Below are 62,240 nucleotides of genomic sequence, written 5' to 3' on the forward strand. Positions count from 1 at the left end.
GCAAGGATTTTTTCACAGTATTTCCTATAATATTTTTTCTTCTAGAGAAAGTCTTATATGTTTTATTTCAGCTAATAAAAGCAATTCTTAATTTTTTTAAAGCATAAAAAAACATTTAATGGTTTTATTAGCATTTAATGGTTTTATTAGCAACATTATCAGCCCCTTAAGTAATATTTTTTATAGATTGTCTACAAAACAAGCCACAATGGCTTATGAAATGACTAATTACCCTAATGGCTCTGTTGGAATATCTAATCAATTCCATGCGTGTTCAATAAAAAAGGTCAGGAGAGATTTTTCTTCAAGGTTTAACATATTAGCAGTTTATTGGATACAAATGAATAATTCGATTCATATTGGTATCCTCAATGCAACGCAAGAGTTACATTCAGGAGGTGTGCAACAGTTTTCATTTCCTGACTTCAACGTATAGCCATGCGGTGAAATTCGTCCCTTGTCAATTATTCTCCATTCCTCCATTGGCCGCACCCATACATACGTCCTCTTTTTCTACGGATTCTCTGCACAACATTAAAAGCCTAAGCCTTTATCAACTGCACATATTCTGTGTTCAGTTTTAAAATATTTCTGCTGACAGGAAGTTTAGCTGCAGAGCTCAAGTTAATTTCAGACAATCAGGCCTATCAGCTCCACCTTCTGCCAAAAAAGCTTAGTATGCAAAACATATCACACTCGAGTTTTTTAATATAAATCACCTTAAGTGATACAAATACAATTGTTTAATGAAAAGAAAAAGCGACAAAAATATGCTTAAAAATTTTTTTTGCAATTCCTTTTTCCCAACAGCCCATTTCCACTGAGTGGTACGGTATGGTTTTATACGCTTTTATGGCTGTTTCCTTTGTACCAAAAAGATACCAAAAAGGGAAAGTCTACTTGGCACAGCTTTCCTAGTTAACCTAATGAACCTAATTAAGCCTTTAAATGTCACTTTAAGCTAAATATTAGTATCTTGAAAAATATTATTTACTGTCATCATGGCAATGATAAAATAAATTAGTTGTTAAAAATGAGTTATTAAAACATTTATGCTTAGAAATGTGTTGAAAAAATATTTCCGTTAAACAGAAATTGAGGAATAAAATATACAGGGGGCCTAATAATTCAGAAGGGCTAATAATTCTGACTTCAACTGGATGTCAGTGACTACCAGTTGCAAACATTCTTCAAATTATCTTCTTTTGTGTTCAACAACTTTTTATATACAAGCAATTTTAATTTTAAGGTGAAGGATCCCCTAATTTTTTTTACTTTTTGCATCTGAATGTGATTTATTTATACTAATTCACCAAGTGTAACATTTTCAGTAGCATCAAGTTGTTTGTTGTGCAGAGACAATGTGCTGTGGAGATTTTTCAAACGTTCATCTTTATGTCTTTTATGCAAATACAACAACAGCAAACAGGTATGAAACAACAAAAGTTGAAGGAATCATTACAGATTGTTTTAATTTCACCAGTACTTTTCCCCTCTACAGTTTCAGCTCTTTGGGCATGGCTTCACCTCTGAGTCCTGCCAGCAGGTTGTTGGCAGCGAGGGCTGACATGGCGTTTCGTGTGGTATAGGACGCACTGGCAATGTGAGGAAGAATCACTGCAAATACAAACATAACACACAGAATGTTTTAGCAGGAAACCAATCAAAGGTTTCAATCTAAGCCACGCGAGGCGTTCTTACCGCAGTTTTTGAGGGTGTAGAGCGGATGGTGTGTTGGCAGCGGTTCAGGAGTGGTGACGTCCAGCCCTGCGCCAGCAATCAGACCCGTCGACAGAGCTTCATACAGATCCTCCTGGTTAACCACGCCACCTCTTTACAACAACACCATTACAGGCAATAGGTCAAGACTCTGTTTCATTTTTATTCTTTGAGAATCTGTTTCTGTGAATCTTTGTAGATATTATTTGTACATAACTGCTGTGATTGTGTTTATTTGGCAAGGCAAGGTAAGTTTATTTATATAGCACATTTCATACACAATCTTAATTCTTTACATAAACAAGAATGAAAGAAACAAGTATAAGAAATAAACACAACAAAGAATAAAAATGATTAAAAACAGATTCAAATGTGTTAAAACAGGTTGTAAAGGAATGAAAGAGAAAATCTGTCGGACGTAGTACAGTGCTCATTCGGTAAAGGCACAGCTAAACAGATGTGTTTTAAGTTTTGACAAATGTTGGAGCTCATCTGATCATTTCTGGAAGCTGATTCCAGCAGCGGGGGTGTAGCTGAAGGCAGATTAACTCTGCTTTGATTGAACTCTGGGAATTTCTAATTTACTTGATCCTAATGATCTGAGTGATCTGTTAGGTTAGTATTCAGTTAGCATATCTGTAATGTACTGAGGTCCTATAGGCCATTTAGTGATTTATAGACAAGTAATAATACTTTTTTGTAATTTGAAGTGAACAGTCCTGTTGTTTATCAGAGGTTAAAGGGATAGTTTAACCAAAATTTGACATGTTTTCACTACTTATTTACCCTGAAGTGATTTCAAAACTTTAGAAGTTTTGTTGTAGACTGTTAAAAGGAAATTAGGGTATTCTGAAGAATGTTGTGAACCTGTAACTATTGACACCCAAGGTAGAGAAAAGAGATATTATGGAACTCAATGATTTCTGACATATATCTTTCTTTTCTGTTCAACACAGAAAGAAAGACAATCAGATTATTATAGAAAGATTATTATCATTATTATTGCTATTATTATTGTTGTTGACATTATTATTATTATTGTTATTATTATTATTATTATTATTATTATTATTGTTGTTGTTGTTGTTGTTGTTGTTATTATTATTATTTTCTATTTATGACTTATCCCTTTAATACTGGAGGGCAGGACATCATCTGTTAAGTTTACTGACATTTCACAACACTCTCCAATGTGTATTTCATAATATTGCTGGAACACCAAAATCAGTATGTTCATAATGCTTTAGCACGGAATATTGGGTCTTGTTTATCATCAGTTTCATTAATTTTCTGGATTAATTAGTGAAATTGCTACATTAAAACCTTGTGAAAAAGCTGCTAAAATAAGGAAAAAAAACAGAACTTCACTTAGTTAGCATTAACCAAAACTAGATTATTAAAAAAGTGTTCATTAATTAATATAACGCATTAATAGAATCTAATTAATGTATGGAAAATTTAACTTGAAAAGAATAAAGAGCAAAGGAAAAGGTAAAAACTGAAATAAAATAGATTTGCGTCCATGTCTATTTTTGAAGTGCTTTTTACCATTCAGTTTAGTAAATGTCTGTTGAACTTCATTTGAAACTGAAGCACACAAAGTAAATATGTATGTAGATACAGTTTTTAAAAAACTACAAATAGACGAGAGGTCTCATTTCCACTCATTTGTATTATATTTAAAATGATTAAATACTCAGAAACTCATAATTTAAAACAGGCCGTATTTTAATGTATAACTTTTTAAAAAGTCTTATTTTTTTAAGCACTTTATATATATATATATATATATATATATATATATATATATATATATATATATATATATATATATATATATATATATATATATATATATTATTTGAATGCTTGAAAATCAATTTCTATACTTTTAAGCAACACAAAAAAAGAATGTTGTATTACCTGCTCGTGTTGATGAAGATGGCATTTTTCTTCATCTTGGAGAAGAGATTCCAATTGCAGATGCCATGAGTCTCTGGAGTCAAAGCGCAACATATGGCCAGAAAGTCTGACTGCTTGGCCAGTTCATCTAAAGACACTGAACACACAAACATACACACACAGTTCATTCCTGTGCTACTTCGTGATGTAAACTCTCACTAGAGTTCTGAGGAGGTTGGATTGAACAGCATTGGAATCTCTCTAATGTCCCCAAGGGCCAATTTGGTTGACAGCAGTAAACAAAATTTCACACAGGATGAATAAAAATATAAAAGTGCCACAAATACCTGCCATATATGTTGAAGCAGCAGGAAATATATGTACATACACAAAATAAAAGATGACCTGGAGCTTGAAACAGAACTGCTATATTGGGACAAATAATAAGGTTCTTCCTACCGTATTCTGCATTTATCATGTTTGCAAGTTCAGTTCTTGGCTCCACATCTGTATAGATGAACTTCTTCACCTTAAATGGCTTCAGACGCTCAGCAATAGCAACACCTATTCAGCAGACACACACAAAACACCAAAAAAGAATAGTATCCCGTACTTTCATATGACAATTACATTAATACTTGCAAACATTTTTTTGAATTACAAGATTCTTAATAGTAAGTTTAAATAAGCAATTATTTTATTAATAAAACTTTCTACGTTTTTGGAAATAGGCTAATTCTAGAAGTCACCTCATGTAAGGGACCATTCATAAATTGCGAATATTGGGAGCAACACACTTGCGTATTCCAGGCGCATCTAGTTGAAAACATCATAACTTTTTAGAAAACCGCAAGCGCACCTGCGAGTGACGTGACAAGAACTGACATAGAATGTTCACATTTCGGCAGACTAATTACCTCAGGTGAACACAGAACACCAAAACACTGCAGTGCTTTTTAATTTCTCTCCATAAATAAAACTTGTATCGGAGCTGCAGCAATGTTTTGTCAGTTTGTTATCCTCTGAGTGAACAGTCGCCTAACAACAACAGACGACATAGGAGCATGAGTGCTTTCCACACACTTTTTAGACATGATAGCTGTGTCTTATTTCAGAGACTGCATCCTCTGAAGGATGCATTCGAAGTGCGCTGCGTCATCGCGACTAAGGCTGTCTCATTTCAAAAAAATTTCGAAGGCTCCTTTAAACGCAGTCTCCAAATCCGAATTCTTTCTTTCCCAGGTAATGAAGGACACAACCGGTGGATCCTTCGCAGCCTCGAAGGTCCCAAGGTTCATTGCGCACTGATAACGGCTGGATGCTTTTAAAAGAAAACTCTGGTTTAAATGTATGAATTAGTTTTATTTTAAGTGGATAAGTAAACACATGTTAAAAAAAAAATAAAGAGTATGACATGTCTTACAAAAGATTGATTTTATAGACAGTTTACATGTTTATGTGTACATGTACGGATCAAAGGACACATTCATTCATTCATTTTCTTGTCGGCTTAGTTCCTTTATTAATCCAGGGTCACCACAGCAGAATTAACCGCCAACTTATCCAGCAAGTTTATACGCAGCGGATGCCCTTCCAGCCACAAACTATCTCTGGGAAACATCCACACACACATTCACACACACACTCATACACTATGGACAATTTAGCCTACCCAATTCAACTGTACCGCATATCTTTGGACTGTGGGGGAAACCGGAGCACCCGGAGGAAACCCACGCGAAGGCAAGGAGAACATGGAAACTCCACACAGAAACGCCAACTGAGCCGAGGTTCGAACCAGCAACCCAGCGACCTTCTTGCTGTGAGGCGACAGCACTACCTACTGCGCCACTGCCTCGCCTCAAAGGAAACATATATCCAGCTTTTTTAAAATCTTGTTTTGCCTTCAGATCGCTTACAAAAAGTTTATTACTGCTTATTAACAGCAGCTGTTACGGTTGCTTAGTGATGAGATTTATCTTCTGTAGGTTAGATCGTCTCATTTTAAAATGCTCAGTTCGGCCTGTGTGGACTTCGAAGGACTCACCTTTGAAGTCTGCATCCTTCAGAGGATACAGCCTCTGAAATAAGACACAGCTGATATGTGAACAGCCCCTCAAACTGGTAAGTTTTACCATTTCTTTAAATCCATGAATTATGAATCCAATTTCCTGGTATCACTGCACTCTGGAGCACTTTTAGCTTAGCTTAGCATAATAAACCATTAAATCGGATTAGAAAAATTAGCACAGGGGTGTCCAAACTCTGTCCTGGAGGGCTGGTGTCTTGGAGAGTTTAGCTCCAACTCTAATCAAACACACCTGAACCAGCTAATCAAGCTCTTACTTGATATACTAGAAACCGTCCTGGCAGGTGTGTTGAAGCAAGATGGAGCTAAACTCTCTAGGACACCGGCCCTCCAGGATAGAATTTGGACATCTCCCTCAATAATAAAATAAATAGTTTTGATAATTTTCCTATTTAAAGTTTGACTCTTCTGCTATTTACTAGGAGTACAGTTCTAAGAATTATAGTTCAAGGAACTATTCTCTCAATCCGGCATAATAACCAAGGAACTTTGCTGCCATACCAACACTGCAGCAGGCACAATGATATTACACAGCAGTGACAGCAACTGAAAATAGTACCCAGGTAACTTTGTAACAGCGCTGCAGAACATCATTGCGTCTGCTGCAGTCAGAAATCGAGTTTGAGACCTGTGCTTTAAATGGTTAACCAACATCCTAAACTAATAATTGATTCAACTACACAAATATGGTGATCATGTTTCTTACCAATCCTCCCAAGTCCCAAGATTCCAACCGTACTGTTTGCTAGTTCATGACCGCACAACCACATAGTTCTCCAAGTTCCCCAGCCACCACTAAACACAACAATAAAACTCAGTGCATGATTAATAAGCAAATGTATGTGAATATTAATAGTTGGTTTAAATACGTTTTAGCTTCATGCGTAGCTTCAATAAGTCTTCTGGATGTGGCGAGTAACAGAGCAACAGTCAGTTCAGCCACAGCATCGGTCAGGACTTCAGGTGTATATCCTACACGGATTCCTCTACAAAATATACAAGCCCATATCAACAAACTTCATGAAATTAAAAGATTACTTCACCTTAAAGAGAAAATGCAGTCATAGTTACTCACCCTCATATCATTCTATTTTAGATGAAATCCAGAAGCTCTCTGACCCTCCATATACTGTCCAAAACTATAAATAGTGGTTCAACTATAATCATATGAAGCTCCAAGAAACACTTTTGTGCACTAAAAAAACAGTAAAACTATTTTTGTTGACCTGTTTTCCATGTCAGGTCAGAGTTTTAATGGTAATACATTGTACTGGCCATAGCAAACGTGCACTCTGACCTGACGAGGAAGGGAAGATATATACTACCTGACAAAAGTTTTGTCCCCTATCCAAGTTTTAGGAACAACAAATAATATTATGACTACTAGTTTTTAATTTTGAGTATTTAATTAGGACAGTAAGGTCTGACTTTGCTTAGACAAAAGTCTTGTCACTTAACAGAAATAATCCACAATTTACACTATAAAGTCATGCTGCAGTGGAAAAAGAATTAATATCATCTATGACTCCCTTGAGCTTGGAAGACTGCATTCATATACATCTCTGCAATGACTCAAATAACTTGATAAAGTCATCTGGAATGGCAAAAAAGCGTTCTTGCAGGACTCCTAAAGTTCATCAAGATTCTTTGGATTCATCTTCAATGCCTCCTCCTTCATCTTACCCCAGATATGCTCAATAATGTTCATGTCTTGTGAATGGGCTGGCCAATCCTGGAGTGCCTTGACCTTCATTGCTTTCAGGAACTTTGATGTGGAGGCTGAAGTATGAGAAGGAGTGCTATCCTGCTGAAGAATTTGATCTCTCCTGTGGTTTGTAATGTAATGGGCAGCACAAATGTCTTGATATCTCAGGCTGTTGATGTTGCCATCCTCTATGCAGATCTCTCACACACCCCAAACCATGATTTTTCCTTCACCAAACTTCCAACATGGACTTCTGCAGTATTTGTGATGATTGGGATGCAGCTCAACAGATCATTTACTGGAATAATCAACCTTCTGCCTCTTTTCCAAATGATCAACTAGAAGGGAAGGTATTATTTTTTGCTTTTACAGCTGGGATCGACGACAAGACTTTTTTCAGGTAGGGTAGGTGAACAATGTGTTTTTTTTTTGTTTTTTTTTTTGCCACACAAAAACATTGTTGGAGCTTTGTATGATTACAGCTGAACTACTTAAGTCAAATGCAATTTGACAATGTTTTGGTTCCATTTCTGGTCTTTGATCATCTCCAGACTGTTGTTGTATTTGGAGGATATTTAATCTAAAACAGGGGTCATCAAACTTGTTACTGGAGGTCCTGCTGATTTTAGCTCCAACCCTAAACAAACACACCTGAACCAGCTGATCAAGGTCTTACTATGTATACTTGAAACACCCAGACAGGTGTGTTGAGGCAAGATGGAGCTAAACACTGCAGGGTTCATCAGGGACCAGGATTAGTGACCCCTGATCTAAAATATCTTAATTTGTTGTTCCAATAATGAACGAAGGTCTCAGGATATTGGAACAACTTGAGTGTGAGTAAAGGGCAATCAACTGACCTTTTCTTAAGCTCTTCGAGAGAAAGGTGATCATAGCCCACTGACATGGTGCTGAGGACTTTCAGATTTGGACCTGGATTGTTAAGAAAATGCATTCAATACGTCAGTAAGTTTTCTCATTTTGGTGTCAGTCTTACAATCATGAAAGCTAACCTGCCACGTCCAGCAGCTGTGCATCAATCTTCTCTGTAAGTACACACAGAATCCCATCACAACCTTTGACCTTGTTCAGCAGCTCCACTCGGGGCACGGGGTCATCAGAGTCCCACAACTCAAACTGGACTCTGCCGTTGTGTGGGCAGAAATCGAGAGTTTATGAAGAATGAAAAATATTGTCAAGTGAGAAGAGATCTGTTTTAAGGGGGATGGTTCACCCAAAATTGTAACTTCTGTCATCGTTTACTCACCCTTCACTGGTCAACCTTGGTAACCATTGACTGACATATTTGTTTTTCTTACTATGGATGTCAATGGTTAACATTTTTCAGGTTTTGTCAATATATCTTCTTTACACTGTAAAAAATTATGATTAATTAGTCCTGACAGCAAATGTTTTTAGTTCATAGTAACTTACTTAAGTTAAACATGTTCTAATTTAATTTTAAACTGTTTTAAGTCAGTTTAACATAACAAATTCAATGGACTCAAATTCAAAAAATCAATAATAAGGTTAATTTGATTCAGCTTAAAAATATAAGGCAATTAGGATTTTTACAGTGCAGTGATCAACAGAATAAACTGATGAGAGTTTGGAACCACTTGAGGGTGAATAAAAGCTGAGGTAATTTTTGTTTTTGGGTGAAGTATCCTTTTAAACAGAGTGAAATGGCAGATTTGCAAATGACAGTTTACTTTAATGACCATAAAAATTCTAAAACTTTATCTTTTTAAGTCTTCCTGGGTTCAAAATGAGAATGCTCAGCTAGTGGGTTGAAGGTTTTTAATTAACTTTCTCTTCCTCTGTTATCTTTAGCTGAGCAGATTACCAGTTGCCACATGTTAAACAAGTCTTTAGTAAATATGTACCTTATTAAAAGCTCGAAGGGCTAAACTTGACTGTTGTCATGTTGCATACATGTAACTATAAAAATCAAATTTAATTTATTTTTCAATTTTAGTAAATAGCAGTAGCACTGAAACAAAAAGGTCAGACTGGGGATTGAAGGTACTGTGATATTTGAGCCAAGACTCCCAAAAAGTCTCTCATCAAATACATTAGGATTGCGTTAGTGATATTTCAGCAGGCCTTTGCTGAATAATGGGTCAAGTCTGTACTCAAAGTGACTAAAGCAAGCAGATTTATTTTAGTTAAAGCAGTTAGTCTGTATGACCAAATTCATTAGGGAAAATTTCAGTGATCAAGAGTAGCCCTACTGGCTACTGGAGTGAATTTCATATAGTACAGAATCACTTTTCGCCATTGTCTTAATGCTTTAATGTGAAATAAGCATTTCTTTTTTATTTAACGTATAAACGTCATATCCTTTTGATTTTCCCAGCAAAACGACCAGACCACATTGCAAAAAGTCAGTCTACAGGCTTTTTATAGAGACCTTATGGCCTAGAATCGAAGGGTCTGATTTTTTTAAAAACAAATTAAGCACACTGACATTGGCAATAAAAAATACATAGCCTGCATAATAAACAGTTAATTTAATTAAGAGGCTAATAAAATTCTTAAACACAGTCTTATCTTAAGTTGAATAAATGGTACAGAAGTAGCTATTGTCTGATGTACCAAACCAAATGAGCCTTACTGTAAAGTGTTGTCAATTTAATAATAAAACAACAATTAATAATTTCTTCACGTGGTCTGCTTAATCATGAGTAGCCAAATTGTATTGCTTATAAACATTGAAATCAGGAAAAATAATGCATTTCACACACACATATACACACAAACAAACACAACGCACAGATGTTTTTTTTAAGTTGCTGAGTGCTTCAACCTACTGTCCGGATTTTCGCAGAATGTCCAGTCCGTCTGGTGGAATCCTGCGGGTCACATACACTTTCGGTAACGCGGACATCGCACGGTGAAGTCCGGTCACGGTACAGGGGGCGATTCTCTGTAGTCTCCCGAGCGCTGTTCTGCTGCACCACATTACTAACAACAGGATCAGTCAGGGAGTCTGAGCTGAGGAGGACAGACGCGGCAGGTGCTGTGTGTGTGCGTCTTTGTGGTCAGTTTCGAGGGAGGAGACGAATGGGTGGTCTTTGTCCAGTTCACGAGCCAAGAGAGCAAATATGTAAGATTAATATGTTTTGTTTATTTGTTTTAACATTCCAAAGTACCACAACTAATCACAAAAGGCATGGATGTGTCTCGATTTCTGATAGGCTATTGGCATTGATTTTGTTTCAATCATTAATCAGGGGCTCAAGATGTGTAAACAAGCTGTATGAAAAACAATGAATATTGAAATAGGCCAACACTTTACACAATCATATAAAAACAACATGTGGAAAAAAGATTTAGACAACAGGCATTACTATTTGTGCGTGTCAGTGTGTGTGTGCGTGTGTGCGTGTGTGTGTGTGTGTGTGTGTGTGTGTGTGTGTGTGTGAAAAGAAGTTTTCTGGTCAATGTTTGAAAGCTCTCTGTCAACACACTTTTTTGTACTTTTGACTGAACCACACAGTCTTGTGCTGTAACCTAATGCAGATTAGAGAGACACTCTGAAAATCAATTTTTATTGCAGCATTTTGGAGAAGATAACCATTAAACTATAATCATACCAAATTAATTGATAAGACAAACACAAGTGAGTTATAGATATAAGACTTTGGAATATAATTTGCAGTTTTTGTGATGCCTGTTTATATGTGAATAAAATTTGCATCTATTTGCTAAAATAATTTAAGTTTATTTTTTCCTCATTAATGTACACCCCAAATTGACAAAAACACAGAATTGTTGACATTTTTGCAGATTTATTAAAAAGAAAAAATTTAATATCACATGGTCCTAGTACTCAGACTCTTTGAATATATTTAAAGCACCCTTTTGATCTAATACAGACAGGATTCTTGTACTGTATATTTGTTTTTTTTAGGAAAAATGAACTTAAATGATTTTAGCAAATAGCTGCAATATAACAAAGAGTGAAGAAATTAAGGGGGTCTGAATACTATCTGCACTGTAAAAAGTTCTATAATGACTTAGTCATGACAGCATATGTTTTTAGTTCATATTTAATCATGCATGGTCTAACTTAATCTTAAAAATTACACAAGCTGTTTTAGGTCACTTTAACATGATATAATTTCAATGGACTCATATAAGGTTGATTTGATTCAGCTTAAAAATTTAAGGCAAATAAGTTTTTTATAGTGTGTACCCCTATATACTGTATATACACCATTTATTAAATTCCATACAATGTATTTTGATACAGCGATGTACAAGTAGCTCTTTTTCTTCCATTACCTGATGGTATGATGAAGCATTTGTGCCATAGAAAATAAAATAAATTAAAATAAATAAATAATAAAATGAAACTCAGCGGTGGAAAGAGTACTGAAAAATCATACTCAAGTAAAAGTGTCCATTGTAAATCGTACTGAAAATATGTGTAAAAGTAGCCCTTTTAAAAGTACTCAAGAGTAGTGAGTATTACGCTGTTAAAATCTGATGCATTTGCATGTAATTTGTGCATGTGTGTAAACTAGGGATGCAACAATACAGTTAGCCCAAGGTTCAATACATACCTCGTTTTTTTTAACATGGTTTTTGGTTCGGTCCCCATGGCTTGACACGTATGTGTTTCCTTATTCTACAGGCAATAGGAACAGTAAGAGGTTAAGGAGAAAAAAATAAAAACGATTTATTGCAATACAATTATTTTGTTTTACCTAAAAGCCAAGCAAAGTACACAAGTTCCTAGTGTATTGTATAAAAAAAATTAACACTGAAATCTCACAGCTGCTGGTAGCCCATGTATAAACTGGGGAACACATAAAATCCTACATTTTGAAAATAAACATACATGTAAAGTTAATAAAGATAAATTGGCCATTTCAATTAAACATATTTGTACTAAAGTAAACATAAATAAACCAAATTAATTATCTTGGAGCTGAAAAAATGCGAGACTGTATTTTGTAACGCGGATCGAGTGCTTTTATAAAATTAAAAAAGCCTGCATCTCCAATCACCGAAAACAGCTGCAAATGTTTAGCAATAAACACCCATACTGCCTTTGTTATTTTTATGTGTCTGTCTGTCGGAACCTTCTCTGCTATCCTGTCTTTAAACAGTGATATTGCTGGGTGATGGTGCTGCAGATGTGTAGTCATGGTTATACGTGTAAAACACTGCTTGCACACAGTTATTTTTTGTTCACCGTTTTTTTCTTTTATTGGCATTATGCTTACCGGCAAAACTGAAATGTCCTCACACTGCAGATTTGAAGGATGCCAGTGCTTTCTCGTACTGTTGCCTCACTTCGCGGGCGCTTCTGTTGCCTCAGCCTCACTTTAGATTTGTGTGATTGGATATTTACTCGCGGGGAGGAGTTTCCTCATCTCAGCTCATGGATTTAGAAGCACACACTGTCAATTCACTGAGATATAAAACGCACATCAATTATTTAAACGCAAAACCGAGAAAACCGCAATGCACAAGCGCGTATTGAACCGGGGAAGTTGTACCATACGGTTTAATATTATATTGAGAACCGTGGCATCCCAGTGCAAACGTAAAATTCTGTAGTGCATTTAGTTATTGCTCAGAAGGCACACAACATCATAAGACGTTAGTATTAGGTTAGATTTAGGTTGTGATGTGAGTTAACAAAAATTCAATGTCTAGCCAGCATCTAAGGATGATCTTATTTTGATGTCCACCAACGATGTCAAATGACGTTGATATTTGGTTGATTTTAGATTGTGTTGGAAAGTGACCAAAATCCAATATCAAGCTAACTTAAACCAATGTCATATTGACGTCAAATACTCATAGTCTTAGTTGTAATGTCCACACAACAACACCAAGCTGTAACATCATTAGACATTGATATTTGGTTGATTTTAGGTTGGATGTTGGACATTGCCGTCGCCCTGATGTTGATTTCTGACGTCAATCCGATTTTTATTTCCAAACAAAATGCAATGTCTCTGCGACGTTGGGGTAAAATTGTCAATGTTGACGTCTTGCGTCTACTGGTTGTTTAAGGCCATTTCAGTCATCATACAGTAAACATACGTCTTCTTATCATCAACTTCTTGGACACTTTTAATGCTTCCAATCAGTTTGCTGCAATTATGAATCGCCCATGTCTTGAGGTAGTTCATTATAAATGCGATTTACCTTCTATGTGTGATTTTATTGGACAGGAATCACAGGACTGATTTTTCTAATCCCCATTGACAGGATTAAATAAAGTAGCCAGGTAGCAAAGAATTCTGGCCCAGATTTGGCATAAATCTGGCACAGCAAGCATTCATCTGGCACTGGCATACAGTTTGTGGGCCAAACATGGACCTGGTTTGGCAGAGGTGGCACCGTCCTTAAGGCAGCACACAATACTTGGGCCAGATGTAAAGTGTAGTATTTGGATCATATGTTAATAATTGATTTATTAACATATAACTTTATGCCACATCTGGGCCAGAATTCTACCTTGGCACTGATGATACACTGATGATACAGTCTGCACAATTATTGCAAGCAGCTTAATAAGCTGTGGTAAAACATCTACAAGTAGATGTTTTTTACCAAGTTAATGACAACAGTTAGAACGGTGGTTTCCTCACAGGTTGCTAGTTTGTGTCCCGACTGGACCATCAGGCCATTATTTTTATATTTTGTGTACATTTATTATTTTTTGCAAATCCTAGTAAAAATTAGCTCATTATTTTGGTCCTAGTACACATATTTTTTTATTTTAATTTTAAAATCTTTGCAAAACCTCATTCTCATTCAATGTAACCAATTCCACTAGATGGCGGTAGAGAGTTTCCTATCACGAAACGGCTTCGCACACGCGCAGTAGAAGAAGTGTGCAGCTCCCGATCCTCGCGCACATTGACAGGTAGCTAATTCACTGCTCTCTTTCTGCACTTCAGACATTACTTTATACCTCGACTGGCTGAAAACAAGCCATCGCCGCCGTAAAGACACAATATGCAGAGTCGTGCCCGCAGATTTTGTTGATGTGCTTATAGTTAAACAGCTATACTAATTCACTGAAGAGTTCAGCTAGCCGGTGTGCTAATGATATAAAGATATGAGTAAGCATTAAGCGGTATGAGAAATGGATCAATCAGTGACGTGTTCTTCGTTTAGACACGAGATGTATTTTTTCCCCGATTTTGTGTATTATGTATGCATTTAGAGCTGTTCAGATGCTGTCGCTTTTATGTGAATGTTTTTATGAGCATGTTATATGTGTGTGTTTGTTTCTGCTCAAACTAATAGTTTTTAAATTATTATGCTTGCGCTATTAATTGGGAATATGTATGCCATTCAAAACTATGATATGTGAGCCATATGTGTTATTAAAATTTACATTGCGCTGCAGACAGAATTAACTGTCAAGTCATTCAAGGCTTCAGAGCTCATAGAAAACTAGGACATGTCAGGGATATTTCATTGTGTGGTTCAAGCTTGAAAAATGTATATAGAGAAAACAACACAATCTTAAAAGTCTATGTTTATGTTGTGATTATGTTTTATTTAGATTAAAAACGCATCCACAGAGATTTGTTGATTGATTCTGTATGAATCAATCAAACCTGACAGTCCTGAACTGCTCGTGTATGATTTTACATTTGTGCCAAAATGAAACTGCTCTGTGCTTTTGACTAAACATTTTCCAAACTGCAGTAAACATTGAAACCGGTTATCGTTCCATGCCTACTACTCAGTAGTCTTGTGTTGACATTTATGGAGGTCTTCCTGCATATGCCGGGGTTAACGCTAAGGATATTTTGGACCAGTGGTTCAGATTTTTACTTGCTCTGCCAAAATTTCCACAGGCCCCGCACCAAAAAACAAACAAACAAAAAACTAAATAAATTATTACTTAACATATAACATATTTTAAATAATGTGTCAAAAATAATGTCTGTGAATCTAGAATTAAATATTTAATTTTAGAAAAATATTTAGCAGTAAAATATAACATTATGGAGATGTGCAGGTATTTTATTGCAAAACTAAAGGTAGCTGACTTAAAACTGTTGGCAAACTATGCAAAACATCACTTAATTTTTTTCATGGTGTTTGCACAATGTTAGAAACAGATGTTTTATTTTTAGCCTCATAATTTGATGTGGCCGTCATGTTGTCGTCTCTTCACTGTACTGGTTTTTACCAGGTTATGGAAAAAAATAATGTGCTCACAACATCCAATCAGATAAGAGGAACTGAAAAGCAATATGGTGTTTATGACTTCACAGTAAAGATAGCATTCAAAGACATAAAAGCACAAATTGTTTCGCGATTCTAAGACTGTATTTGCATGCAACTGACAAATAGTTGCAGTCAAATTAAAATATAGTGACAAGGCAGCACTGGTCCGATCTGGCCAATAATCATTCTGTCTACTGTCCCGAGCATCTCTCACGCTTTCTCGGGCCATCTGGCAGTTCTTATTGTTGAGCCCTGATATGCAAAAATAGAAATCTGAAAAAAAAAGAAAGATCTGAGTTGTGTCATGTTTGAGCATACGTTGATCTTTTAGATTTTTAAGTTCTTTCTCAGACAGTGGTACATATATGACTTTTATGTCAACATTTCTTTCACACATTCAGTGTGTAATGTGGACGCTAACAAGCTAATTTCTGGACTCAATCTTTAAAAATTATTAAAAAACACTGCTGTAAGAATTACTGTGAAGTTGACAGAAAATACGACACTAATAATGACTTTAAAAGATGACCGGAAGTGTGCTAGACTGTAGTCAGGATGACTGTACAAGTGTCAAATTTCAGGACGATAATAAGATTGACCAAAATATAACACTACAAGATGACAGTAAAGAGTTACAGTAAGAATGACAGAACAAGACGTTAGTTAGGGCCAACAGTACTCGACTATTATAAGGTTAAAAGTAAGAAGCAAAGCTCATATGGTCATGAAAAACCTGGAAAAGTCATGAAATTTTGACATGGCATTTTCCAGGCCTGGAAAAGTTCTGGAAAACCTGAAAACCCACAAGGTTTTGGAAAAGTCATGGAAATTAGTTTAACAAATATCTGTGTACTTAATTATGGGTTAGTTGTCCTTACTTCTTTTTTGTCCATGGCCAAACGCATCCTTTCACATTATTAGTGCTGTGTGAGCATTATCTAAATAAATCTCACAAGATTCTTTTAAACTAAATAGATTGTCGCATGTTTTATGATATACTGTAATGAAGGTGCATTGTGTTTCTTAATATTTACCAAGTATACAGACATTACATGAAACATTAGGTCATGAAAATTTACTTGAAAGTTCTGGAAAAGTCTGTGTATGATCCCTGAAGAAGGACTGAAAAAGATATTGAAAAAAAATGATTGCGTTGTTTTATTTGACTGCGATATATGTTGCAATAATTTCACCAGATGATTTGAATAGCTTACTTTGGAAAGAATTCAAAAGTTTATATTGATTGGGATGATTTTGTAGGACAAGTAATCTGCATAAATTAAACATATTGCGTTTGCTGGTTTTCTGGACTGTTTTCAGGTACAGAAATTAAATAATGAAATATAAAAACATGACACTTCATCGTCTTTATTGTATAGAAAATAAACAATATTTGTTAAAATCTTAGAATTTCTTAAATGGTTTAAATACACTTAAAATCTCACAGTCATAAACCTTAAAAACAAAGAAAATGAAAAAAAAACCATCCTTTTAAGGGTAAACTTCACTATGTGGTTCCTGGTTAACTATATTCCTACTTAAATTTCTTAATAGATGAATAAGCTATGACTAGGCCCACACAAAATCTGCGCGCGCAGAATTTCACAGATTTTTAGCCCACCCTTGATTCTTTATATTTACTTGTGTAAATTTATTTGGTTTTTAAATTATTTACAGTTATATTATTGACTAATATGAAAATATTGATTTTACATTTTTACAAAACAGTTTGTAAAATAATATTTTCTGTCTTTTAGTAGATATAGTATATGAGAGACTTGCTTTGTTTACCAATTAATGTGGATCTAATTGGATTTGCATTGTAAACATTAAATAAAAGTTAAAAAGGTATTACTTTTTATTTCATAGTTTAATAAAATAGAATAATTCTGCATAAATCCGCTGTTGTCCACAGATTCCATCTGGCCCCAGCTGTGACTAATCTTAAACTGAACTTTCATTGCAGATTGTGCAATGTGTCTGTTGTGGATTTGCACATTGCAATATCGATGCTGAAAAGATATATTTCAGCCCCAGTATGAATGACTGTAAGGGCTTGACTGTAGACATCAGTAGAAAATGACAGTAAAATGTTACCTTAAGAACAGCTGAAAAAGATGAAAAGCACAGTTGAAGATGATTGTAAGAACAGCAGTCAGAATGACAATCACATATGAAAAAGATCACAATACAAAATGACAGTAAACAGTTACAGAAAAGGCTGATTAAGACTTATGCGTCTAATGTTCACCATGGAGCATATCTTTGAAGTAGCTCACGCAGATGTGTATAAGCTTGAACAATGTATCGTTTGAGCATCGATATCGCAATGTGTGTAATGTGCAATAGTAATATTACAGTATTACATTATTTATTAAAGATTAAAAGAAAGGGAGCACGATGGCGCAGTGACTAGTGCTTTCACCTCACAGCAAGAAAGTCGCTGGTTTAAGCCTCGGCTGGGTCAGTTGGCATGTCTGTGGGGAGTTTGCATGTTCGCATGGATTTCCTCCGGTTTCCCCAACAAGTCCAAAGACATGCAGTACAGGTGAATTGGGTAAGCTAAATTGTCTGTAGTGTATGTGGGTGAATGGAAGTGTATGGGTGTATCCCAGTGATGGGTTGCAGCTGGAAGGGCATCCGCTGCGTAAAACATATACTGGATAGGTTGGCGGTTCATTCTGCTGTGGCAACCCCAGATTAATAAAGGGACTAAGCCGAAAAGAAAATGAATGAATGAATAAATAAAGATATTATTAAAATAAAGATGGTATTTTATGTTTGATTGTTCAATTTTTGTAATTGAACAAAGTTGCAGTACATTCCTCGGAAAACCATAAAGCACTGTTTAGATCAACTTAGTCATCCCAGTTGATCTAAATTAAAAGACATTTTTCCAAATAGAGCTATTTAAATCACCTATGGCCTCATGTACGAAGACTTGCATTAAATTAATACTGAAACATTGCTTACGGACAAAGCTGTAAATGTGCTTACACAGTAAAAATGCAGATGTATGAAACACTGCGGACGTGGAATCCCACGCATATTCTCTTTGTACATCCGAATTAACGTGAAACTGAGCGCACGTGCACGAGTGCAAAACCCCTTCTTGACTCCTTCCTCGTAAAAATGTTTTAATGACTCCACTTTGGCAAAACCAAACGAAAAAGCAATGGCAAAGGCAAGCAAAAAGAGAAACTTCACAGAATGTGAATTGGAGGTGCTTCTATCGGAGGTAGACAAAAGAAAAATGGTGTTATTTGCAAGTTTGTCCTCCGGAAGTAATAACAAAAGAAAACAAATTGAGTGGGAGAGTTTAGCTGATTCAGTTTACGCAGTGGGGTCTGAACATCGCACTGTGAGTGAATTAAAAAAAGAAATGGCCCGATGTAAAGGTGCATATATATAGTGTCAGTTAACCCATTTGATCAGTTATAAATTTAATAACAATGTTTTTCAAATGTGTTGTTGCGATACTTTGTAGTGTGCAATTTAACATAATTGCCTCTAGGTGTGGCAAATGGAAATAAAACAAACACACACAATAGAGGTGTGAACCTATACTGGTCTCACGGTTCGGTTCGGTTCGGTTACGATTATCATGCCATCGATTCGGTTCAATTAGATATCTCGGTGCATCACGGTGCATTGACGATGCTTTCTATATATAGTGTTATATTTTAGGGGGGAGGCTATAACAAGCTGTCTGTATAAACACACAGACACACAGCAACACACTGTCTCTCATTCAAACACATTCACAAACATAGACAGCATCAAACAAACAAACACACACACACGCACACACACACACAAACAAACACACTTAAGCCCTTGCAACAGGGAGAGCTCGTGCTGAGCGGAGTAGAAAAACGAAAAAAATAAGCACTTTTCCGACGGTCCCTTACAGAGAGCTCCTCTCAGCGCGAGCTCTGCCAGCTAAAGTAAATGCAGACTGTGAGGGCTTAAACGGAGCAGTGCTCGTAATGTCGAGCGAAAAAAAGAAAGACATCTGTGAAACATAACCAGTCTTTCTGTAGGAAACACACTTTAGATCTTTTTAGGGTAAGCGTTTTTTGAGTTATTGCCGTCTATAACTGAATGTGTGTCAGGAAAATCGAAAACAAAACCAACTGAAGCGCGCTCATTTCTGGCGCCCCACTGGATATACAGCGCCCTAAGCATTTGCCTATGGTGCCTATGCCACGGGCCGGTCCTGAGTTGGCTCAGTGTTGTAAATAACGGCGCTCACCTCTCTCGCGACAGAGCGCATAGGAGATAAATGATGTCACGACATAATAACCGGTTATGGTTATTACTGAATCGATACCGAATTGTCCACGTCTGCACCGCGGTGCACCTAAGAAACAATTAATTTTGACACCCCTAACTCACAAGAAATACACATACCCCAGACATGAAGTTGGCGCGGACCAACGCACATTCTCATGTTAATTTCATTATAGTAAATCCAAACGTGTGCGTGAAACCTGCTATATGCAAAGTTTTGGTGATGACATGAGGCCCCTGGTGAGGTTATATTCATATCGCAATATATATCACAACAAACCAAAATACCACAATTTTAAATTTTGCGCAAATATTGTGAGAATTTTTTTAACTTCTGCATTTTGTCCTTGCTGCTTTGAGAGTAACGTTTCTGAATTGCTAGTAGGCAGTGGGGTTTTGAGTTTACATTTACGTTTCTTATGCAGTGCTACTGTAGAAGTAGCTCAAACTCACGTTCATTAAAGAATGAAAGTGGCAGGAACTGGCAAAGGTGCAACAACTTTAATCATAAAGCAACTCAAAATAAAAGTATCCATTTGTGGCTCCTTTGTTGAACTCAACACTTGTTAAAACTCAACCACAAGCCTAGCACTGCTCCCACTAACGGACGGGAGGAGAACAAAACTGAAAACCACCCAGCTATACAGAGTACAGACAGCCTATAACACGCTGTCTTTATAAACACACACAAACAAGCACAAGCAAGTGACACACACACAGACAGCGTCTCGCTCTCTCTTTTATTCACAGACACACACACAGAAAAAGAGAGCTCTCTCATTCGCACACACACATAGACAGCAGCAAACAAGCTAAACGCAGCATCATGCTGTCTCTTTCACACATATACATGCGCGTGCTCGCTTGCTCGGGAGTAGGGAGCGATATTGTTGAACTGCCCGCTCCCATCCAAAATGAAACCCATTACCGACTGCTCCCACGCTTTATTTGGAAATTTATTCCCGCGCCGCAGAACGGTACAGCCGCAGGAATGCAGACCTCTAGTTTGAATGACCGAACAAGACACGTGTGAGGACAATAGTAAGAATAACTGCAAAAATAACAGTCAAGGGAGATGTACAAGATTACAATTATAAATGGAATGAGACCACATTAATAGAACATACACATCAAAATACACTCATTTATATAAACAAGTAGGTAATGACATGAAGCAGTCGATTCATTTTTGGCACAAATCAACCCTCATAGTCATTGAGCAGGTCAGGTTGATGCTGGCCTATTGTAGATTGTATCAGTCAAAAGAGTCTTGCGCACTGTACAGATGTTTCTCTCCCACACAGGATCTTAAAGAGGAACATCTGGACACCCCCTCTCCCCTTCCCACTATGGCCGACTCCATGGATATAGATGACTCTCTGTACAGGTGCACGTTTAAGACAGAACTGAGACAGGCTTAGCTTTTTGTTATGTACAGAATTCGATTCATTAAGTTTTTGTGTGTGTGTGTGTGTGTGTGTGTGTGTGTGTGCTTGTGCGTGTGCGTGTGTGTGTGTGTGTGTGTGTGTGTGTGTGTGTGTTTGTTTGTTTGTTTGTTTGTTTGTTTGTTTGTTTGTTTGTTTAGTCGTCAGCGGTATGTGCTGGGGGACAGTGCTATGCACCAGATGGCCCAGTCCACAGTGTTTGTCAGTGGAATGGGAGCACTTGGAGTGGAAATAGGTGAGTGGTGCAAATTTGTCACTCCAATCCATTTAAATATTCATATTTGTAATATATTGTTTTCCTATTTGCATGTTTTTACAATATTTGGACATTTTAAATGGCTATAATTTGCATTGTGGTTTAGTGTGTGTCTATTTTCTACAGTATCTTGATCTGAGATCTGACATGAATTCTCTATGCCAATGGTTCTCAAACTGGGGTACATGTACCACAAGTGGTACACAGGCTTCCTTCTAGTGATACGCGGAGAAATCTCTGAAAAATTCAAGTAAAAAAAATTAACAGGCTAAAGTGATCAGGAAATTGATTTTAATAGGCTAAACTTTTTATTTTATTTTCATTTTTTTAACGTTTGATATGTATTCTATTAATTGAGGTTATTTTCCTCCCTATACTTGTAATGATTGTTGTGGGCGTATCTCTTATTTTTATATCCCAATGTTGACAGGTATAGTTTAATCACTTACTTCTCTGACACACATAGCCTACTCTAATGAGCTGTAATCAGATCTAATTTCTAATTTAAATATGTAAATCCAATTCATATATTTAAAATACAAATTGACCTTTAGATTTCAAAAATATACAAAAAAGTCATATATACATGCAACATATATTTCAAAATTGATCAAATATGTATATAACCTATATTTATGAGGTCTAAGAAACATATGCAGGTTTTGATGAATCGACTACTTTATGATAATACTTTACATTTAAGTACAGCAGTTTTCTTTTAACTTTTTAAGAACAGTGCCATTTTAATTAACTTTCAAAATCACATTTTAATTTAAACGTTGACGTTTTATTTAACTTTTTCTTTTTACCTGTGTGTTATTATTAAAATTATTTATTATGTTTAAAGTGGCTGATAATAATAAATATTTATAATAATAAGAATTAATCTACCACGTTTGTGAACTGTCCAGAGCTGTCGCCACTTAATTAGGCCTACTTTGTATTTCAATACCAGTCATTATCGTGGTACTTGGAGAGACAATTTATCTGAGGTGGTACTTGGTGAAAAAAGTTTGAGAAACACTGCTCTATGCTGTATGGATATTTAATCCAATAAGCTCCTCGCTTCCTTCTAAATTTCACAACATTTTTTGTCACTTTTGTCTAATTAATATTCTTTTATTTTGTACAGCAAAAAACATAGTTCTGGCAGGAGTGAAGGTAAGATCAATTTGACTTTATGTGTATTTTTTTCTATACAAGTCAAAGATGAGATGTCACATTTTGTATCTTTGTCCAATTAAATTTTACACAAGTTAGATATGTTTTTCACAAAAAAATCAATTATTCTAAAAAATGTTGTAAAAAATATTCACATATAGTTATAGTCAGAATCCTTAGCCCCCCTGTATTATTAGCTCTTCTGTTTATTTTCACAGCAGAATGAACCACCAATTTATCAAGCATATGTTTTACGTAGTGGATGCCCTTCCAGCTGCAACCCAGTACTGGGAAACACCCATACACACTCATTCACACACATACACTACGGCCAATTTAGTTAATTCATTTCACCTATAACACGTGTCTTTGGACTGTGGGGGAATCCGGAGCACCCGAAGGAAACCCACGCCAACACGGGGAGAACATGCAAGCTCCACAGAGAAATGCAAGACTAAAATCAGCGACCTTCTTGCTGTGAGGCGACTGTGCTAACCACTGAGCCACGGTGTCCCCCCAAAATACACTATGAACTGTGATATTATTACACTATGAAATATAGCATATATGCGATATGAAGGAACTTTTTCAAATCTTATTAGTTCATGTGATGACAAAGCTGTTAATAATGTTCAGCATCATTTCTAGAGTCCTCAGTGTCACATGATCCATCAGAAGTCGTTTTGTTATGGCCATTTGATGCTCAAGAAACATTTCTTATAGTTTTTTAAAATCAGTGTTATATGATCAATCATTGCTAAATAAAATACAATTTATTTCCTCAATAAATCTCACACACCTCAATCCTTTAGCTCCATTAGCATATACAGATTTTCTTTTGTTCTCAAATTGTTTTTTTTTTCTTTTATACATATGTAGCGTATTTTTTGCTGATATAGGTGACTTGGAGCATTTGTTGAAGAGTTAGTTTTCAGTTGTTTTCTGACAGTATTGTGAGATTTTGCATGTGTGTGCTTGCAGGCAGTCACTCTTCATGACAGTAAGCGATGTGAAGTTTGGGATCTGGGCACCAACTTCTTCATCAGAGAGGAGGATGTGAATAATCAGAAGAAAAGGTGCACTTTTAAAAAATTTGTTACAAGACAAGAATGGGGTATATGCACAGCAGTGTTTTTCAGCCAGTGATAAACTTCCGGTGAAAGGTTAATGTGACTATTTCAAACTTTTTAAGGTTCTTTTTACAGCATCGACATTCATTCATTCATTTTCTTGTCAGCTTAGTCCCTTTATTAATCCGGGGTCGCCACAGCGGAATGAACCGCCAACTTATCCATAATGTAATGTAATGTGTATTTATATAGCGCATTTATTGTGTATGGCCATACACCCAAAGCGCTTTACAATCATGAGGGGGGGGTCTCTCCACTGCACCACCAGTGTGCAGCATCCACTTGGATGATGCAACGGCAGCCACAGGACAACGGCGCCAGTGCACTCACCACACACCAGCCATTGCTGGAGTGGAGAGACAGTGATCAAGCCAATTCGGTGGAAGGGGATGATTGGGAGGCTATGATCGTTAGGGCCGATAGAGGGACTTTGGCCAGGACACCCCTGCTCTTCCACGAGAAGTGCCATGGGATTTTTAATAACCACAGAGAGTCAGGACCTTGGTTTAACGTCTCATCCGAAAGACGGCGCCCACTGACAGTGTAGTGTCCCCTTCACTTTTACTGGGGCATTAGGACTCACACAGACCACAGGTTGAGCGCCCCCTGCTGGCCTTACTAACACCACTTCCAACAGCAACCTAGTGTTCCCTAGTGGTCTCCCATCTAGGTCCAATCCAGGTACTGACCGGTTACTTTAGTGAGTAACCGGTCTTGGGCTGCAGGGTGACATGGCTTTGGCTGCAATCCATCGAGCATTATAAATGTATCCATCATAATGTAATTCAAATACAATCAGTTAAATAAAGTTAAGCATTTCTTTAGTTGTTTAAGCGTAAAACGAGTTAATAGACTGTATAACCGCTAGCGCTGCAAGGATCAGTAGGCTTGCACAGAAACTTCATTAAAAATACTGGGGTAAAATAAATGTTCATATTTTAAAAAGAGATGGCGAGGAAAATGGAATTTACACAGTGCTTCTTGTCCAGTCTGAGACCAACTTTATATCATATATATTTATCAGGTAGTTTCGATCACTGACTATTACCTTATTACCTTCTTTCATGACCACCAGCGATCTAATCAACAGAGATCGCTGGAAAAAATTCACACAAACTACAATCCTGCCTCATAATGGACTACAAAACCCAGTCATGCAACATACACACACACACAACCGGTTCCAGATCCTGACTAATTAGACACTCACATCTAATACTTATGACCATTGATTATTTGGACTATTTAAACACGTCTGTTCCACACACGTTGCGGAGTATTGTCTTAGCTGTTGCTGTCTGTACATAAGCGTTAACTGTAAAAACGGTGTTTTTGACCTTGGACTGTTTTGACCCTTTGCTGCCTGCCCTGAACCTTTCACCTGTTTTTGGATTACGCTTCTGGACTGTCTACTATACTCTTTATTAGGGTTGGGTACCGAAATGGCACCGCTACCTTTGGAACCGGTATGCATCGGATCAAATCATCATATGAATTTCCGTGCCTAATTTCAGTGCTGCAACAAGAACGTAAAGCAGGTTGCACACCTGAAGCACCGCTCTGCGATGCGCAGCACCATGCATTTTAGAATTCACAAGTCAGCAGCTGTCCACGGCGCTCAGCCACGACTCATGACTGTTCATATTTCTGCCATGCCACAGAGCGCCATCTGAGCCCCAATAGGTTCATTTTAAATAACATGCAAATGTTCACGACTGGTGTATGATACCATCAACTGTCATGCGTGCGCCATGCCGAGGCTCTAAGCGTCACATCCGCTGTGTGATGCCCTTAAGAAGCATAAAGGGGTGCATTAAAGGCCCACATAAGTAAGTGTTGTGTTACACCATCTCTAAATGTTTAATTCTAAACAGTTTTGAGGGATACAGATGTCAGCAATGTCAGGCGTTTGTTATTGTAGCTTATAGAAGGCAAAGCGCGCAGTACGGCGCATGCGGCAAGCGACTCTCTTCATCAACACGCAAGATCACGTTCATCTAATTTGCTTAAACTAAACAATATATATGGCTATATTTTACAAGCAAGGATTCTTACACACCAACATGCAGCAGATGTTTTACACAAGTTGCGTGTAAGGGAAAAGCACGTCAAAGTTATGAAATTTGAGGGCTCATGGAATCAACTGAAAGGTGAGGAATGGACTGTCTTTAACAGCTTGTGACATCATCTGGCACATTATCTGAGGACGTTTACATGGACACCAATACTCTGATTTTAAGATGATTAAAACAGTACTCTGATCACGAGTCTACTGCGTAAAAAGTGATTTTTGATTATCTTAAAGGACCACAGACACAAACTGCAGAGGAAACATGTATAGGCTGGTGATGCAATGACGTTGATGGATCTATGTGCTATAACATGTAACTGGGAATCATGAATGTAACATTCAAAAAGCAACACACCTGAATCATATTATTGTCTTATTTAGATTAAGGCAAATCATTAGGTCACCGATGTCCATGTAAAAGTAGTCACAAGCCCCAAACCCAGAAAAAAGGTGTTCCCTGATTTTGATGGCAGCCTTTCCACAGGTTAGCAGTAAGCTAATGTAATGTTAATAGCATAATGCAAGTCTTGCATTCATGCTAACAAACAAATGATCAAAAGAAATATATTAATGCAATTTAAATAAATAAAATACAAATTAATGTTTACTTTAAACTTATCATAAATATTTGCATTTGAAACTACAGCTGTCTGCATAGCATCCATACGCAATACCTGACTAATATTATTAAGATAGTGGCTGTTTATTGGTACATATAAAGCACATATTCTGTATGATCTTATTCTACAACCTAAACCTCCCTACTACCTTAATAACTATTAATAAGCAGCAAATTGGGAGCTTATTAATAATGCAAAGGTCATAAAGTAGTTCATGTGTTGTTAATAGTGAAAATGGCCTATATGCACAGCAGGTGTTTTTCAGGCTCTGACAAACTTGCAGTAAAAGGTTGAAGCATATAATATTGAAATATAATAATTTAAATAAACTGAAGCATTTGTTTAGTTGTTACACTTCGTTGAAAATACTGTAGTAAAATACATTTCCATGGGGCAGAACAATGGAATTTAATCAGTGCTTTTTGTCCAGTTTGAGACCCACTCTAAATCATATTACAATCAAGCAGTGAAGGTCATTGATTTTCAAAGAAACCAGATCTTAAACATGGTGATTTTATAATAGCACGACAGTTCCCCAGAAGTGCTTGAGCTGACTTATTGAAAATTAAAAGTCTCTGTGCAAATAATCTATTGTATCTTAAAAGCTATTGTAATTTTTAGAAGATAATTCTTAAATTTTCTTTTATTTTCTTTTATTAATATGTTCTCTTTTATCTGTTTTCTGGTTTTCTATTATTAAAAAGCATTTTGTGACTTACTATCTGTTAAAGGTGCTCTATAAATAAACCTTGACTTGCTTGCTTACTTACTTACAGACCTACATGAGTAGTCAGATTCTGCTTCTTTGTGTTGTTTTATTAATGTGGTGCATTATTTTCTCTCTTAGGGTGGAAGCTGTGCATTCACGAGTGGCAGAGTTAAACCCATATGTCCAGGTCACCATGTCCACTGATGTCCTGGATGAAAGCACAGACCTCAAATTCCTGAAGAGATACCAGGTTGGTCTCAAGACTGGCCTTTAAAAGTTAATTGTTTAGATCAGTGGTTCTCAAACTGTGGTACTTGTACCACAAGTGGTATGCAGGCTTTCTTTTAGTGATACGCGGAGGAATAGCTAAATAATTCATGTAACTAAAATGAACACACTTTTGATTTTAATAGGCTAAACTTTTTATTTTATTTTCATTTTTCTAACGTTTGTTATGTATTCTATCATTTGAGGTAATTTTCCTCCCTATACTTTTAACGGTTGTTGGGGGCATATCTCGTAAATTTTTATCTCAATGTTGACAGGTATAGTTTAATCACTTGCTTCTCTGACACACATAGCCTACTCTAATGAGCTGTAAGCAGCTCTTATTTCTAATTTAAATATGTAAATCCAATTCATATATTTAAAATACAAGTTAACCTTTAGATTTCAAAAATAAACAAACAAGTCATATATGCATGCAACATATATTTCAAAATTGATCAAATATATATATATAACCTATATTTATGAGGTCTAAGAAACATTTGCAGGTTTTGATGAATCGACTACTTTATGATAATACTTTACATTTAAGTACAGCAAAAGTTTTCTTATAACTTTGTACAAGGACAGTACAAGGACAGTGCCATTTTTTAATAATTTTTAAAATCACATTTTAATTTAAACGTTGACGTTTTATTTATCTTTATTTTTTACCTTATTATTACTATTACCTTATTATTAAAGTATTTATTATGTTTGAAGTGGCTGACTTATACCGAGAATTACACCGGGAGCAGAGCCGAAGAGAATAATGAGAGAGAACAACATCTTTATTCCGGGATAACCACTCTTAATAAATACACTTGCATATAAAGTAAATCGTACCTCAAAGCATTTACTGGGGCCCTGGCGATTTTTACTGGGGCACGTGCCCTGAATTCTCCAAGATGGGACGGCCAATGTTGGACCCATCTGGGAGGGCCCATGTGGGACCCACCTGGGATTGCCACAGTGACTACAGTGTAACCATCTTCTGATAACTACTTCCAGCAGGATAACGGGCCAATATGGGCCAAAATCTCTGAGGAGTATTTCCAGTAACTTGAATTTATGCCATGAAGGATTGAGACAGTACTGAAAGCGAATGGGGGTCCAACCTGGTACTAGTAAAATGTACCTAATAAAGGAATTGGTGTACCTAATAATATATATATATATATATATATATATATATATATATATATATATATATATATATATATATATATATATATATATATATATATATATATATATATATATACATGAGCTGGCCCACGTGGGGCCCATCTATGATGGCCCGCGTGGGACCCACATGGGCTGGCCAGTATTATTATTCATGATAATACTTTACATTTGAGTACAGCAGTTTTCTTTTAACGCTTTAAGAGCAATGGCATTTTTAATTAATTTTTAAAATCACATTTTAATTTAAACGTTGATGTTTTATTTATCTTTATTTTGTACCTGTAAGTGTGTTATTGTTCAAACTATTTATTATGTTTAAAGTGGCTGACAATAATACATTTTTCGTAATAATAAGATTTTATCTGCCATGTTTGTGAACTGTGCTGAGCTGTAGCTGCTTATTTAGGCCCACCATGTATTTCAATACCTGTCATTATCGTGGTACTTGGAGAGACAATGTTTTCTGAGGTGGTACTTGGAGAAAAAAGTTTGAGAACCACTGGTTTAGATTGTTCTGTATGTTCATATGGTTTCAGATCTAAATGGGGCAATTCTTTTATTTATTTTAGTGTGTAGTGTTAACAGAAACAAAGCTGACCCTACAGAAACGAATCAACCATTTCTGCCACACTCAACAGCCTCCTATTAAGGTACGTTTATTTTCAGACACATTTGCACACATATAAAACTTTCTGTTTGGATGCTTTAAATGTGTTTTTGTTGCAGTTCATTGGCTGTGATGTGTTTGGGATCTGCTCGCGGGTGTTCTGTGATTTCGGGGAGACGTTTGAGGTGTCTGACCCTACAGGAGAAGAATCAAAAGAAATTTTTATCCAAAACATCAGTCAGGTAATGAGAGCACCACATTATTAGAGCTTTTGTTGCATTAAAGGCCCTCATATACTGATGGCAGAGATCTTTTTTTTGTTCTGTGCTTTGAGCTTCACGATACTGGGAAAATATGTGATATGTAATATTGTTTTTAAGTATTGCGAAATTTCCTGTGATATACAGTTGAAGACAGAATTATTAGCCCCCCTGAATTATACGCCCCTGTTTTTTTTTCCCAATTTCTGTTTAACAGAGAGATTGTTTTCAACACATTTCTAAACATAACAGTTTTAATAACTCATTTCTAATATCTGATTTTTTTTTTTATCTTTGCCACTTACCTGTTAATATGTTTTGGTGCGATTATAACTTGTTATTAAAAAAAAACACGACTGAATGTGTGAAAAAAGAAGTGAGGTGTGTTTTTGGATGTTGCTTGACTTAATCAGCTGCATATTGTGCGCGAGTGTTGCTTTTGAATTTGGTATAATTGTAATATTTAATAATATTGTGATATTCAAGATTTGTGAAGTCATACAGCACCAGATAACTTGAAACAGTGACCACAAGTCTCTCTTCTATCTTCAAAAGTCTTCATTGTCATCTTGACTACACAAACACTGCTGTCACCTCAATGGAAACCCCACCTCTGCTTTCATTTGATTAGAGAATAAAAAAGGTGTGACTGACATAACATACTTTTTCCACTCAGAGTTTTTTCAACTGCAAGTGCACAGCGTGCAATGGCAAAAACGCGAGGTGCGGCAGGTGGTTAAAACGCAAGGCACGCAGGGTGCATAAGCAGCGCACAAAACTCTGGCGGCCGTTAGTAAATCATTCAAAAAAGGCACCTCTCAACACAAAATTGCGTTCAGTGTGATCAGCCCCTAAGACAATACTCTGATTAAGAGGCTACCAAGTAAACAGCAATTTTTGATTACCTTAATCTGATTAATATCATAATCGATCTAAACAAATCGAATTAAGACATGTAACAGCCGAGAGGAGAGGAAACGTCTTGCCAGCAGGTCAAAGGGGCCACAGTAAGAGAGAGAGAAATGGAGTTTACTTTCATTTTTTCCACAGCAGTGAAATAGGGGGGTTTTGCTGTAACTTCAGTGTCAGTGAAACACCGTCCAGCAAACACTCCAGTCCAGTGAATTGTGCAGAGTTTCTCTGTTTAGTTACTCGCGCTCACCTCCCGTGTCATAGTACGCTACCTCGACATAGCACATATAAGATAAATGACGTCAGTACATTATAACTGGTTATGATTATTACTGAACCAATACTGAGTTTTCTGCGTCTGCATCACGGTGCACCAAAGAAACAATAAATTTTAACATCCCTAGAGATATGATATGTAACGTTGCATTTGTTTTGTATCTGCCACTATGCTCACACATAGAAAACAGGGGATGGCAATATAAAAAAAAAGGTCGCACTTTATATTAGGTGTCCTTAACTACTATGTACTTGCATCAAATAAATAAATACAATGTACTTACTGTGTTTATAATGTATTTTAGAACACTTGTGGTGCTTTTGAGTTGGGATAAAGGTTGGGTTATGGCATGGGTAGGTTTAAGGGTGGGTTAAGGTGTAAGGCATGGTCAACAGTGTTTTTACAAATGTAATTACAAATGTTAATTAAAGATGTAATTACATACATGTATTTAATCAAGCATAAGTACACATTAAATACATGTATTTACACAATGAGTACATTGTAACAAACTATCAACTCCTATGTAAGTACATATTAGTTAAGGCCACTTAACATAAAGTGGGACCAAAAAAATCTTAAGGGAGCTAATAATATTATATATAAACCTCATAAATATGGAACTAAAAAAAAGAAGAAGTAAAAACTGCTTTTAATTCAGCCTAACTGAAAGCAATAAGACCCTGCCTTATAAAAATCACTTGGGAAATATTAAAAGAAGAACACGAAATTGACAGGAAGGCTGATAAATTTGCTTTCAACTGCATATATTGAGGCCTTTATTCATTTCAAGTGAAACATCATTTTTGTAATTTCCTGCCTGATACACAATCACAGGGCAGTCCTGGTGTTGTGACATGTATGGACAGCCGAACACACGGCCTTCAGACGGGACAGAGTGTTTGTTTGAAAGAGATCAACGGCATGACTGAACTCAATGGTACCATGCACCAGATTACAGGTATAAACAAACCCATACTTCATCATGTTCAGTAATGTATCAAACTGGCGTATCTAACTGTGTGTGTGCGCATTTAGTTCTGTCTCCCTATACCTTTGCGATTGGAGACACTTCATCATTCCAGCCATATACTCATGGAGGATTCTTCCGCTTGGTCAAGATCCCCAAAACCTTCAGCTTTGTATGTTAACACCACCTTCAGTTCATTTTATTAATAGTGGAGAAGCATAACAAGTCACTTTTCCTCTGTCTATGGCTTGTGTAGGAGAAGATGGAGCAACAGTTATCTGATCCTCGGCTCCTTACTCCAGACTTCAGCAAACCAGAGGTCAGAAACAGTCTCAATCTAATTGCTGGAGTAAAATTTTTTTAAGCGGACTTTAAGGTTTAGTTACTTATGTCTTAATAAATAAATGTGTTCTTATTTATTCAGGTCCCTCTTCAGCTCCATGCGATCATGCTAGCTTTGGATGCTTTCCTGGAACAGCATGCTAGACTGCCCAATATTGGGTAATTAACTTTTACTCTCAGGTCCTAATACCTGATCGCTGTGCTTTCAATAGGTTTTTCTACTCTTGATTAGGGACCAGGGCAAGAGGTTCTGGTTTCTATGAGTGAAGAATTTTGAAGAACCTAAATCATTGGCTGAAATAGTTAGCAGTTTTTAGATTTTGATATTTAGAGCCCTATGAAAATATTTCATAAGGATGCTGGATTCTGTTCCCTTGTTTATTTATGATTCTATTTTATTCAATTATTTATTTATTTATTTATTCATTTTCTTTTCAGCTTAGTCTCTTTATTAATCTGGTGTCCCCACAGTGGAATGAATCGCCAACCTATCCAGTATATGTTTTATCCAGTGGATGCCCTTCCAGCTGTAACACATCACTGGGAAACACTTATACACACTCATTCACACACATACACTACGGACAATTTAGCTTCTGCAATTCACCTATATGTTGTTGGGGGGTGGACCAGAACACCTGGAATAAACCCACGCTAACATGGGGAGAACATGCAAACTCCACACAGAAATGGCAACTGAACCAGCCGAGGCTCGAGCCAGCCACCTTCTTGCTGTGATGTAATCATGCTAACCACTGCGCCACTGTGACGCCAATTATTATTATTAACTATTAATCTTTAGTGCCCGTGTTATTTTTATTTGTAATGACTTAAATAAACCAAAACTTTATGAAATATTATATTTATAATAATATTGATAGCATTTTTACAATTAGGAAACACCATATTTTGGGGATTTCTGTAGTCTTTAATTTCTCCAACAAAGTAATGCACATTCATGTGAAAATTAAAACAAAAAAGTATGGCAATAATTCATAAAATAATGATTTAATAACTTTATTATTAACATGATTATTATAACTTTAAGAATTGCATTTTACTGTACAGAAGTAAAATATTTCTGCTACAATTTCAAAGTCAAACTTTTATTTTGAAGGGTTGTAGTAAAGACCTTGATATGATTTGAAAATTTTGTTTATCTTGACAGCACACAAAATTGAATTAAATTATTATTGTTATTAAATTTAATTATTATGTGTAAACACTAAGTTGCAGCTAGAAGGCCATCCGTTGCATAAAGCATATCCTGGGTAAGTTGGCGGTTCATTCCGCTGTGGCAACCCATAAATAATAAAGGGGTTAAGCCGAAAAGAAAATTAATGTAAACACTAAACAATATGCAGCATTCTACATAATGCTTCTCATAACTGTATAATAAAAATCAGTTGTTGCATCTTTCATTTCTCTTTAGTTATGATTGACATGAATAATTAAAAGTGATGGATTATTTTTCTTGTTTGTCTGTAGTTGTTTGCAGGATTCAGAGCTGCTTCTGAAATATACAGAGGAGATCAGCAAAACACTTAAAAACAAGGTCAGTTTTTTGTTTACATGGTAACCTCTGTTGCTTGCAGCTTCATGTTTAAATGTTAATGAGTCTGTGTTGTCAGGTATGCATAAATCCGGATCTGGTGAGGTGTGTGTCGCGCTGTGCCAGAGGGTGTTTGTTTCCTCTAGCGGCGACAGTGGGGGGCATCGCTAGTCAGGAGGTCTTAAAGGCTCTCACTGGGAAGTTTTCCCCTCTTCAACAATGGGTAAGGAATACATAAGATTTAATACGGTAAATTAATATTACAATATAAAAATGTTTATTCTATTTTAAAATAAAAAAAGCATAAAGTAAGTCCAATTTGGTGCTCAGAAAACATTTCTTATTACCAGCGATGAAAACAGTTGTGTGGCTTTTTAACCCTGTTTCTTAAAAAAAAATTCAAATAAAAAGAGCCTTTATTACAGATTTTAAAAAAAATTCATAATAATAATTTACTTAATAAATTGTATTTTAATGTTTTTATTTAAAATTTAAATTGAATTAAATTGAATTCATCCTTGTTTAATGAGACTTTTAAATTTTTTTAAAGACGCTAGACCTTTGAATGATTGTGTTTTATGTTATTATTATGACAACACTATTCATTTTTATGTGTGTTTATGCAGTTTTATCTGGATGCATTAGAGGTTGTACAGCCCCTCCAGTCTCTTCCTGCTGAGGAATTTTCCCCAAGGTAAGTGTGATGCCAAATATTGAGCCCCACAAATATATATTGTTAGTTCATATGTTTCTACAGCATTTTGGGAATTGTTAAAGGGTGTCTGCGGGGTTTTAAAAAGTATTGAAAGTTGATAAATCAATGTAGAGAAATTAAAGGCCCTTAAATGTATTAAAAAGTCTTAAATGCTGGTATTCAATTTTAGATAATTTTTGTTTATGCAATGTATGGTTGTATACTAAAGTTTGCCTGAATTAAATCTGCGAATATCAGGATGCTATGTAATTTATGAAATCAATAAAATCTTGCTAGGTTTGACATCATGCTGCTTTGTTTACTGCAGAAACTAAGCCAACAGCATTATTTCTGCAGATCCATAGGCGCCAAACCTGCTGAATTAGCTAGATTTAATAGATTTTTATTTAGTATATCAATAATGTTTTAGTTTTGGATTAGTTTCTTACATTAATATTTAGTAAATATACTGTAGTTTAAAATATCGCCAGTGTTTCCAGTTGAAAAGGGGTTACAAGGTCTTAAAATGTATGGAAAGAGTCTTTAAAAAGGTCTTAAAAGGTATTGAATTTCGCTCTCTGATTCGTGTATATACACTCTATGTTATATAAACAATATAAAACTATTATAAACCCTTATTTTTTCCCTGTTTGTCACACTTTCAATTTAAATATTAGTCAAAGTCAACACAAGTAAACATGTGCTGGTTTAAAATGAAGGTTTTTATTGATAGGGGAAAACAAAATACAAATACACTACTATATAAATTCAATAGCTTTACATATATGATAAAACATTGTCCTCTCAAATAACACTGTTGTGCCTTGGAGCTAAAACAAAAAGTTTAAGAGGGCTGTAAATGTTGTTTTGTCATGTTTTGTAGGGGTGACCGGTACGATGCATTGCGGGCATGTATCGGCCAGTCGCTGTGTTTAACACTGCACAAGTTTCAAGTCTTCATGGTGAGTCATAAGTGCAGCAGATACAGTAGAAAATTATATATTTTTAATCCTGTAATACATCAAACTTTGAACTAGATACATGTTTTTTAATCTTAGTATATACTTCACATAGATATGTAATTCTATTGTTATAATGTGAATATTGTAGGTGGGCTGTGGTGCTATTGGCTGTGAGATGCTGAAGAACTTGGCACTTCTGGGTGTGGGATTGAGTAGATTTTTGGGAGAGGTGAGGATATGTATCTGACAGGACTCTTTATTTTTGTCCTTCTCACTTACACGAGGAAGGAAAAATTGGTGCCATTTTTAGAATGTGATTCTTTATTTTTAGATTTGCATCACAGATCCAGATTTGATTGAGAAATCCAACCTCAACCGACAGTTTCTCTTCAGACCACACCATATACAGGTATTTAATTCATGTCTGTGGCCCTTCTTTTACTTGATATTACAATGCAGTAAATTTGGAAGGGGATTTAAAGTTAAAATAAAAAAAGTTTAAAGTTTAAATTTAAAGGGGGCCTATTATGCCCTTGTTTACAAGATGTAAAATAAGTCTTTGATGTCCGTAGAGTGTGAAGTTTCAGTACAAAATATCCCATAAATGATGTTTAGACTCTTTGAGGGGGGTGGAGGGGAGGGGATACAATGGCCTATGTAGCAGCATAGTAGCATATTTAAAAACAGGACTAATGTCCTATGATACTGACTGAGAGAGAGATTGTCCCCTATAGGCGGGGCTTTCCCCCTCTGAAGTCATGTACAAAGGAACAATGTCAATCAAAGTGTTTCTGCAGATCAAGTGTGATTATAAAAAACGAAATTAATATATTTTCACCATTTAAAGCTGGTCATATTTACTGACTGTTGCCACAGAACTGTGTTTAAACCAGTGGTAGGCTGTTATCGGCGTTAACACGCTGACTCTTATCAGGCAATAAAAGAAATATCACAGTTTATCTATTCTCAAAGTTGGGTTGGGAGCTGGGTCTGTTCTACGCAAGCTATGATGACTTTCTCCTTGATATTTTAGCGCTGATGTATACCTGGCCGGTGAGCCACCTGACAAAAAAAGAGCCCTTCTGGATCTTTCACTTACTTCGAAGACACTACTGACTATGTTTACATGGACATCTGTAGTCTAGTTATTTGCCTTAATAGACAATAATATAATTGAGGTGTTTACGTGAAGTGCTTTCATGTAAGAGTTTCCTGTAATTTTGGGTGACTTTAACTGCACTTCGGCAGTTACACTTTCACTCATGAACATTTCATTCATGCCCCCGTAACAAACTGGGGTAGTAAACGCAAATAAGGAGTAAGGACTGCTGAGAGTGTTATGGAATTTATTAACGCACACCAAACAGACAAAAAAAACTTCTGCATTTCCCGATGTGTGTGTGTGCGGTCCTTTTCTGACAGCCAACTGTGTGGATCTTGTCGGAAAATATGGCGAAAAGTTCTACATGACGGGAATAGTTTGTTGTAGGTAATAGTTGATTGCAGTGTTAACTTCAATAATGCTGCTAATATATGCATACGCCACATCTTAATTCCATTTCTGTTTAGTGCAGTTATGATTTAGTTAGATTAAGGTGATTATAAATCGCTGTTTTGAGCTTATGTAGGCCTACAGTTCAAAATTCATGTTTTACTGAATTAACAGTTAGTAAACACAAGTACATCTTATTGAACATCCCTTATTTTCATTAACATAGTAGAAGAGTTTCTCAAGCAGTTTGTGATGCATGTTGGAAACCGGAGATGAGCCCCTGGTCTAATGTGCCACCTGGCTTGAAAAACCTGTTCTCAAAGGCCTACTTTTAGTCATTTTTTGAGTAGCACACATACAGTGGCGTAGCGGACGGGCCCGCAGGGCACGCACCGCGGGGGGGCCCCGCGTGATTAGGGGGCCCCACGTCGACGCGATTTTCAATAATTGAAAATTTAGGAACCGCAATAATCAAACTCTTGGGAACAACTGTGGTCGGAACCAAAGTTCACAGGTCTGTGTTCTCTGAACACCTCTCAAGCGGTGGACTACTTCATTCTGATTGCTTGCCACCGAACCGCGTCATAGCCAATGAAGACGCGCCGCTGTTTCTCGCCGCCGGTTCTCGTTAAAAAATGAATGACTTCTGGCTACTTTGACGCTCTCGCGGCTTTCGGTTTGTGATCGCTCCTCAGTTTGTGAAGAATTCCCCACGTTGTCGATCCACCCCGCCTATTTTCCCCGCTCCTCAATTTGTGACATAGACATATACACTAGATATCGCATAGGGACCCTGAGCATGCGTCAATAGCGCCGCCACATTGGTACAGTGCTTCCAGGACAAATGTCATTGAACCGCACTAGTCAAGACAGTGTTATTACGTGAAGATGCGGGACTTTAGCGCTGTCTACGAGTGTAGTAACGAGCAAACAAAGAAAACAAAGCACAAAGGCAGAACACTTCATAGGTCCGATTACGTTTTTAATTGTTTTTGTATGTTCTGAACTTTGTGCTAAACAGGTAACGTTATTGATGATAACAGTCACTTACTGCATTAATCATAAGGCAAAGCAGCTCCAACTCGCACTAAATACTCGGCTTATGCTAGTTTTGTTGAATAAAATCAGCAAACAATGCAAAATAAATATGACAACGAGATGCTGCGCTGCCAGAAACGTGTATTAATGTCGGCTAGTGAAAGAGTTGTTCGGGGGATTCATTCACAAACGAATCGCTCGCTCCGTCTGTATGAGAAGTGAAAGCAGAAGAGGAGCTGTGTTTCAGGACACGGATTAGATCAAATTTAACAGCGAGGGTGAATAGCACATTTCTGTACACGCAAACACAAGCTTTTTGTCAGGAATGCCCGTGCGATCAGTGATCCATCAATGTAGAAAAGTGATGTAAAATTATAATTTTCATTAAAAAAATTGCATACTAACATCCAGGGAAACTCCCGATCATAGATATATGTGTATATCTCTGTATAAGCACCCCCGCCCACCTTCGACTGGGGGCCCCGTCGGTGATCCCTGCAGGGGGGCCTCCGCATTTTGCGCTACGCCACTGCACACATATTCTGAATGCATTCGGCAGAATTCAAATGAGCCATTTTAATCTAGATTAATTCGAAGATTAGAGTGAGATTAATCTAGATTTTAAAAAATAATCCATGCCCACCTATGGTTTTAACCCCTTTCAAAATGAAAAAAATGGCCTTAAATAAAGACATAAACATTATTTTTAGAGGGAACTTAATAACTAGTTATGCGAAATACTCAACACATTTGCTGCCAACGTGTGAAATTTGCCTCGCAATCACGTCTTCTATGCAAGTTAAAAAAAACTTGAGTGTAAAGATCAAGAAAAACATCCTGTGAGTAGTTTAGAGCAAGTGTGTGTTCTCTTCATGTTTGTTGTGAACTCAACATAAGTGGTAAGATAAAATATTTTGCGATAATGAAGTGTAAACGGGCACATTTCTCCATGAATTATCACTCATGAATGAATATCCACTTTTTTCCCTCTTAATCCTTTCTGTAGAAACCCAAAAGCACTACAGCAGCAGAAGCTTCATTAGAAATAAACCCAGAGCTGCAAATACACGCTCATCTTCATAAAGTGTGTCCTGCTACAGAGGACATTTATAGTGATGATTTCTTCTCCCGCCTCAATGTGGTGGTCACCGCACTGGACAACGTGGAGGCACGGAGATACGTGGACAGGTAATTCATTATTAACAGCAGATGTCTTTTCATTTGTTTTTCCATTTTTAACGTGTGCTCGCTTATTCTTCAATGGTTTATTTGTGAACTTGCAGCCGGAGTGTATCCAATCAGAAAGCTCTGTTAGACTCAGGCACAATGGGTACAAAAGGGCACACTGAGATCATCGTTCCAAACCTCACCGAGTCCTACAACAGCCATGTGAGTGTATACGATTATGTGTGTATGTCTATATGCTATACACTGTGACTATAGACAGTTGACATCAGAATTATTAGCCCACTTGAATTATTAACCCCCACTATATTTTTTTACCCAATTTTTGTTTAATGGAAAGAAGATTTTTTTTCAATATTTCTATACATGATAGTTTTAATAACTCATTTCTTCATTGATTTCTTTCATCTTTGCCATGACAACAGTATATAATTGTTAACTAGATATTTTCAAGATATTAGTATTCAGCTTAAAGGGCAATTTAAAGGCTTAATTAGGCTAATTAAGCAAATTAGGGTATAATAATAATAATTAGGGAAATAATTCTTGCTCTGTTAAACATTATTTGGGAAATAATGTACACATTTGCTTATTTGTTCTCTATATTTTCATATATGCATGTGTATGTCTGTGTATGTGTATATGCGTATATATGTCCCCCTCTATCAATGCTAAATTAATGATAATTGTTGAGTTGACCCTGTTTTTTTTTTTATTTGAGTGTTGTTAAGATAATCAATTGAGTCATATGACTGGAGCAATAGACGGTCCTGATCACTGTTACCCTGATAAAGGCAGTTCTTTGCCGAAAGATTTGCCATGTGAATAAAGGCTTTTTGATGTTTTCCGCATCTTTTGAGTGCGTAGGACTAGGGCTGCACGATATTGGAAAAAATTGACATTGCGATATTTTTTTTCCCTGCGATATATATTGCGATATTATATATATATATATATATATATATATATATATATATATATATATATATATATACTTAAGACTAGGGCTGTGACGGTCACCGAGACAACCGCGTCACCGCCGTGGTCAGTTGCCATCGTCGTTGTCCATTGCCACCGGCTGTAGTACGTGACGTCACGCACTTTAAAACACAAATTACTGTTATGTTGCCAAGTATTACATATCTGTTAGAATATAACATTAGGCGCGATTCAGCAAGTTCAAGTTCAACCATGAATCTTGTTAGAAAACGAAATCTTACATCTGGGAACATTTTGGATTCATGCCAACCGAGAAAGGTGAACGAATTAATTTAGATTAAGCTTTTTGTAGGGGGGTTTTAAGTGTTAAAGTGTGTTTTAATATTCACTGCTGAGAGTCCAAACACTGAAGAGCAAATCCATCGATACGCAGATCCACGGGTCCCGAATCATGCAAGCCAGTGGCGATTGACGGCGAGGGAAAAAAAGCCATGTAGGCTTAATCAACTCATGTCTTCTAAATGCAAAAGCCCAGCTCAGCCAGGCATGGCAGAGGCATTTGCAAAAAATGGCCAGATACAAAAGAGAAAGTGATAAATGGAAGACATTGACGAGAAATGGAGCAACATATTTGGTAACTAGTTAAGAACGCGCCGCTCCGCAGTGTAGAGAAACCTGCGTTGCGATTAATGCGGGCGGCGGAACAGAAACAAGAAGCCCTCTCTTGCATGGTTGTGAAAAAGTAGCCTGTCTGTGCATTTTCGGTACAAGCACACCATCTGACAGTGTATTGCTGGAAACATTATAACCCCATTCTTCACTTAAACCGGACAAAGTCAACATGTTAGTTTTTCTGGCAAATAATTTAAAATATGAATACAAAAGGTGGAGAGAAACTACGCTGTTTTTTTAAACATCTGACTTATATTGTTACTAGGTTAATATTTACTTTTTACTTATAATTATTAATATTTATATTACACTGATTAGTAAAGTGCCATTTAGGTTATTTGTTAAGTTCTTTAAAAAATGTCACGTTTAATTGTTATTATTATACGGTTTCAAGCAGTTAAAGTTATTTAATATTTAACTACCATATTTATAAACAGTTTTGTGTTTTATTAACGAAAGTTCAAAAATAAGCACGTAGGCCTACGTTTATACGGATGTTTTATTTATTAATATTTAATTAATTTAGTTATTCCTTAATTTTTACATAAAAGGTAAATTAACTTAGGTAGGCTACTTTATTTGTTGATGTACGAGATCGAGGAACATGTTTGCCAGTAAATCTTCTTACCACTTTAAAAAAAATAAATAGATAAATAACTTGCGAAAAGGATGCAATAAAAAATGCAAGCGCTTAATCATTCTTCACAATCGGATTCGTACGTGCAATATGCCGAGGCTATATAGCGCCGAAGAGAAACAAGCCCTAAAACAAAGTCTAGAGAGAGAATTAATATTAGTTAATATCAATGATTAAAAACACAAACTGCGATAAACGCCTCACAATGTCGTGATCTTTTCTGAAGAACAGATAATCCATGTTATCGCCGTCTCCCCAGCCATGAAAACCTGGCTGGGGAGACGGCGATAACATGGATTATCTGTTTTTTTTTCTTCTTCTCGCTACAAACAATAAAGTATCAGCGCCAGACCAGTGGTTTAAATTATATTTTACTCTCCTGATTTCTTTTCTTTTTATAAAAAAAAACCCATAAATGTTTAAAGTTTTGTATTGCATATATGTTTTTAAAGATTATCATTCAGCTTACCTGCAGCGAGAAGTTGTGTGCTGGGCAAATCCCCTTTACTCATGCTACCTATTTCATTTATGACACTGTAAACTTGACTTGGCAGCCTGATCATCTTTAAACTCAAAAGATATTTTTAACTTCTGCATAATGTGATGTTTCTTATTACAACTGTTAGCGGTGTCAAAATGAAAGCAATTAAACAATAAAAAGGGTTTTGTTTTATCAATTGTATAGTTTAGTTTTAATAATAATGTATATAATAAATTATAATATTGATTATTGTGTAGACTACAGTGTCCAACAAAACATTGTTATTAGGTTAATAGACCTAATCCCTAATTGAAAAACGAATGTGAAAATGACAGGCAGTTGCGTCTCTGCTAAAATTAATTTAACAACAAATTTTTTTTTGCATTTTTTACCCTTTAGAGGATCAAGAGAGCTGTATTTAAAGAATTATTTAACTAAAACATGAATTGAATGCCCAGTTCTTTCCCGTGTGAGTTTAGTGCGCCTCCGCATCTGCGTTTTAAAGTTTACAGGTGCACCCTGACCTGACGCGGGGACCAGATCTCTGCACTATTGCTTTAATTTCACAATTTTCATAACTGCATTGCATTTTCATATGGTAAAATATCAAAATTTATGTTCTGAAAGTAGTAATGACGGGAGTGTTAGTAATTAATGACAGAAAGAACTTTCACTTTTGAGTGAACTTCTGTCACGTGTTATTTTAGTATGATGAAAAAAAAAATTAACAAAAATAGTAATGCAGTACTTTTCGCTCTGCCAAGCCTTCTCTGTTGCTGTTGTGGAGCAGCAGCATGCTTCAGTCACCTTTTTTCCCCGGCGCCACCCCGCCTCCGACTCCTGAACGTCTCACTCACTTACTCATGCAGGCATGCACTGCGGTCTCATGAGGAAACGCAGCTTTTTGATATAATGTTTTTCTTGTTCCCCGAATACAAATCATTTTTCAAGTATTTGTTCGAAATAAGTATTGGTAAAAACACGCTATTCGTGCTTATCCGAATACCGTATTCGGGTTCTGCTCTACCCATAATACATATAGCCTATATATAATTTTTTTTTTTGCATCGCACCCTCCTGCGATGTGACTATCGCGGATGCGCACATCGCGATTTCGATGCTGAAACGATGTATAGTGCAGCCCTACGTAGGACTGATTTTTATTGTTTGTTCTGAAGAATCCCTTGCCCAAAGAGCACCGACAAAATATTTAAGCTACCTCTGAGCGCTTTTTGTTTGTTTTTATATTATTATTTGGGAAATATTTGAAAAAGAAAAAATCACAGGAAAGCTAATAATTTTGACTTCATATATATATATATACTTACTTGATATATATATATATATATATATATATATATATATATATATATATATTTATATATATATATATATATATATATATATATATATATATATATATATATATATACTATTCCCACTCAACTGTTATTACTTTCTTTTTTTAGAGAGACCCACCAGAAGAGGAGATTCCATTTTGCACTCTAAAGTCTTTTCCTGCTGTTACTGAACACACCATACAGTGGGCCAGAGACAAGGTCAGTTTCAAGCACTTTGTTAAGTGTCTCAAGGATTTTGAGTGTCCAATGGTTCTTGGAGTCAAAAGGAGAAATGTCAAAAAGAGAAAAGGAGGATTTTTGTGTCTTTTCACAGGAAAACGCAACAATTAAAGCAAATAAAATTATAGGATTTGATAAATGATGTCACAAACACAGTAATTTGGTAAAAAAAAAAAATACATCCCTGCAAAAGCCTGGGTCTGATTATCACACTTAATTATCAGGCCTATTTAGTTTTTGGAATTTTTATGTCTATCAAGGTAATTTTACTTGTGTTTTAACAACCTATGAGATAGACTTATGTATCTTTTATTTCTTTAAATGATTATTTTGCTTTTGCATAGACTTAGTTAAGGATAAAAATATATTTTATTTATTTGTGCATATTATTTATTTCTTTTTACAAAAAAAGGTACCCATTATTACTGCTGCTATTACAGTTTAGTACAGATATTTTGAATAACGGTTGAGTGTTTTGTTTTTGTAATCAGATCGTAAAAAAAAAATCATTGAAGATTTGTATTTATCAGCCTATATATCATTTAATGGTATTGGCAAAAAAGTTGATGGTGCATCCATAATTTTAAAGAAGGGTTAAGTTTTTTTTTTACAAATATTTTTAATAGGTCTCTATTTATTACCATGTAGGTTAGTTTTTATGAATTTTAATTAAAAAATATATCTTTTAAAGTTTTCTTTTTATTATTGTACTATTTTAAACTTTACTGACTGCTATCAGACTTATGTCCAAGGCTTACATGATCAGGATATTCTAGGATGTGATACATAGTAACTTAGATTAAAGACATCAAGTAGTCATAATTAGCTCCAATTAAAGAATCCCTCATTAACCTTACTCTGTGACTCTTTTTCAATATGGATGGTGTGCTTCTTCATTTCTGTACGTGTTTGTTTAGGAATTATGGCTAATATAAAAGTATTATGGGAGTTTTCTTTTTTTTAATTTACATTTTTCTCTACAAAAGATGTGACTTTTATGATTACTTTTTTGTTTGTTGAGATTTAACACATAAAAGGTTGCCAAGTTGTAAAAAAAAAAAAAGCTTAAAGAAATGTGCTTAAAAAAAATGAACATACATTAAGTTTTTTAAGATCTCATAATTATGCTTGAAGGTGTTTGATTGTTGTTTTTTGTGGTTTTGTTTTTCTTGTGTACAGTTCGAGAGTGCTTTCGCCCACAAGCCCTCAATGTACAATATGTTCTGGCAGAGTCACTCATCAGCTCAGGGTGTTCTACAGGTGAGGATGTTTACTACATACACGCTTATCTAAACGCTGTGATATAGCCTTGTTGGAGTTGTCTAAATCCAGTGCTTGTGTGTGCAGAGGATGATGGGTGGAGAGAGCATGGAAGGATCATTTCAGGTCATTAAGTTGCTGAGTCGGAGACCTACTCAATGGGATCACTGTATAACTCTGGCTCGACTCAAATTCGACAAGTACTTCAAAAGAAAGGTGCTGGAACTGCAATGCAGAAAGTAGATTTTAATCAAATAAAGAAATAAACAGTAAAAAACACTATTAATTTAGGCATTTAAGGCAAGACATTGCTGGTGAATAGGTTAAAAGAATGGACTAATAGTTTTCTCCAGTTGACTGATTACAACAGGAATTGCAAACATTTATGCTAATAAGGGTCGGGTACCGAAACCTGGTGCCATTATAGCACCGGTATCTATGTAACGGGTATGTACCGGATCAAATCAGCATATGAATTTCGATGCTAAATTTTGGTGCCACTGGTGCTGCAACAAGGACGTAAGTAGCATCAAAGGGGTGCATCAAAGGCATCTCTAAACATTTAATTCTAAACAACTTTAAGGGAATACAGACAGGCGATGTCAGGCGTTTGTTATTGTCGAAAGGGAACAGACGCACGCAACGCGCGTAGTACATCGCATTTAGCCCGGTTTTGGGTGAGCAAGAGCGACACTCTTCAGATCAACACGCATGATTGCGTTCATCAAATTTGCTTAAACTAAGCATTCTAAAGCGTATTTTACAAGCAAGGATTCTGATACAGCAACATGCTTTATAACAGTTGCTTTTAAGGGGGAAACATGTCAAACTTAATGACACATTTGAGGGCTCAAAAAGGCAAAGGAATGCCTCTCTCGCGTGCTCTAGGTGTCATGTGCAATCGATCCCGCGGGCACTCGCTCCCTCTGCTTTCGTGGCACTTGCTCTGTCTGTGACGGTGCTTCGCGCATCAGTTCCCCGCATTCGTCAGTAGTTGACGCCCAAATTGACACAGGTAATAAAAAGATTAAACTTCAGTCATGTTCATGTTGTGAAACACTATCAAAATGTCCACCGTTGATGATATTAGACTTCTGTTTTCAATATTTTAACACTTTTAATATAGAAAGTCCTAGGCTATGCAGAGACCATTATTAATCAGAAATCTTTTGTACATAGTTTTACATTAGGAAATGCAGTCTTGAATTTACAAACAGTCGACAAGTACCAAAGAACAGATGTAAGACATTGATCAAATTTAGTTCAGTCACGCTCATGTAATTCATATTCAACTTGTTCAGTTTTGCCTTCATTCATTTTTGATTTCTGTCTTCAACACATGATTTATTTACAACACATTTTAAATATAATAGTTTAGCTAACTCGTTTCTAATATCTACTTTTTAATCTACCCCATAGTGACAGTTAGTGCATACCATTTTACTAGTTATTTCGCAAGACATTTATATTTAGACAAAGTCACTTTAACTATTTTATAGTCTTTTATTCAGTATAAAGTGTTATTTAGGCTTAATCAGTTAACTACGAAAGTTGAAATAATTAGTCAAATTATTTTGTAACGGATTTGTTGTGAGGCGAGGCAGTGGCGCAGTAGGTAGGGCTGTCGCCTCACAGCAAGAAGGTCGCTGGGTCGCTGGTTTGAATCTCGGCTCAGTTGGCATTTCTGTGTGGAGTTTGCATGTTCTCCCTGCCTTCGCGTGGGTTTCCTCCGGGTGCTCCGTTTTCCCCCACAGTCCAAAGACATGCGGTACAGGTGAATTGGGTAGGCTAAATTGTCCGTAGTGTATGAGTGTGTGTGTAAATGTTTGTGTGGATGTTTCTCAGAGATGGGTTGCAGCTGGAAGGGCATACACTGCGTAAAAACTTGCTAGATAAGTTGGCGGTTCATTACGCTGTGGCGACCCCGGATTAATAAAGGGACTAAGCCGACAAGAAAATGAATGAATGAATGAATGAATGAATGATTTGTTGTGTAAATCAAATATTTACAGTAAATATTTCTTAAGGAGGCTAATAATACTGACCTTATTGTATTTAAATTAAAAACTGCTTTTATTCACAACATAAACTCCAGAATAATCATTTTTTTAGGAAACACTTTGAAATTTTTCAGAAGCATTATTTTAAATGAATGGGAGGGCAAAATAACTTGACTTCAACTGTAGGCCTGTCTGTTAAAGATTACCCCCCCCCACACACACACACACAGGTTAATAGTAAGCTAATGTAATTTTATAATGCAATTCTTAAATTCATGCTAACCAACAAATTAAATATATAAGTAAATATATTAATGTAATTCAAATATATAAAATATGAAATGATTTTTACTTTAAACTTTAATTATATTGTTCAATTAAAATGATTTTTTTAAAGATTTTGTCAAATAAAAGATTTTTCTAGAGTCATCCACTATCATTTTGTGGCTCAAAAGTATCGGTTCAGGCACCGTTTTGGCACCGGTATCGTTTTAAAAGTATCAATTTAGCACCGGTAACGGAAAACCCCAAATGATACCCAACCCTAATGCTAATACACGTTTTCTAAAATGTAATGTTTAAATATGCAAATGAGGCATTATTGTATTAAATATGCACTTAATTGCATACAATTGAGTCTTTCAAATCTGAACGTAAATGAACTTCAAATCTAAATTTAATGAAGTCAGGTTCAAAATTTTGGTTTCTTTTTCTTTCCTTTTTTTTTTACTTGTTAGAGTTAATAGTTTTTCAGTTCATTTTCATCAGAGAAAACTATGTGAACAACCCGAATAACAACAGTAAAAAATTAGATTAATATAATGTAGTTGAATATAACTATATAATATTGTTGTATATAATTATGCAATGTATATATGAAAGTATTTCTTTAAAACACTTGAGGATATAGATATGAATAAATTGTGAAGTTTGGTGTTTGTCTTCTGAAATGCAGATTTATGGCTTTGTTTATGGGAAAAAAAATCTATTTGATAAAACAGCCTTTAAAATGCATCACAAGAAACACTTAAAAGTGTTTTGGATGTTTACTTGACATATTATGTAAAAAAATAAATAAATATGAAAAGCCATAATGCCCAAAAATGGACAGGTGATAAATAAAATATTTATCACCTGAAAATAAATATTTTGCCAGCAGTGTCTTGCCTTAAATATATTTTTAAAGGTGCTGTATGTAAGTTTCTGACTCTTCTAAAGCATGAAAATGCCATAATATGTTTGCAGATATTTAACATGCCAAATGAACATTATGTTTATCTGAAAAACAATTCTGAAGTCAGATATTCTGCTTTGAAAATGTGCGTTACTTGCCGGAACTGATGTGTTTTTTATATATATATATATATATATATATATATATATATATATATATATATATATATATATATATATATATATATATATATATATATAAATTTTATTTATACTTATTTTATTTTTACAATACAGAACAATAATTTAACAAGAAGAAAAAGAAAAAACATGCAGACATATATCATTACATACATACACATGTCAATATGCACATACATACTTACCTATATATACACACACTTTTATACTTGGATGTAGAAACAGTAAAAAAAAATGTAATAAATAAATGAAAAAGATAAAAGCCGAACGCATAAGATTGATATATCTCTTCCAATTACCTTTTACTTAAATGGGGATGTCTTTATATTCTTTATTTATTATCCTTTTTTCATAAACCTTCCTGAAAAAATCTGCTTTCATCCTCAACATAAATGTCAGTTTTTCCATTACATAAATTTCTTCAATATTCTCAAACTACTGCTTACATTTCAATGTTAAGTCTTTAAGCCAGTTGCTTGTTATAGTCTTTTTATTTTGGTTCTTTTAATCCACCCAATGCCAATTTAGCCAATTATATTTCATTCATTCAGTGAGGAAGGCTCTCGACATGTGTGTCCACTACCAAAATGCGACCTCCGGTGGACAATAGCAGATTCTGAAATGAGACCCAGAGGTTCACATGACGTGGTTATTAATTAGCAAATAATATAAATATTACGAATGTAAACATTAGTTGAGCAGGTTACATTGTAGCCCATTGACCTAACAACACACTATGTGATGAGATTTGCAGTAACAAGTAATTGGGCCAATTTGCACCAGATGAAACACGACAGAAGTTTAAATACATGAAACAGAATAGTGCACTTACTACACTTCAACAAAATATTAAGGTTTACAATCTAATTAATACATATCTGGCAACCTGCGCTTATGTTTGTTTTGAACCAGGTGTGCAATACCTAGTTCACCCACTGGGTGTCAAACTTACATACTGCACCTTTAAATAGTGATAAGCTTTGGAATGCTTCATCATATACAGTAGTAGGCTACTGAATTTCTTTTAACTTTTCACATTTTTGCTTTAATATTTCAGGCATTACAACTACTGCACTCATTTCCATTGGACACACGGCTAAAAGATGGCAGTAAGTAATCTTCACTCCTGCGGAAGAATTCAAAAAGTGAGAAAAATCGATGTCTTTGCCCAGCTGAAGTGTTTCCCTTCTATTTTAGGTCTGTTCTGGCAGTCTCCAAAACGACCACCTTCTCCCATAGACTTTGACCTCAGTGACCCGCTGTGAGTCTCTCAGTAATTATTTATAGTTCGTTGTTCATAGCTAAAGTGAGCATTCATTTTTACTGCAGTAAAACAAAGAATCAGGTGATGTGTGAAAGCTTATGAAAAAATCTCTGTTTTGTCCTTCAGGCATTTTGGTTTTGTTGTCAGCGCAGCTCGCCTTTTTGCTGGAATTTATAATATTCCATACTCAGAAGAGGTAAACAATGATTTACACAAACTGCTGTCTACTTGTGTGGTGCCTGAAAAAGTGCATGGTGTGCAATATTTATTATCTACAGCAATATTATAATTGTTGCCTAAACAATGTGTGAGCTGAGATTTTTGAGTATGTCGTTTAATTTGCAGAAAACAAACTAAAAACACTCAAAAGTGTTCACTGCATGATACAGAATGTTAAAATGAGCCTGTACTGAACTCGTAAATATCCCTTGGGTTTGGGTTTATGTTTTTTATATTTATAAAAGATGATATAGTAAAGTGTGGAGTTAGCATGTTCCCGTTGTGGGTTTCCTCCGAGTGCTCCGGTTTCCCCCATAAGTCCAAAGACATGTGCTATTGGTAATTTGGGAAGTCTAAATTGTCCATAGTGTATGTGTGTGAATGAGAGTGTATGGGTGTTTCCCAGTGATTGGTTGCAGCTGGAAGGGCATCCTCTGCATAAAACATATGCTGGATAAGTTGGCAGTTCATATCACTGTGGAACCCCTGATTAATAAAGGGACTAAGCTGAAAAGAAAATGAATGAATGAATGAATGAATGAATGATGTAGCAGTAATATGACCCATGCAAGAGTGCCGCTATCTTGAAAATCAGTTTTTTAAATTTGATCTCAAATGTGATAATGATTTTAGAAAACAATTTTACAAAAAATTATTTTACATTTAGCTTAAAAGGTTGAAATGAATCTTGCTGTTCACTAACATTATGAGCAAATGATTCAGTGATACATTCATAGAGATGCTTATTTTCTGAATGAATCAGCCATTTTGAATGAATCATTTGAATTTATTCATTAAGACAGAATAAGAATTAAGCTCATTAATGCAGGGACTTGCTACTATATTGATATTTCTTGATCTGTTAGGCTTAAACCAGCCAAGAAACAATAGTATTTAAAAAACCTAATATTGTTTAACTTAATAATTTAAACTCACCAAATAATCCAGATAATTTTCAATATTGCACACTCCTACTTTTTGAAATAATTGTTTGTAAAGTTTTGTTGTTATTTGTCTTATAATGTTCTATTGAATCATTTATAGCAACTTTCCTACGAGGATGTCTCCAGAGTTTTAGCTGAAGTGGATGTTCCTGAATACAAACCAGCTGAAAAGGTATCTGTTCATTCACTTTGTGCATGTCTGATTGAACTCATTCTTAAACACAACAACTTTATAAAAGCAATCAAAATAAAACAACATTATTTAACTTTGCATTTAGGTCAAAGTGATGTGACTTAAACAGAGTTTGGCACATAAACCTGCTTATAGAATTAAAATCGTAATGCTCTAAATGTTTTACTGGGATTCCTGCCTCTAATAAAGAGTAACAGTTGGATTCTGGATCAAAGAAAAACTTGATTTTTATTTTAGGGAAATTAATTTTTAACAATAATAAACTCTTTGAAGACAGACCTGTTGTGCATTGCTAACTTAATTTGTTGAACTTTAAACGTGATTTTATCTGTTTTTAAATTTTTTTGTTTACCTTTAATTCCTTTAATCTTTAATTTCATCAGCTCTTAGACAATGCAAAAATTAAAAAGTCCACCAAGATGAGGCGTGGAGGTAGTGTTTTTTTTTTTATTTATAAAGCAATGTGTAAGCTTTTGGACCTGCATAGGTGCATTACATTTAGATCAGCTTTTAGTTGGTCAATGGCGTGGTCTTTTTTAGTTCCTTAAAATAGCAATGCGCCAACAATGTGTTTTAACAAACCTCCTTTATAGGCCGGAACACCCATGAGTCAGCAAAGTGATGCAAATGGATTTTGCTATTTAAGCAACGTGGTGCAAAACGTGAACATTACTATTGCGCTGGTCTGAAATTAGCAACAAATCGCACCATACACAACGTGCACCTTATTGCGCCGGGAGTATGATAGGGCTGGATGAGTTTCTTTCTTCTGCTGAACACAAACAAAGTCATTTTTGAAAATCTTGGAAACCAGTAATCATTGACTTCCATAGCATTTGTTTTACTTACTATGGAAGTCAGTGGTTAACAATTTCCAAAATTCTTCAAAATATCTTTTAGGTTTAACTGAAAAAATAAAATCATAAATAATAAAATAATAAATATATAATAATAATATAATAATAAATAATAAATAACTTCATAAAGATCTGGTGAATAAAACTGTAAATTTTTACATTTTTGGTAAACTATCCAAGAGCCAAATATTTGTGATTTTCTGTGGCTTTACCGAATTTCATCACTTTTGTGTGTTTTTTATTTCAGCATATAGAGACTGACGAGACTGTTAAAAAGCCAGATCAGTTGAAAATAACAGTGAGCAGTGAGGAGGAAAGAGAAGCCATTTCACAGCTACAAGAGGCCATCAACTCCAACTTAGTAACACCTGGTGTGTTTATAGCACACAACATATAACAAACAGTTCATAACAAATCAAGATGCTCAGCTTCCACACATTTGTACTCACATTTTACTCTTACTTTAGAGAGACTATGTATGAGTCCGCTGTTCTTCGAAAAGGACGATGACACAAATGGACACATGGATTTTGTAGCATCAGCGTCAGCCCTGCGAGCTCGTATGTACGCCATTGAGGCCGCTGACCGACTACAAACCAAACGAATAGCTGGCAAAATCATCCCTGCGATTGCTACATCTACAGCTGCTGTTGCTGGACTGGTGAGAGTAAAAACTAAATGATTTCAGTGAATATTTGAGTGCATTGCTGTGTGGATATATGATTGCTTTATTATTCATTCCCTTTAGGTGTCGATGGAGTTGATTAAAATTGCTGGCGGTTATGGATTTGAGTTGTTTAAAAACTGCTTCTTCAACCTGGCCATTCCAGTTGTGGTTCTTACAGAAACAGCTCAGGTCAAGAGAACCCAAATCAGGTAACAGATCAGTGCTTGTGCATAGATACTTTTCAGGGATGAATAGATGCACTATTCCTGGCTTCATGTAATTGGATCTTTTTGTTTTGACCAGAGATGATATTTCATTTTCTATCTGGGATCGTTGGACCATCTTCGGTCGTGAGGACTTCACCTTATCTGATTTTATTAGTGCCGTAAGGGTGAGTAACATTAAGGGCTCTATTTTGACGATCCATGCACAAAGCGCAGGGCGCAAACGCTTTCAGGGCATGTCAGAATCTATTTGCTAATATAAGGACGGAAAAATCCACTTTGTCTAAAAGGGCTGAGTTTATTTTCTTAATGAGTTATAGGTGTGTTTTGAGAATAAACCAATCAGACTCTCATCTCCCATTCAATTTAAGAGCCAGTTGCGTTGCGCCATAAGCACATTTGCCATTTACATGGCGTAAGTAAGTGTAGGTGGAAAAACTGAGCATTTCACTAGCAAGAAAACAGCTAAACAGAATGAGAGATAAATTATTAACTTTCACTTTCGCTCTCGTGGATAGGGAAACCTTTACGCACAGACATCAATTAGCCTATAAATAACTAATTTCGTTTGTTAAGCGCAAATATTTGTTTCAAAACTATTTCTAAATTCAGTTCTAATTTCCAGCCAACAAATAAATGAACAATAATAACAAAGTGTGTTCAAAAACCTGAGTTATATCCTAATACACATGCTATGCCCCATTTGGTCTAAAACCTGACAGGTGGGCAAATCTAAGCTTGTTTTTAATTAAACAAATATAAATATTGATATAATAAATAATACTGCTAATAATAATAACATTATACAAAAGCAAATTGTGATAAATAAACTGAAAAAGCCTCCCGAGATAAAGAAGGCTTGAAGGCAGTGGTTTTTATGTTTATGTAGGCTAGAAAATAATATGTTTTGTAATATTTTAATCCTTTATATTTATATCCTACAGTATATAAATCCTTATTATATCCTATATATATCCTTAATATTTTAATTGTTTTTCATATGTAAAGATATTTGAGTATTGCCGTAAATCTTGTGTGCATTAAGCAGTGTAAGCGAGGCGCACAACTAACTCACTCTGCGCTCGACTTAAGACCGGCTTTGTTTTGGTCTATTGAAAAATCTATTATAGTTTTTCAAAATATCAACGCGCCAGCAATGCGCCTCAGAGCGCTTTCCTTTTTAGACCAGAATGGCTATGGCCGCACATATGAGCGCAAATGCATTTGCTATTCAAACAGCGTGGCGCAAAACATCAAAACAACTCTTGCGCCAAGCTGAAACTAGCAAACAACAATTGCGTCGCGCCTTGCGCCACATTGCACCGGGGGTATGAGAGAGTCCATAGTCTGCTGATCAATATTGTGAAGGCCACTTCAGCTTTCACAAACAGATGGACAAAAATATTTAGATAAAATTACTTAATAGCAGTCATGTTTATTAATGATATTAACCAGTTATGTCACACACAGTCTACTATCTTGATGTGGGACTAATTTAGCAACGCTTTAAATATATGAACGTTACTTGTAACATAGAAATAAATAAACATTTTGCATATCATTAATAGTTTGGTGGTATTGTTATACAAATCAGAACCTCTGAAACTACAAAATTTGAGCAAACTTCGTTGAAAATGTAAAAAATTGTGAAAGAAATTGAAAACTTTGTTTAGCAAAAAAATTGTATGTTTAAATTGATATATATATATATATATATATATATATATATATATATATATATATATATATATATATATATATATATATATATATATATATATATATATATATATATATATGGCTGTTTCCTAGTGTTGGATTGTGGCTGGAAGGGCATTCGCTGCATAAAACATATGTTAAATAAGTTGGTGGTTCATTCCACTTTGGCGACCCCTGATTAATAAAGGGACTATAAGCCGAAAAGAAAATGAATGAATGAGTATTAATATTAATGGTAATAGTAATAAAAGCAATACTGACTAGAGTAATAATTTCATTTAAAACTACATACAGTAAGTAGAAAATAAGTATTTTACTTTTTTTTTTACATTTAATAAATGCCGCCTTGATAAGCAGAATGATTTTATTTAAATTATTACATAAAAAAAAGAAATATATATATATATAAAACTGACCCCAAACTTTTGACCGGTAGTGTATATATTAAGGAAATATTAAGAAACACAAAAGTTATCAGCATTGAAAATAGTAATAATAAATGTTTGACCACTTAATTAGCATTTTATAATACATTTTGAAGTATCATATGACTGAAGACTTGCTGAAAATTCATCTTGAATATCCCTGTAATAAACCTTAATATATGTTCAAATAGAAATGTTTTTACAATCATATTTGTTTCGGTAATATTTCCCAGTATCACTATTTTTGACTATTTTTCATTTAATAAATTGTAATAAAAGTGCAAGATGCTACTTTGAGAAAGCAATACAAATTATTTATTAGCTCCACAATTTGCTAAATTTTGGTTATTCACAGTTTTCTCTTTTTGTTTGTTTAACCAATGGCATCCTAAAATTATTATTTTCTTTAAATCTTCAATACATATATAACACTCGGGTCTATATTATGTTGGCATTTGCCAGGAATTCAATACTTTTTTGCACACTACACAGCAATAAAGCTTTTGTTTCATTTCAGGAGAAATACGGGATTGAGCCCACCATGGTTGTTCATGGAGTGAAGATGCTGTATGTGCCAGTTATGCCAGGCCACAACAAAAGACTCAAACTAACGTGAGGCTCAACAGAAAAATAAAAAATACGAATTGAAAAAATTATTGCATACTTCCAGCTTCTGTTTCAAAATGTAACATAATGCATTTCTCCAACCATCTCCCTGTTTCTCTTCTCCTTACAGAATGCATAAACTGATCAAACCTTCATCAGGAAGGAAATATGTCGACCTGACCGTATCGTTTGCCCCTGAGGTGGATGGTGATGAAGATCTTCCCGGTCCTCCAGTGCGATATTACTTCAGTGGAGAAAATGAAAGCAGCGAGACAGCCTGACACACACACATACAAAACTCAGCAAACACACACTCTTCTCTCTTGCCCTGTGGACCACAAGTGAAGTAGCACTTGATCAGACTCAGTGTACATAGTGAATTTTTGTTTTCTACTGGTTTAATATTTTATTGCACAGCATTGCCTGTGCAGATGCCTTAAGAAAATTCTATTGTACTTCAATGTGGCAACAATGACTAATATTTACGCTCTTAAGAGTAAAACTAAAAGAAAGTGTTTACACGACTTTCCCCAGGGCTTAAAAGAACACTCCACTTTTTTTGGAAAGCTAAAGGGGGAAGCCCTTTTAGCTTAGCTTAGCATAAATCCTTGAATCAAATTATTATCATCTCATTTAAAAATGATCAGACTGTTTATAGTTTTGCTATTTAAAGCTTGACACTTTTGTTACATCGGGTGCAAAGATTGACGAAAAATTAAGAGTTGCTATTTTCTAGGTCGATATGGGTAGGAACTATACTCTTATTCCTCCGTAACAATCAAGAAACTTTGTTGCCATACCATGGCTCCAGCAGGCACAATCATAGTACACAGAATTTAAAAATAGTTACCAGGTTACTCTGTAACAGCGCTGCATAATATTGTTGTGCCTGCTTCAGCCATGATATGGCAGTAAAGATTCTTGAATGTTACTCATGAATGAGAGAATAGTTCCAGGCCTACAACATAGCAACTCATCATTTTTTTGTCAGTCTTATTACAAAGTGTAACTAGATCTGGGGTGTCCAAACTGTGGTTGTCATGCTGAGTCTAGCTTCAAGACACTTCAAGTTTTTAGTATATATAATAACAGCTTGATTAGCTGGTTCATGTGTGTTTAATTAGGGTTTGAGCTAAACTCTTCAGGACACCGACCCTCCAGGACTGAGTTTGGACAGCCCTGAACTTAGAGAGTCAAACTTTAAATAGAAATAAAAAAAGCAAACCTCTTTTTGAGCAAGGTGCTAATCTAACCTGATTCAGTGATTTATGCTAAGCTAAGCTAAAAGTGCTTCTGCCAAACGCAGATATTGGCAGAATGGATTAAAAAATTGTCTAAAATGTCCACATGAAAAAACATGGAGTGTTCATTAATATTGTTCGATTGTCTAAAAGTCAATAGACGGCTTGTAAGAGATAAAGAGTCATCATGAATAAGCGGTTATTTATTTGCACATATTTTGGGAGGATTTTAAGGTTTGAGAGGTTTGTCAGTCACTGTAAGCAACATAACACCAAAGATTTTGCTTCTGGTTTCAAATATTCATCAGTGGCTTTCAGCAGCTCTTCACGACTGGTTTCCCATGAATGAGGCTGTCAGGTCTTTTGTGATCTTAGCTGTCAGTGAGGACAGATGAGGTAAAGAATTTCACCTCTCTCGTTACGCCCACAATGATGGTCATAATTCATTATTGCCACTAGAGGGTGCTATAAGTAACAGCTTCGCTTCCTCATCTGCTACTATCAACTTCAGGTTAAAGTATATGAAGGTCAAGGAGGAGAATCTGAATGATGAGATTCTATATAACTGGCAAAGATATAGACATCATCTCATATGTCAGTGTATATTCATATCACAATTCCAATCTGCATGTGGACACAAATAACAGGTCTTTCACAAGTTTCACGTTGCATTTGTAGTCTTGTTAAACGTCATTGAATCGTCCTAAAGTGTCCTTTAGGCAGGTGGCTGTTGCTTAGCACACTGGTTATTGGCAGTAGTAATTAGAAATCACACACACACACACACATAAACAGCTAACCGGATGATATGGTTTGAGCTTACAGTGGAGATGTTTGAATGCATAATGAAGAGGAAAAATAGAGAAAAGTTTCTGATTTGATCCCTTTAAAATGACCTTCAGTTGCACAGACTTCCCTCTAATGATGTCCTACTGCTAATATGATATCTAAAAAAGATAAATCAGTGATTGGAACATATGATGTCATTGTGACTAAAGTAAACTACAAGAGTCCAATAAATTAAAATTTCAAATCAAATCTCAATGTTTTCATTCTTTTTCATTTATTTCTTTATTTATTGTTTTTATCTTTTTTCACCCATTCTTCCAATAAACTCTTTAACTAAAGAATATTAGTCTTCTGAATTGTTTTAGGGTAATTTAATTGACTACAATCTAACAGGTTTAGTCAAATTGTAAACAGTTATCCAAAATACAAAGAAATGTATTAATCTGGTAATATGATTAAAATAAGATTTGAAAACGCATCTATATTTTTAAAAGACTGCCAAGAAACAAGAACATGGTCATCAATTGAATTAAAGACCAATGCTTGTAGTCACCTTGTTTTACAATGCGGAAGCAAGCTCTTCTCTGTGATTGTTTTATGACTTCCTATTCATTTGCATATTGGTAAATGATTGAGAATAACAAATGCCAGTAAATGATCAAACTGCTTGCTCTAGAGCCGTGTGTTTATGACAATGCATTCATATTGAAATAATACAATAAAAACACTAATTTGCATCATCAAGCAGCATAATGAGCTGTATTTTTCGCAGCTAAAAATCAATAAAAGTGAATAGGCATGGGACGATAACCGGTTTCAAGGTTTACTGCGGTTTAGAAAAAGTCAAGGTTTTAAAATCGCTCAAGTTTTCTGTTATACCGTTATTATGTATACTTTTTTATTTAGTTTTTAGGGCATCAGTGTCTCCAGCAGAAAATGAACATCTACACCAAAAACTAGTGGTCCAAAATATTTTAAATGTTTCTTTAAATTAATACATAATATATTTAATAAAATATATTGTGTTCAATGGGGGGGGGGGGGGGGGTTGTCGGGAGATAACCTAATTTAAAAATTTTTAGCCTACTTTTTACCCAGACATTTAGAAAGAACTTATTTTAGAGCAGTTACCACAATACCGTGATATTTGTAGCCAAGGTTATCTTACCAACAGAATCTTAAAGTGAATAAGACTGGAAGTCTCAACACAATTTGGTTACAATGGCTGTGCCAGCTCATATGAAAAAAAAAAAAATATATATATATATATATAAATATAACATAAACGTGTGTGTGTGTGTGTGTGTGTGTATATATATATATATATATATATATATAATATATATATATTTTTTTTAATGTATTTTATTTTTTATAAATTTCATTAGGTGGTGAAAATCTATAATTTTTCATAGTTTTGTCATTCAAGTCTTTAGGTTACTAGATCAATATGCAGGCTAAAACTAAAACAAGAAATTATCAACATTACTGTCCAAACATTTAAGATCAGAAAGGTTTTTTAATTCAATATATTTATTCAGGAGTGCTGCAATCTGGCTTTGAGAAGGTATAGAGAAATTTAAAGAGATGTGTGATGCAATTAAACTGTTTTGTCCTGATTATTGTTTTGCATAATCATGGAGGCCAAAATCAGAACTGAATTTCAATTAATTGCACAGCTTTGGTATACAGTAGTATAGTGAACTCATACCACACTTGACTTTAAACTTTTGTGCACAAGTAGGCTACTTAGGGTTGACGGAGCATTATTATTTTATTTTGACGTTTATTAAATTATTAGTGGGGACATTTCAGTAGTTGGTAGAAATTGGTGGGGACAAGTCCCCTCTATCCATGCCATGACTAACAGTGATGTACATTTAAGTAATTGAAAGGGATAGTTCACTCCAAAATGAAAATTAACTGAGTTTTTTGTTGTTGTTGGATACAAAATAAAATATTCTGAAGAAAGTCAGAAACCCATAGCCACTGACATGCCTAGTAGGAACAAATACTAAGTTGATGGCTTCAGGTATATTAATTTAATCATTTGTAATAATTCAATAATATCTTAATTTTTGTTCAACTTAAAAAATAAACTCAGACAGGTTTGGAACAGGGGGGAGTTTAAATTTTGGGTAAACTATCCCTTGAAATCTCTGTTTGATTTCTTTTGTTCCACTCACCAGGAAATACAGCTCTCTCTCTCTCTCTCTCTCTCTCTCTCTCTCTCTCTCTCTCTCTCTGTCTGTTCTTGGCATGGTGCTACTTTGAGGAGTGGATTTTGACCTCTGGGTCACTTGGGACAGCATGTCTGAGCGTGTGCTTTCAGGACACATATGCCGTCTGTTGTTTTTGCAGATTCTTCATGCAACACCTTCAAAAGATTCTCTTGCATGGAGTAGGTTGAACCAATATACTCCCTACAACCAAACACAAGCACAAAATAAAGGTGTGAACTAAGTCAAATTCTACTAAACCCATTACAAAAAGATACAGCTCTGATGTAAAACACAAATACACTAGTTCAGAGCGAGCAGGGTGGAGGCCTGAGGAATTCAATTTACCCCGGAGTGTCAAATGAACTGCCTGCTGTAGTCTGTTGGGTCAGAGATCACACCAAAAGTCTGCACCCTCCCCCATCCCACACACACACATAAACACACACACACACACACACACACAGTCAAAGACATTGGAGAGCACAGATGGTTAGTGGCTATCTTGTTTAACATGCATAGCAACAAATTTTCTTGTTCTCCTCCTGAGTAAAATGATGTAACGGTGTAATATAAGAGTCTAGACACTGGACAGCTGCTAGTTCCATGACCCTAACTCATCTAACTTTTGCTGAAATCCACTCATTAATTAGTCAGATCTACTACATGCTAAATTAAATTAACCAAAAATCTTTTTAAAGCTTTTCACAAAGGCTATATAAATCGATTTTAAAAGGATAGTAGTTTGTTACAACAAATAAAAATTGTTGTTTACTATCAAGTTAGATGTAGGGGAGTTTTTAGTTCTTCAGTAGAACATTCAAGATGTAAAGCTGAAACTGGTCCTTGCTGAATAAACGCAAGTTATACATGCGTTATAACGCAATAACATGATTTAAAAAATAAAACAGACAAAAACCTCTTGGCTCTTTGACATTGTGTAGTGATGATTACTTTTAAGGCTTGTTTCAGTTTGAAACATCTACGAATATTTACTTCGAGTCAGTGGTTCGTACAATCAAGGCCAATGGCAAGTGAGGCTTCATTTTTATTTGTATAACAATGTACATACAATTATATAGTATAATATTATATTTGACTATACACATGTAAAAGGCAGTGAAATGTGTCACATAACCAGCAATCTGTTCCTGAAAGATCGCTGGCATACTACACACTGTTAAAAATTGTCCCGTTAAAAAACAGTAAAATACTGGCAGCTGCAGTTGCCAGCAATGTACTGTTATTTTACAGTATGTTGCTGTAAAAATACATGGACTACATTGATTTACACAATACTCAAGTGAACTCATTTTGCTCACTAAAAGCAACTGCCTCAACTTGGTCAACTGCTGAATGAGTTTATGAAGTAATGTGCTATATATGCTTAGAAGCATACTTATAATGATAACTTATTTTAGTTAATTAGAAAAGTTCGGTTTAACTCTAATGTCTTATTTTTCACAACAGCACACATACATGTAAATCTGGAATCACCAGAGAGATTCTGACTGCATCAGCAACTAAACAGCTGATGTTTTTAAATAGAGAAACATGCAGAATGACATCAGCAGTTCATTGTTCATCTTTAACTCATACACTGGCTCTACTCTCCTCCACAACGGTGACATACAGAAGAAATTAGCTTCAGGTTTTACAGTAAAATACTGTTTTTTTTTCTTGATTTAACGTTAATCTACTGGCAGCTGTGGTTGCCAGCAATCTACTGTTTTTTTACAGTCTATTTCCGTAGTGTAAATTAACTGTATATTACTGTTAAAATACATTTTTACACTGTTTTTACCTCTCACACTTTTAACCCTTTAAACCCCAGAGCATATACTTCTGTTTTAATTGAAGTGTCCACACTACTGAGTGTTCAAGAAACATGTAGCAAAGCTGAAGTAAATTCATTAATTAACTGACTAATTAAATGATAATTGAGGATTAACAATGAACAAATGAAGAAATACTGAAGGGAAAAAACAAGAACAGAACATACAAAACTTTAGTCACAGCTTTATAATGAAATAACCTGAAGAACAACAAATGATTAAATCATTTAAATGATCAGCGGTTGATTAAACAACTCTACAAACATCATCACCAGCTACACTTATTACTTAATACATGTATTTTTGTATAACATTTACTAAAGTTCTTCTTGAGAAAAAGCTAAAGTTTTACGTCACCATTATTGAGAACAGAGTTTGCTTTAGTTGGGCTCTTAGCCTTGTAATTTTTACCATTTATATATCTTGGCTGCTGCAATTGTTAAGAACTTTGTTTAAAAAGCTCCTTTGTTGTGGCAAGCCAGCCAAAAACCTAAATAAGATCTGGTGATGTTCATGTTGCTATTAAATGAATAAGTTTGTTCTCACTTAGTATAATAAAATTTACTGCTCCTATTCAACGTTAAATCTATTGATTTACATTATATGTCTATATATGGCAATGATTTCTGGAAGTTTTTAAGAATATCTTGGACAATAACACTGCTCTATGGTGTAAATCGCACTCAAACAGACATCAATAATCAGCATATGAACCTCAATAATGGTGACAACAAATTTAACAAAATTAACAGTTTAACTCACAAACAGGCAACTGAAAGTCGGAACATAAACAAAAGCAGAATCAAACACAAATAAATAAAACTGTTAGACCATTATACAACATTTATTTATACCGCAATGCATGCTGGGATATTTGTACCGTGCCACTACCAGCATGCATTGCAGCATGAAACATTTGAGATGTTACCATTGTTGAGATACAAGGTCAGATTCATCAGGTCTGAGTGTGTAATTGTCATAACTGAACTGTTTTTGTATATTATTTCTTAACTGTTAAGTAATTACGGAGGT

General features: G+C 35.4%; 2 protein-coding genes across 5 annotated transcripts; one reads left to right on the plus strand and one right to left on the minus strand.

Annotated features, from left to right (window-relative positions):
* Positions 1–303: 303 nt before the first annotated feature.
* On the minus strand, positions 304–10,588 carry grhprb (glyoxylate reductase/hydroxypyruvate reductase b). The gene is given in 9 exon segments (NM_205685.2): positions 304–1,617; positions 1,702–1,832; positions 3,643–3,778; positions 4,081–4,185; positions 6,417–6,505; positions 6,580–6,726; positions 8,276–8,348; positions 8,429–8,559; positions 10,229–10,588. Coding segments are annotated over 9 exon segments (1,086 nt in total). The 5' UTR covers positions 10,381–10,588; the 3' UTR covers positions 304–1,495.
* Positions 10,234–57,403, plus strand: uba6 (ubiquitin like modifier activating enzyme 6). 4 transcript variants are annotated; one of them, XM_087237090.1, is made up of 33 exons: positions 10,234–10,524; positions 21,230–21,312; positions 21,511–21,605; positions 22,759–22,787; positions 23,769–23,863; positions 27,456–27,567; positions 29,342–29,422; positions 29,499–29,621; positions 31,666–31,789; positions 31,867–31,970; positions 32,055–32,117; positions 32,223–32,299; positions 33,629–33,695; positions 33,772–33,915; positions 34,319–34,386; positions 35,270–35,348; positions 35,497–35,577; positions 35,680–35,757; positions 38,885–39,066; positions 39,162–39,267; positions 43,262–43,351; positions 44,552–44,632; positions 44,720–44,848; positions 49,064–49,115; positions 49,204–49,267; positions 49,397–49,466; positions 50,534–50,605; positions 51,731–51,854; positions 51,951–52,144; positions 52,232–52,359; positions 52,454–52,541; positions 55,036–55,130; positions 55,255–57,403. In XM_087237090.1, exons 2-33 carry the CDS (start codon positions 21,275–21,277, stop codon positions 55,403–55,405), a joined length of 3,084 nt encoding a protein of 1,027 aa, XP_087093216.1. In that variant the 5' UTR covers positions 10,234–10,524; positions 21,230–21,274; the 3' UTR covers positions 55,406–57,403. The 4 variants fall into 4 exon arrangements, 2 of the variants coding, with proteins under 2 accessions (XP_087093216.1, XP_087093215.1); XR_015476528.1 differs by having other exon boundaries at positions 10,391–10,524; positions 35,680–35,934; positions 35,989–39,066; XM_087237089.1 differs by lacking the exon at positions 10,234–10,524 and adding an exon at positions 14,281–14,310.
* The last annotated feature ends 4,837 nt before the right edge of the window (positions 57,404–62,240 follow it).

This window comes from Danio rerio, chromosome 1 (genome assembly GCF_052040795.2).
Source record: "Danio rerio strain M-AB ecotype USA chromosome 1, GRCz13ab, whole genome shotgun sequence".
In the NCBI taxonomy this organism is placed as follows: domain Eukaryota; kingdom Metazoa; phylum Chordata; class Actinopteri; order Cypriniformes; family Danionidae; genus Danio; species Danio rerio.

Excerpts from the sequence above, each read along its gene's own strand:
- uba6 (XM_087237090.1), top strand. The coding sequence starts at position 21,275 with ATGGCCGACTCCATGGATATAGATGACTCTCTGTACAG. Across the intron at positions 22,788-23,768 it reads TAGTTCTGGCAGGAGTGAAG|GCAGTCACTCTTCATGACAG; the intron begins GTAAGATCAATT and ends GTGTGCTTGCAG. Across the intron at positions 39,268-43,261 it reads CCGAGTCCTACAACAGCCAT|AGAGACCCACCAGAAGAGGA; the intron begins GTGAGTGTATAC and ends TTCTTTTTTTAG.